This window comes from Rhinoderma darwinii, chromosome 11 (genome assembly GCF_050947455.1).
Source record: "Rhinoderma darwinii isolate aRhiDar2 chromosome 11, aRhiDar2.hap1, whole genome shotgun sequence".
In the NCBI taxonomy this organism is placed as follows: domain Eukaryota; kingdom Metazoa; phylum Chordata; class Amphibia; order Anura; family Rhinodermatidae; genus Rhinoderma; species Rhinoderma darwinii.
The window spans coordinates 2,088,749-2,153,217 of NC_134697.1; the positions used below are offsets into that span (position 1 = coordinate 2,088,749).

Sequence of the window (64,469 nt, forward strand, 5' to 3'; positions counted from 1 at the left end):
TGAGCTGATCACCTCTGGATGACATCACCTCCTGGGCTGATCACATCACCTCCTGGGCTGATCACCTCTGGATCACATCACCTCCTGAGCTGATCACCTCTGGATCACATCACCTCCTGGGCTGATCACCCCCGGATCACGTCACCTCCTGGGCTGATCACCTCCGGATCACGTCACCTCCTGGGCTGATCACCTCTAGATCATGTCACCTCCTGGGCTGATCACCCCTGGATCACGTCACCTCCTGGGCTGATCACCCCTGGATCACGTCACCTCCTGGGCTGATCACCCCTGGATCACGTAACCTCCTGGGCTGATCACCTCTGGATCACATCACCTCCTGGGCTGATCACCTCTGGATCACATCACCTCCTGAGCTGATCACCTCTGGATCACGTAACCTCCTGGGCTGATCACCTCTGGATCACATCACCTCCTGGGCTGATCTCCTCTGGATCACGTCACCTCCTGGGCTGATCACCTCTAGATCATGTCACCTCCTGGGCTGATCACCTCTGGATCACATCACCTCTGGATCACGTAACCTCCTGGGCTGATCACCTCTGGATCACATCACCTCCTGGGCTGATCACCTCTGGATCACATCACCTCCTGGGCTGATCACCTCTGGATCACATCACCTCCTGAGCTGATCACCTATGGATCACATCACCTCCTGAGCTGATCACCTCTGGATCACATCACCTCCTGAGCTGATCACCTCTGGATCAGATCACCTCCTGGGCTGATCACCTCTGGATCGCATCACCTCCTGGGCTGATCACCTCTGGATCACATCACCTCCTGAGCTGATCACCTCTGGATCACGTCACCTCCTGGGCTGATCACCCCCGGATCACGTCACCTCCTGGGCTGATCACCTCTGGATCACGTCACCTCCTGGGCTGATCACCTCTGGATCATGTCACCTCCTGGGCTGATCACCCCTGGATCACGTCACCTCCTGGGCTGATCACCCCTGGATCACGTCACCTCCTGGGCTGATCACCTCTGGATCACATCACCTCCTGAGCTGATCACCTCTGGATCACGTCACCTCCTGGGCTGATCACCTCTGGATCACGTCACCTCCTGGGCTGATCACCTCTAGATCACGTCACCTCCTGGGCTGATCACCTCTGGATCACGTAACATGCTGGGCTGATCACCTCTGGATCACGTCACCTCCTGGGTTGATCACCTCTGGATCACGTCACCTCCTGGGCTGATCACCTCTAGATCATGTCACCGCCTGGGCTGATCACCTCTGGATCACGTAACCTGCTGGGCTGATCACCTCTGGATCACGTCCCCTCCTGGGTTGATCACCTCTGGATCACGCCACCTCCTGGGCTGATCAGCTCTGGATCACATCACCTCCTGGGCTGATCACCTCTGGATCACGTCACCTCCTGGGCTGATCACCTCTAGATCATGTCACCTCCTGGGCTGATCACCTCTGGATCACGTAACCTGCTGGGCTGATTACCTCTGGATCACGTCACCTCCTGGGCTGATCACCTCTGGATCACATCACCTCCTGGGCTGATCACCTCTGGATCACATCACCTCCTGAGCTGATCACCTCTGGATCACATCACCTCCTGAGCTGATCACCTCTGGATCACATCACCTCCTGAGCTGATCACCTCTGGATCACATCACCTCCTGAGCTGATCACCTCTGGATGACATCACCTCCTGGGCTGATCACCCCCGGATCACGTCACCTCCTGGGCTGATCACCTCCGGATCACGTCACCTCCTGGGCTGATCACCTCTGGATCATGTCACCTCCTGGGCTGATCACCCCTGGATCACGTCACCTCCTGGGCTGATCACCCCTGGATCACGTCACCTCCTGGGCTGATCACCCCTGGATCACGTAACCTCCTGGGCTGATCACCTCTGGATCACATCACCTCCTGGGCTGATCACCTCTGGATCACATCACCTCCTGAGCTGATCACCTCTGGATCACATAACCTCCTGGGCTGATCACCTCTGGATCACATCACCTCCTGGGCTGATCACCTCTGGATCACGTCACCTCCTGGGCTGATCACCTCTAGATCATGTCACCTCCTGGGCTGATCACCTCTGGATCACGTAACATGCTGGGCTGATCACCTCTGGATCACGTCACCTCCTGGGTTGATCACCTCTGGATCACGTCACCTCCTGGGCTGATCACCTCTAGATCATGTCACCGCCTGGGCTGATCACCTCTAGATCATGTCACCGCCTGGGCTGATCTCCTCTGGATCATGTCACCGCCTGGGCTGATCTCCTCTGGATCACGTAACCTGCTGGGCTGATCACCTCTGGATCACGTCCCCTCCTGGGTTGATCACCTCTGGATCACGCCACCTCCTGGGCTGATCACCTCTGGATCACATCACCTCCTGGGCTGATCACCTCTGGATCACGTGACCTCCTGGGCTGATCACCTCTAGATCATGTCACCTCCTGGGCTGATCACCTCTGGATCACGTAACCTGCTGGGCTGATCACCTCTGGATCACGTCACCTCCTGGGCTGATCACCCCCGGATCACGTCACCTCCTGGGCTGATCACCTCTAGATCATGTCACCGCCTGGGCTGATCACCTCTGGATCACGTAACCTGCTGGACTGATCACCTCTGGATCACGTCCCCTCCTGGGTTGATCACCTCTGGATCACGCCACCTCCTGGGCTGATCAGCTCTGGATCACATCACCTCCTGGGCTGATCACCTCTGGATCACGTCACCCCCTGGGCTGATCACCTCTAGATCATGTCACCTCCTGGGCTGATCACCTCTGGATCACGTAACCTGCTGGGCTGATTACCTCTGGATCACGTCACCTCCTGGGCTGATCACTTCTGGATGACATCACCTCCTGGGCTGATCACATCACCTCCTGGGCTGATCACCTCTGGATCACATCACCTCCTGGGCTGATCACCTCTGGATCACATCACCTCCTGGGCTGATCACCCCCGGATCACGTCACCTCCTGGGCTGATCACCTCCGGATCACGTCACCTCCTGGGCTGATCACCTCTGGATCATTTTGTGTAAAGGTTCAGATAGCACCAGATACGTGGAAGGGTGAGGTTTTGCACGGATAGGGGCCCAACCCAAACATAAATATAAAAGAGTATCCGGCACACCAATATAGAAAAAAAGGTATTTTTTATTTTGTTTCTAATGCCAGTGGCAGAGTGCGACGTTTCGGTCTAGGTGACCTTCATCAGGCACTGAGACGTGCTGGGCAACTGAATTGACGTGCGCTAGTGGTGCTGATAGCGGCTGGCCGCTGTATCATGGCCTGATCTCCTCTGGATCACGTAACCTGCTGGGCTGATCACCTCTGGATCACGTCCCCTCCTGGGTTGATCACCTCTGGATCACGCCACCTCCTGGGCTGATCACCTCTGGATCACATCACCTCCTGGGCTGATCACCTCTGGATCACGTGACCTCCTGGGCTTATCACCTCTAGATCATGTCACCTCCTGGGCTGATCACCTCTGGATCACGTAATCTGCTGGGCTGATCACCTCTGGATCACGTCACCTCCTGGGTTGATCACCTCTGGATCACGTCACCTCCTGGGCTGATCACCTCTGGATCACGTCACCTCCTGGGCTGATCACCTCTGGATCACATCACCTCCTGGGCTGATCACCTCTGGATCACGTCACCTCCTGGGTTGATCACCTCTGGATCACGTCAGCTCCTGAGCTGACCACCTCTGGATCACGTCATCTCCTGGGTTAATCACCTTTGGATCACGTCACCTCCTGGGCTGATCACCTCTGGATCACGTCACCTCCTGGGGTGATCACCTCTGGATCACGTCACCTCCTGGGCTGATCACCTCTGGATCACGTCACCTCCTGGGCTGATCACCTCTGGATCACGTCACCTCCTGGGCTGATCACCTCTGGATCACATCACCTCCTGGGCTGATTACCTAGAGATGGTAGACTGGGAATTAACATCGGAATCAGTAACCAGCATTTGGTGAATCGTTGCTGCACCGTGCAGGTGGTCCATCAGCATGTGGCGTAAACCATGTGACCCTGGAATAAGGTCAGGGGATGATTTCTTGACACATTCCCTGCTGTTGACAGATCTTATTGTAACTCTGTTTTTATTTCGGATGTAACATATGAAGACATGGTATTTGAAGTAGATCCGCAGCCTATTCACAGCAGACGCTGTTCTACAATCACACGAGAATATAAGATCCAGTAACAGGAGTCGCTGGTGTACAGCCTATGGATCTGAAGTGTCACTACGCCTAGCAGATTTGAAAAATTACGGACTATAAGACGCACTTTTTAGCTAGAATAAACCTTGCTAAAAAATTCCCAGTGACTTATAGTCGGCAGTCAAGGGGCCCGGTTGCGCCAGAGCCCCCTGACGGTTTCCTTAACCCCCTTCCTGACCCATGACGTCGATGGCGCGGGGGGTGATGTTTGGAGGTCGATACACTGCATTATACGGTTACGGAAACAGCATAGCTCGCTGAGCTACGCTGTTCCCATAACTCCTGTAGCAGTTACGGATCCAGTGTAGAATGCGTGCTACGCTATTTCCATAACGCCCGACCATATAATCAGTAAGTGGCCGGGATGCAGCGTGAGCACAAAAATCGCTGTTCAATGTGATGTCATCATATACACAGCAGCAGAGAACGTCAGCGGTATAAAAGTAGGTACGACCTCCTCCCCCGGAGAGGGTTCTAAAAAAAATAAAATCAGAGATTCCACATTTAAATATATAATTAAAAGTTTGTGTTTCAATTCCACATCAGTTTCAAGATAGATGTTTCCATTCACTGAGAGCAAGCATATGAGCTGAGGGCTTGTTACAACTGTATCCAGTCTAGACAATCCTCTGTACATGATCACATCATGTACAATATAGGCCACTTATAATGTGGTGACAGAGCCTCTTTATTACTAGGACCACTGTTCTCTACATTACAGCGCCGATCACATCATGTACAATATAGGCCACTTATAATGTGGTGACAGAGCCTCTTTATTACTAGGACCACTGTTCTCTACATTACAGCGCCGATCACATCATGTACAATATAGGCCACTTATAATGTGGTGACAGCCTCTTTATTACTAGGACCACTGTTATCTACATTACAGCGCCGATCACATCATGTACAATATAGGCCACTTATAATGTGGTGACAGCCTCTTTATTACTAGGACCACTGTTATCTACATTACAGCGCCGATCACATCATGTACAATATAGGCCACTTATAATGTGGTGACAGCCTCTTTATTACTAGGACCACTGTTATCTACATTACAGCACCGATCACATCATGTACAATATAGGCCACTTATAATGTTGTGACAGCCTCTTTATTACTAGGACCACTGTTATCTACATTACAGCGCCGATCACATCATGTACAATATAGGCCACTTATAATGTGGTTACAGCCTCTTTATTACTAGGACCACTGTTCTCTACATTATGACCCGCGCGTAACGTATAGAAGCGTCCCGCGCGTAATGTATAGAAGCGCCCCGCGCGTAATGTATAGAAGCGCCCCGCGCGTAATGTATAGAAGCGTCCCGCGCGTAATGTATAGAAGCGTCCCGCGCGTAATGTATAGAAGCGTCCCGCGCGTAATGTATAGAAGCGTCCCGCGCGTAATGTATAGAAGCGTCCCGCATGTAATGTATAGAAGCGTCCCGCATGTAATGTATAGAAGCGTCCTGCATGTAATGTATAGAAGCGTCCCGCGCGTAATGTATAGAAGCGTCCCGCATGTAATGTATAGAAGCGTCCCGCATGTAATGTATAGAAGCGTCCCGCATGTAATGTATAGAAGCGTCCCGCATGTAATGTATAGAAGCGTCCCGCATGTAATGTATAGAAGTGTCCCGCATGTAATGTATAGAAGCGTCCCGCATGTAATGTATAGAAGCGTCCCGCATGTAATGTATAGAAGTGTCCTGCATGTAATGTATAGAAGCGTCCCGCATGTAATGTATAGAAGCGTCCCGCATGTAATGTATAGAAGCGTCCCGCATGTAATGTATAGAAGTGTCCTGCACTTCTTTGCCGAGGCAGTCAATTTACGCGTCGTCGTTTGACAGCTGTCAAACGACGACGCGTAAATGACAGGTTGTCTGCACAATACGTCAAATGAATGGGCAGATGTTTGCCAACGTATTGTAGCCCTATTTTCAGGCGTAAAACGAGGCATAATACGCCTCGTTTACATCTGAAAATAGGTCGTGTGAACCCAGCCTTGCACTTACATTAATGGTCATTCCAGATCAGCTGTTAACTCCTTAAACGCTGCAGGCGACCGATCCCTTCTTCATGGATTTCCTTCTCTTCTCTCCAGGGTTATTCCAGGATTCTCGTCTCATTCTCCCAGTCCATGAGAAGTATCAGCCGGCACCCCGGCCACGCTGCTGCGGTGATATGACGCACTCCTCTCTACCATCCTCCGACATGTCTGCACCATGAATGGACCAGACAAATAGCCGGCGGCATCAACCTGTGCACGAAAATGGCGCAAACGTGGCAGGAAATGTAAAGATGTAAGCGTCCCCCATACTGAACATATCACCACCCCCCCCCCCCCCCAAGGCTGGATCCTCACGACTATGTTACGTCCGTAATGGACGGAACGTATTTCAGCCGCAAGTCCCGGACTGAACACACTGCAGGGAGCCGGGCTCCTAGCATCATAGTTATGTACGACACTAGGAGTCCCTGCCTCTCCGTGGAACTACTGTCCCGTACTGAAAACATGATTACAGTACGGGACAGTTGTCCTGCAGAGAGGCAGGGACTCCTAGCATCGTACATAATTATGATGGTCGGAGCCCGGCTCCCTGCAGTGTGTTCAGTCCGGGACTTGCGGCCGAAATACGTTCCGTCCATTACGGAGGTAACATGCTCGTGTGAATCCAGTCTTAGGGTATGTTCGCACGGCAGCGTCCGTTACGGCTGAAATTACGGAGTCGTTTTCAGGAGAATTTCAGACGTAATGGAATGTGCAGGCGTTTTTCGCAGCATCCATTACGGACGTAATTGGAGCTGTTTTTCTATTAAGTCAATGGAAAACGGCTCCGATTACGTCCCAAGAAGTGACAGGCACTTCTTTGACGTGGGCGGTTTTTTTTACAAAAAAATGACCGTCGGCACAGAACATCGTCAGACCCATTCAAATGAATGGGCAGATGTTTGCCGACGCTTTCAAGCAGTATTTTCGGCCGTAATTCCAAGCGTAAAACGCCTGAATTACGTCCGTAAATAGTGTGTGAACATACCCTAAGAGTCTGTGGTAGTCTGAAATGAACCCCATCTTATGAGAAGACCAGGCTGCTGCCAGACTTTCCCTACCCATGCTTTGCACTGCAGCTCTGCTTTATTAGGACAGAACTATGACCAGTGTCTCCAGATTAGCAGTTTTGTCTATTGCAGTCCGGGGTATTCTCAAATCCACCTCCTTTCTCATCAAAAGTAATGACTAATGCTTTGTCTATCCTGCTTTACACTGCAGCTCTGCTTGTTCTAATTGGCTGCTGTGTATAGGCAGGAAGGATTTCCATTGCTCGAAGGGCAGAAGATTATAAACGACAGAACAAGGAATAAGGGCAGAGCGGCTTTCACTTCTCCTCATCCTCGCTGCTAACCGGTGTGTAACATCATGACAGGCAGCCGCGTCACCGTCTGCCGGGAGGGGGGGGGGTGACTTACTGCGGAGCGTTACTTAGTCGCCGTGGCCCTGTATATAATGAGGGCAGAGTATTTGTCGTCCTGTAATTAGTTTCCATACGTTACATTAGTGAGAAGCGCATCAATAACTCGCAGCCATAGAACATTTATTCCTCCAGCAAAGTCATAACCATTTACAGCAAAGTGAACATTTGTGCTGCCAATAAACGGCATAAACGCCAAAACCGATCCCCGGTACCTATAACTCCTAATGTACGGCAACAACAATTATTAATAATTCAATTTAATGGAACGGCCTAAAGTGAGCGATAAAAGAAAGCGCAGCGAGGAGACTGAACACGGTCAGGGCGGAGGCGCCGATCACAGGGAGAGAATGTCACGGTGTCTATGGAGACGTGTCCCGCGTGGTCCTGTCACCGCGGACATCGCGGAGCTGCTACAGGAAGGAAACATAGACATGGTTATATACTGTATACAGCGGCGGCTCATCCCCCTCCCTCCATTGACAAGACAAGCTCCATGTGTACGGCGGAGCGGCGAGGAATAGCTGGCGGTCCAGTGTTCAGCTCTGCTAAGTGTATGGGCAGCTGAAGGGACAATCCGCCGCCCAGCCTCTCCCCTACAATTAGTCTTGTGAAGCCGCAATCAATCTGCAGCAAAATGCAAAAAAATAAAGAACCGCTGCCACGGTGACTGCAGCGACAGCGCATTATTCAGTGGCGGGGACGTACCTGCTGCAGGAATGCGATCTGCGTGCGCAGCGCCTCGTACGCGCCCTCCATGTTCTCCTCTTTGTAGGATTCCAGATCTTTCTTCAGCCTGAGTGCAAAGAAACAGAGGTTCACGAGGCGGCGGAACGCAGCGCTACAGACGTGGCCGGCGCCTCTCACGCCACCGCTGACAAAAACAGTGAGAAAGCACCTAAAGGGGAGACAGCGCGGATCGTACCAGCACTTCTCTAAACTACGCACATGGAATAACGTATTTGGCGCTTCTCTTCCTTGCACCGCCTAATAGTCGATGTTTACAGCAATAAGTAGTGGCAGAAATGGCGCACGTGTAAACTTGGCACATTTTATAACTTCTCTTGGATGCCGCCCTGTGGGGGGTTAATGTAAAATATGTGTAAAGCGCATGTAACTGTGGCGCACGCCCTGTACTTGGTATAGACAAGACCCTGCACCCGGGCATCTTGGGACATTTATTAACCGAGGAGCGGCTGGTGTTTGAAGTTGCTTACATGTCTCCCCCATAAACCTGTGTCCCTCTAGTCCGATTCTGCCCCATCATAAGTACAGGACACCTCGAAATATAAAGACCACAGCCGTAATATTACCACAATACACCGGACCGGTAACTCCAGGACTGACCAGGGGCAAGAAGACGATACACATTACGACCGGTGACTCACAGGTGACGTGTTAATTGATTGGAGTCACTTTCCCCGTCTTTTTCCATCTCACCCAGAGCAGCAGAAAAGCCTCTTCCAGCTGTGACGTGCCAATGCAGATTTTACACCATATACCTCGCATGACAGCCACAATGCAAACAATGCCCCTATGGCAGCCACAATGTCCCTATGGCAGCCATAATGCCCCCATGACAGCCACAATGCATTGAATGCCCCTATGGCAGCCACAATACCCCCATGGCAGCCACAATGCATCGAATGCCCCTATGACATCCAACATGTCCCCATTAAAGCCACAATTCCCCAACAGCTACAATACTCTATTGACACCCACTTTGCCCCCATAACAACTACAGTCCCACATACTAGTTCCAATAGCAACTACAGTGCCAACATTCCAACCACAATTCACCGTGTCATCCATGGTGCCCCCTAAACACTGGCTGCGCCAGCAGGTTTATCAGACATATGTGGCACATTGCCCAGCACTGGCCATGTTCTGACGCAGGGCACACCTAGCCATCCTAAAGTTGAACTTCCGGTGAAGTATAGCGGACATGGGCACTGATCGCCCTCTGAGTTACACTGAGTGACACTGGAACAGGAAGCTCTTGGTGACACGGGACATTGTTGCTCAGAGACAAAGCCTCAGTTAGAGCCGGGGCAAAGTGGCAGTTCCCTGCGTTAGTCCTGTCTCAATAACTTGGCCAAGGCAAAGTAGTTTGTTGGCGCCCTCCCCAGAACCCAAGATACATGCTGCACCAGCCCTAGCTATGCCACTGACCACAGCTCCACCTATGCCACTGACCACAGCACCAGCCCCCACCCCCATCTATGCCACTGACCAAAGCTCCACCTATGCCACTGACCACAGCTCCCCCTATGCCACTGACCACAGCTCCAAATATGCCACTGACGACAGCACCAGCCCCCACCTATGCCACTGACCACAGCACCAGCCCCCACCCCCATCTATGCCACTGACCACAGCACCAGCCTCCTGATGTCATCAGACCAATCTGTCATAACAGTGGTCGTCACCTCCAAGTCCATAAACCGCATAGACGCTGGCACGGATGAGCGGCACTGTGGCTGCCAATTAAAGGGAGAGGCTAAAAGCAGAAAAAGGCGGGTCTAGAATATGGAATATGAATGGGGCCCCTCATAGCCCCAGGAGCCCATAGAGACCCTTGTCTGGCCCCAGATACAGGAATCAGTGTTTTCCGACTCCATGGATCATGCGTCTATAGAACGGCTGTGAATATTATATTACAGGAGCTGATGTGATGTTTTCGCATAATTTCGCAGTTTTACATATAAAATGATTCCTGAAATGTTTTCATCGTGTTTTACCTTAAGATCTAATCATCTCACAATTGCTTTTCTCTCTAATCTCTGCGGCTTTATGCAATAGCTGAACATCAGAGTGATGCAGAGTATAGAACATAAGCTGGAGGGCCGGCGTATAGTGGGGGAGGTAAGGGATCTCAGGTCAGGGGCTTCAAGGGTTTACATATAGAGACATGTAATAGAGGGGAGGGTCCCCCAGCCAGGACAGATGATCAAGCAGCAGGGACCCCCATGATCAGCTCATTGTTTTGGGATCCTCAGAATGAAAATCTGTGATCTAACTTGGCGCCGCGGAGGTGGGGGGGGGTCAGATTTCACATACACACTGCTATAAAACCGGAAAATCCATGATAAAGGACGGCAAGACTGATCTCCTGCTCCCGGCAACATGTTTGAGGATTAGCAACCAAACATTCTATTTCTCATATGAAACATTTCTTGTAGTCTGGGATTTGGGATAGAGAATAAAAAGTAAAACACCAGGTCAGCAGCAGGAGTCCATGCAGAGGTGAGGCCAGGTACGAGGAGAGGGCCGGGTACGAGGAGAGGGCCGGGTACGAGGAGAGGGCCGGGTACGAGGAGAGGGTCGGGTACGAGGAGAGGGTCGGGTACGAGGAGAGGGTCGGGTGCGAGGAGAGGGTCGGGTGCGAGGAGAGGGTCGGGTGCGAGGAGAGGGTCGGGTGCGAGGAGAGGGTCGGGTGCGAGGAGAGGGTCGGGTGCGAGGAGAGGGTCGGGTGCGAGGAGAGGGTCGGGTGCGAGGAGAGGGTCGGGTGCGAGGAGAGGGTCGGGTGCGAGGAGAGGGTCGGGTACGAGGAGAGGATCGGGTACGAGGAGAGGGCCGGGTACGAGGAGAGGGCCGGGTACGAGGAGAGGGCCGGGTACGAGGAGAGGGCCGGGTACGAGGAGAGGGCCGGGTACGAGGAGAGGGCCGGGTACGAGGAGAGGGCCGGGTACGAGGAGAGGGTCAGGTACGAAATGAAATCTGGTACGACACAAGGTCAGATACAAGATTAAATCAGGTACAAGGTGGAGGTCAAGTACGAGGAGAGGTCATGTCGGAGGAGAGGTCAGGTATGAGAGGAGGCCAGGAACGAAATCTGGTACGACACGAGGTCAGATACGAGATTAAAATCAGGTACACGGTGGGAGTCAGGTAAGAGAGGTCAGGTAGGAGGAGAGGTCAGGTAGGAGGAGAGGTCAATTAGGAGGTGGGCGTCAGGTACGAGGTGGGGGTCAGGGATGAGGTGAGGTATGAGGAGAGGTCAGGGACAAGGTAAGGTCAGATATGAGGGGAGGCCAGGAACGAAATGAAATCAGATACGAGATTAACGGTATGTTCACACGCACTGTTTTCAGACGTAATTCGGGCGTTTTACACCTCGAATTACGCCTGAAAAAAACGGCTCCATTACGCCTACAAACATCTGCCCAGTGCTGTCAATGGGTCTTATGATGTTCTGTTGCCACGAGATGTCATTTTACGCATCGCTGTCAAAATGCGGCACATAAAAAGACGCACGCGAAAAAGAAGTGAATGTCACTTCTTGGGACGTTTTTGGAGCAGTTTTTCATTGACTCCATTGAAAAACAGCTCCAGTATCGTCCGTAAAAGACGCCGGGAAAAACTTATTTTCAGACGTATTTTGCTACTGCGTGAACATACTAAGTCAGGTACGGGGTGTACGAGGAGAGGTCATATACGAGGTGGGGGTCAGGTAAGAGAGAGAAGTCAGGGATGAGGAGAGGAGCGGCGTCACACATACAGGAGGAGCGGCGTCACATATACAGGAGGAGCGGCGTCACACATACCGGAGGAGCGGAGTCACACATACAGGAGGAGCGGCGTCACACATACCGGAGGAGCGGCGTCACACATACCGGAGGAGCGGCGTCACACATACCGGAGGAGCGGCGTCACACATACCGGAGGAGCGGCGTCACACATACCGGAGGAGCGGCGTCACACATACAGGAGGAGCGGCGTCACATATACAGGAGGAGCGGTGCCACACATACACGAAGAGCGGCGTCACATATACTGGAGGAGCAGCGGCGTCACACATACAGGAGGAGCGGAGTCACACATACCGGAGGAGCGGCGTCACACATACCGGAGGAGCGGCGTCACACATACCGGAGGAGCGGAGTCACACATACCGGAGGAGCGGCGTCACACATACCGGAGGAGCGGAGTCACACATACCGGAGGAGCGGCGTCACACATACCGGAGGAGCGGCGTCACACATACCGGAGGAGCGGCGTCACACATACCGGAGGAGCGGAGTCACACATACCGGAGGAGCGGCGTCACACATACCGGAGGAGCGGCGTCACACATACCGGAGGAGCGGCGTCACACATACCGGAGGAGCGGCGTCACACATACCGGAGGAGCGGCGTCACACATACCGGAGGAGCGGCGTCACACATACCGGAGGAGCGGCGTCACACATACCGGAGGAGCGGCGTCACACATACCGGAGGAGCGGCGTCACACATACCGGAGGAGCGGCGTCACACATACCGGAGGAGCGGAGTCACACATACAGGAGGAGCGGCGTCACACATACAGGAGGAGCGGCGTCACACATACCGGAGGAGCGGCGCCACACATAGCGGAGGAGCGGAGTCACACATACAGGAGGAGCGGCGTCACACATACAGGAGGAGCGGCGTCACACATACAGGAGGAGCGGCGTCACACATACCGGAGGAGCGGAGTCACACATACCGGAGGAGCGGCGTCACACATACCGGAGGAGCGGCGTCACACATACCGGAGGAGCGGCGTCACACATACCGGAGGAGCGGCGTCACACATACCGGAGGAGCGGCGTCACACATACCGGAGGAGCGGCGTCACACATACAGGAGGAGCGGCGTCACATATACAGGAGGAGCGGTGCCACACATACACGAAGAGCGGCGTCACATATACTGGAGGAGCAGCGGCGTCACACATACAGGAGGAGCGGAGTCACACATACCGGAGGAGCGGCGTCACACATACCGGAGGAGCGGCGTCACACATACCGGAGGAGCGGAGTCACACATACCGGAGGAGCGGCGTCACACATACCGGAGGAGCGGCGTCACACATACCGGAGGAGCGGAGTCACACATACCGGAGGAGCGGCGTCACACATACCGGAGGAGCGGCGTCACACATACCGGAGGAGCGGAGTCACACATACCGGAGGAGCGGCGTCACACATACCGGAGGAGCGGCGTCACACATACCGGAGGAGCGGCGTCACACATACCGGAGGAGCGGCGTCACACATACCGGAGGAGCGGCGTCACACATACCGGAGGAGCGGCGTCACACATACCGGAGGAGCGGCGTCACACATACCGGAGGAGCGGCGTCACACATACCGGAGGAGCGGCGTCACACATACCGGAGGAGCGGCGTCACACATACCGGAGGAGCGGAGTCACACATACAGGAGGAGCGGCGTCACACATACAGGAGGAGCGGCGTCACACATACCGGAGGAGCGGCGCCACACATAGCGGAGGAGCGGAGTCACACATACAGGAGGAGCGGCGTCACACATACAGGAGGAGCGGCGTCACACATACAGGAGGAGAGGCGTCACATATACCGGAGCAGCGGCGTCACACATACAGGAGGAGCGGCGTCACACATACCGGAGGAGCGGCGTCACACATACCGGAGGAGCGGCGTCACACATACCGGAGGAGCGGAGTCACACATACAGGAGGAGCGGAGTCACACATACAGGAGGAGCGGAGTCACACATACCGGAGGAGCGGCGTCACACATACAGGAGGAGCGGAGTCACACATACAGGAGGAGCGGCGTCACACATACAGGAGGAGCGGAGTCACACATACAGGAGGAGCGGCGTCACACATACAGGAGGAGCGGCGTCACATATACAGGAGGAGCGGCGTCACATATACAGGAGGAGCGGCGTCACACATACAGGAGGAGCGGCGTCACATATACAGGAGGAGCGGCGTCACATATACAGGAGGAGCGGCGTCACACATACAGGAGGAGCGGCGTCACACATACAGGAGGAGCGGCGTCACACATACAGGAGGAGCGGAGTCACACATACAGGAGGAGCGGCGTCACACATACAGGAGGAGCGGCGTCACATATACAGGAGGAGCGGCGTCACACATACAGGAGGAGCGGCGTCACACATACAGGAGGAGCGGCGTCACACATACAGGAGGAGCGGCGTCACATATACAGGAGGAGCGGCGTCACATATACAGGAGGAGCGGCGTCACATATACTTCTCAGTAAGGGGAACAGCAGCTATTACAGAAACTCATTTGGCATGAAAAACGCGGCTCTGAAGATTGAGATTTTCTGCTTATGAAACTTAACATAAAATTAAATTGCAAATATTTGTGAAATGCGCTAGAACGGCGGCCCTCCGGCGATCCATCACGGGTGTACGGCATCGGTTCAGGTCTGGCGGGTCTGTTCCCGGACGTGATTTATAGGGAGCGCAGATTCATTTCAGTCTCGCTGCTTCCAGTGATGACTTTGCTTTGTGGCCGGTCACATCAGAACCATCAGCGAGGTCTGAGCTGTGAGGGAATGTTCACACGCACTATTTACGGATGTAATTCGTGGAGCGGTTTTTCTATAGAGTCAATGAAAAACGACTCAAGACGTGACATGCGCTACTTTTTCGCTGACTTTTCTTTACGCAGCCATTTTTTTTAAAACTGCCACATAAAAAACGCCCCGTCGGAACAGAACGCCGTATTTCCTATTGAAATCAATGGGCAGATGTTTGGAGGCGTCGGATTCCGATTTTTCAGCCGTTTTTCGGGACGTTTACGGCAGAAAATAAGCCGTGTGAACATACGCAGAATGGAAAATCCGCTCCGTCTCCTGCGCACACAAAAGCGACTGGTCAGAGCCGGAGCCCGGGAGATAATGACAGGCAGGGACGGGAGAGATCACATGACAAAATGAGGCACTAAAGACCGTGGCGAGGGGTCCGCCGGGGAGCGGCAGAACGGTCTTCAGGCGCCACCACCAAAGGAAACGGATTTCAGGGTAATAAACGCTCTGCTGCCACTAACTGCGCGGGAACGAGAATGTAATACTGAGGGACGTCTTGTCCCGCGCTCCAGTCATACCAAGAGCTGCAGTCACAAATCTGATGTCACATCATGTCTTATACTCCAGTCATACCCAGAGCTTCAGTCACAAATCTGCTGTCGCATTATGTTTTACGCAGACACTATTTTGTTACATCAGGTCATAAGCAACAGTCCCACCCAGAGCTGCAATCCTAATTCTGCTATCACATCATGTCTTATAATCCAGTCACAACAGGAGCTGCAGCGTGGATGAGAGTGAATAATAATAATAATAATAATAATCTTTATTTATATAGCGCCAACATATTACGCAGCACTTTACAATGTAGAGGGAACATGAAAACAATATCAGACATTACATAGTGACAAAGTTAATTTACAATTCAAACCTGGGGAGTGAGGACCCTGCTCGCAAGAGCTTACAATCTATGAGGAGAGGAGGACCCTGCTCGCAAGAGCTTACAATCTATGAGGAGAGGAGGAGAGGAGGACCCTGCTCGCAAGAGCTTACAATCTATGAGGAGAGGAGGAGAGGAGGACCCTGCTCGCAAGAGCTTACAATCTATGAGGAGAGGAGGAGAGGAGGACCCTGCTCGCAAGAGCTTACAATCTATGAGGAGAGGAGGAGAGGAGGACCCTGCTCGCAAGAGCTTACAATCTATGAGGATATAAGGGAGACACAAAGTGTAACAGTGTTTGTTCTGTACAATGGTCCGGCCATTTTTATACACATGCGGTGGTAACATAAAGCTGCATGAGCCGGTCACCAGCCACTATCCGTGTATGACGGACATGAAGAGAAGGAGTGTGAGGGAATCTTATTCTGATGACTGATCTATAAGGAGGGCCATGAAAAGGAGTCAGATTAGGGAATTTTATAGGCCTGTCTAAATAGATGTGTTTTCAGGGCACGTTTAAAACTGTGGATATTGGGAATTAATCTGATTGTCTGGGGTAGCACATTCCAGAGGACGGGTGCAGCACGAGAGAAATCCTGGAGACGGTAGTGGGAGGTTCGGATTATGGAGGATTTTAATCTAAGGTCGTTGGCAGAACGTAGAGCCCGAGTAGGGTGGTAGACAGAGATGAGGGAGGAGATGTAAGGAGGTGCAGCACTGTGGAGAGCTTTGTGGGTGAGAGTAATAAGTTTGAATTTTATTCGGAAGGGGATGGGCAACCAGTGCAGTGACTGGCACAGATTAGAGGCGTTGGTATAGTGACTGGCACAGATTAGAGGCGTTGGTATAGTGACTGGCACAGATTAGAGGCGTTGGTGTAGCGGTTGGTCATAAAGATGAGCCTGGCTGCTGCATTGAGGATAGATTGGAGAGGGGAGAGTTTAGTGAGGGGAAGACCGACTAGTAATGAGTTACAGTAGTCAAGACGAGAGTGAATCAGAGCAACAATGAGAGTTTTGGCAGTTTCCTCCGTAAGAAAAGAGCGGATTCTGGAGATGTTTTTGAGGTGAAAATGACAGGAGCGTGAAAGTGATTGTATGTGAGGAGTAAAGGAAAGATCTGAGTCAAAAATAACCCCGAGACAGCGGGCGTGCTGCTTAGGAGTGATGATAGAGACAGCGGGCGTGCTGCTTAGGAGTGATGATAGTGCCACACACAGAGATGGAGACATCAGGTTTAGGGAGGTTAGTAGATGGTGGGAACACAAGGAGCTCAGTTTTAGAAAGATTCAGTTTCAGATAGAGAGAGGACATGATGTTAGAGACAGCGGACAGACAATCACTGGTGTTCTGTATTAGAGCAGGGGTGATGTCACGGGAAGAGGTATATAATTGGGTGTCATCAGCGTAGAGATGGTACTGGAAGCCAAATCTGCTGATGGTTTGTCCAATAGGAGCTGTGTAGAGAGAAAAGAGGAGCGGACCTAGGACTGATCCCTGAGGAACCCCGATATCAAGGGGAAGAGGAGAAGAAGTGGAACCAGCAAATGACACACTGAATGAGCGGTCAGAGAGATAGGAGGAAAACCAAGAGAGAGCCGCGTCCTTGAGGCCAATAGAGTGGAGCATGTTAAGTAGGAGTTTGTGGTCTACAGTGTCAAAGGCTGCAGAGAGATCCAAAAGAATCAGGAGAGAGGATTTACCGTCCGATTTAGCCGCCAAGAGATCATTTGAGACTTTAGTAAGGGCAGTTTCTGTGGAGTGTAGAGTGCGGAAACCAGATTGTAAGGGGTCAAGAATGGAGTTAGCAGAGAGATAGCGGATAAGGCGAGAGCAGACCAAGCGTTCCAGGAGTTTGGAGATGAAGGGCAGATTAGAGACTGGTCGGTAGTTGGCAGCGCTGGATGGGTCAAGTGTTGGTTTTTTCAATAATGGGTTTATAATGGCATGTTTAAAAGCGGAGGGAAAGATACCAGAGGAAAGAGAGAGGTTAAATATTTTAGTGAGGTGACTAGTGACAGCTGGGGAGAGGGACTGGAGGAGGTGTGAGGGGATAGGATCACTAGGGCAGGTAGTAGGACGAGAAGAAGAGAGGAGCCTCGAGACTTCTTCTTCAGTTATTGGGTCAAATGCTGAGAGTGAAGAAGAGGGAGTGTGGGGGGGAAGGGGATCCATGTTACTAGGGGACTGGGAGATAATATCATGCCGGATGTTGTCAATTTTAACTTTAAAATAATTGGCCAGGTCTTCAGCACTGAGATCTGTGATTGGCGTCTGCACTTTAGGACTAAGGAGGGAGTGAAAAGTATCAAAGAGGCGTTTTGGATTATTAGATAGTGTGGAGATGAGAGAAGTGAAGTAGACTTGTTTGGCGCGGTGAAGGGCAGAGTTGTAAGTTTTGAGCATAAATTTGTAATGGAGGAAATCTGCATCCAAATGCGATTTTCTCCACAGTCGTTCGGCACATCTCAAGCACCGGTGAAGAAAGCGGGATTGAGGCGTGTGCCAGGGTTGTCGTCGTCTTTGTCGGGTGGTTCGGAGTGTAGGGGGGGCTGCTTCATCCAATGCATTTTTGAGAGTGTTGTTATAAAGTTTGGCAGCCAGATTGGGACAGGAGAGGGAAGAGATAGGGGACAATGAGGACTGTAGACTGTCTATGAATTTCACAGTGTTAATGGCATGTAGATTTCTGTATGTCTGATACGTAGGGATGACCTGAGGAGGCAGAGAATATTTGATAGTAAAGGAGAGAAGATTGTGGTCAGAAAGTGGGAGAGGAGAGTTAATAAAGTCAGAAACTGAGCAGAGCCGGAAGAAGACCAGGTCAAGTGAATGCCCGTCTTCATGTGTAGGAGAGTTAGTAAGTTGTGACAGACCGAGGGACGAGGTTAAAGATAGAAACTGGGAGGCAGATGAGGAGATTGGGTTATCAATGGGGATGTTGAAGTCACCCATGATGAGAGTGGGTGTTTCAGAGGATAGAAATTGTGGAAGCCAGGCAGCAAAATGATCCAGGAATTGGCGGGGTGAGCCCGGTGGGCGGTAGACAACTGCCACTCGGAGGGGAAAAGGGTGAAAGAGTCTGAGGGTGTGGACTTCAAAAGAGGGAAATGTGAGTGAGGGGACCGGGGGAATGACCTGGAAAGTGCAGTGTGGGGAAAGAAGTATACCTACTCCTCCACCCTGCCTGTTCTCAGGTCTGGTGTATACCTACTCCTCCACCCTGCCTGTTCTCAGTTCTGGGGGCATGAGAGAACTGGAGACCACCATAAGATAGAGCAGCAGGGGAAGCAGTGTCAGACAGGTGTAGCCATGTTTCTGTAAGAGCCAGAAGGTTGAGAGAGTTAGAAAGGAATAAGTCATGAATAAAGGTGAGTTTGTTGCACACGGACCGAGAGTTCCAGAGAGCACAGTTAAAAGAGACAGGAGAAGACCTACAAGGAATGGCAAGAAGATTTGCAGGGTTTCTATGTGTGGCAGGTAAGTGATTGAGCTTGGCAGAAGAAAAGGGAGGCCCAGGGTTGGGAGAGATGTCCCCTGCAGCTAGTAGCAGGAGAATGCAGAGAGACAGCAGATGGTTCTGTGATTTATGAGAGCGTGTTTTATGTTGGGCAGTGGGATGAGATGGGTTAAGTTGACTGAGGAAAGTGAATAGTGAATGGGAGCTGTACATGGGTGAGGCCAGGATAGAAGGACTGATGCGGACTGTGTTTGGGCAAGTCTTAAATGGGCGATAGGATTGAAAACCAAGAGCAGCTATAATGATGAGAGCGGTGGCAAACATGTTTGTTTACAGATAGTTAGAAATCTAATATTGAGAGCGTGGGCTAGTTTGTCTGGTTTGGTAATGCAGCTTACCTGTCACTGACCCTGTGCAACTGCCGTGTGTAACTGCCGTGTGTAACTGCCGTGTGTAACTGCCATGTATAACTGCCGTGTGTAGCTGCCGTGTATAACTGCCGTGTATAACTGCCGTGTGTAGCTGCCGTGTGTAACTGCCGTGTGTAACTGCCGTGTGTAACTGCCGTGTGTAACTGCCGTGTGTAGCTGCCGTGTGTAGCTGCCGTGTGTAGCTGCCGTGTGTAACTGCCGTGTGTAGCTGCCGTGTGTAACTGCCGTGTGTAACTGCCGTGTGTAACTGCCGTGTGTAACTGCCGTGTGTAACTGCCGTGTGTAACTGCCGTGTGTAACTGCCGTGTGTAACTGCCGTGTGTAGCTGCCGTGTGTAACTGCCGTGTGTAACTGCCGTGTGTAACTGCCGTGTGTAACTGCCGTGTGTAACTGCCATGTATAACTGCCGTGTGTAACTGCCGTGTGTAACTGCCGTGTGTAACTGCCGTGTGTAACTGCCGTGTGTAACTGCCGTGTGTAACTGCCGTGTGTAACTGCCGTGTGTAACTGCCGTGTGTAACTGCCGTGTGTAACTGCCATGTGTAACTGCCGTGTGTAACTGCCGTGTGTAACTGCCATGTATAACTGCCGTGTGTAACTGCCGTGTGTAACTGCCATGTGTAACTGCCGTGTGTAACTGCCGTGTGTAACTGCCGTGTGTAACTGCCGTGTGTAACTGCCATGTGTAACTGCCGTGTGTAACTGCCGTGTGTAGCTGCCGTGTGTAACTGCCGTGTGTAACTGCCGTGTGTAACTGCCGTGTGTAACTGCCGTGTGTAACTGCCGTGTATAACTGCCGTGTGTAACTGCCGTGTGTAACTGCCGTGTGTAACTGCCGTGTGTAACTGCCGTGTGTAACTGCCATGTGTAACTGCCGTGTGTAACTGCCGTGTGTAACTGCCGTGTGTAACTGCCGTGTGTAACTGCCATGTGTAACTGCCGTGTGTAACTGCCGTGTGTAACTGCCATGTATAACTGCCGTGTGTAGCTGCCGTGTATAACTGCCGTGTATAACTGCCGTGTGTAGCTGCCGTGTGTAGCTGCCGTGTGTAACTGCCGTGTGTAGCTGCCGTGTGTAGCTGCCGTGTATAACTGCCGTGTGTAGCTGCCGTGTGTAGCTGCCGTGTGTAACTGCCGTGTGTAACTGCCGTGTGTAGCTGCCGTGTGTAACTGCCGTGTGTAACTGCCGTGTGTAACTGCCGTGTGTAACTGCCGTGTGTAACTGCCGTGTGTAACTGCCGTGTGTAACTGCCGTGTGTAACTGCCGTGTGTAGCTGCCGTGTGTAACTGCCGTGTGTAACTGCCGTGTGTAACTGCCGTGTGTAACTGCCGTGTGTAACTGCCGTGTGTAACTGCCATGTGTAACTGCCGTGTGTAACTGCCGTGTGTAACTGCCGTGTGTAACTGCCGTGTGTAACTGCCATGTGTAGCTGCCGTGTGTAACTGCCGTGTGTAGCTGCCGTGTGTAACTGCCGTGTGTAACTGCCGTGTGTAACTGCCATGTGTAACTGCCAGGACACTTAGACAGAGATGACTTCTGTCGTCGTGCCCCCCTGCACGAGTGCCTTCCCCATATGCTACATCTAAATTTATAGGGGAGTAGGTGCTCAGATCTAGGCCTAATTAAGCTCGTTCAGCTATTAATCAAATCAACTAGACACATGAGGTGAAAAGCTCTGCAGAGATAAACAAACAAACTAGCAGGTCTGGATGATCATAAAACTTAACAACGATCAAACACTTTGACAAAACTTTGAGATAACATTAGACTATATAGCAAGACAGGAAAGCAGAGTTATATACCATCAAATACAAGTTTCAGCTTTTTGAAATGCAGCATAAGACCTGATAGAACAGCAGGATTGTGAATGCAGTTGTGGGTGTGATTGGTGTATAAGACACGATATAACAGCAGGATTGTGAATGCAGTTGTGGGTGTGATTGGTGTATAAGACACGATATAACAGCAGGATTGTGAATGCAGTTGTGGGTGTGATTGGTGTATAAGACACGATATAACAGCAGGATTGTGAATGCAGCTGTGGATGTGATTGGTGTATAAGACACGATATAACAGCAGGATTGTGAATGCAGTTGTGGGTGTGATTGGTGTAGAAGACACGATATAACAGCAGGATTGTGAATGCAGTTGTGGGTGTGATTGGTGTATAAGACACGATATAACAGCAGGATTGTGAATGCAGTTGTGGGTGTGATTGGTGTAGAAGACACGATATAACAGCAGGATTGTGAATGCAGTTGTGGGTGTGATTGGTGTATAAGACACGATATAACAGCAGGATTGTGAATACAGTTGTGGGTGTGATTGGTGTATAAGACACGATATAATAGCAGGATTGTGAATGCAGCTGTGGATGTGATTGGTGTATAAGACACGATATAACAGCAGGATTGTGAATGCAGCTGTGGATGTGATTGGTGTAGAAGACACGATATAACCGCAGGATTGTGAATGCAGCTGTGGATGTGATTGGTGTATAAGACCTGATATAACAGCAGGATTGTGAATGCAGCTGTGGATGTGATTGGTGTAGAAGACACGATATAACAGCAGGATTGTGAATGCAGCTGTGGATGTGATTGGTGGAGAAGACCTGATATAACAGCAGGATTGTGACTGCAGCTGTGGATGTGATTGGTGTATAAGACACGATGTAACTCAGGGAGAGAACAAGGAATGATTGGAGTTGTTGGTCTGGGTTTGGTTTCCTCGGCCTCCTTATAATTTGCCGCTTTCTAGAACAGTCTATAAACTTGTAATTCGATATGTGACACTTCGCGGCCTCGCGCTCGTCTGCTTTGTATATGAGCTCGGTAATTGCAGAACGGAGAAGTCTCTTAGACGCACATTTGTGTCTTCGATTTGCTGGGGTAGATACAGGGAGAGTAATACAATTCCTGTTATTACAGATGTGGAGTCTATAGAGGAACCCACAGGAGACTCCGATCCATTACATGGCGGCCTCAGAGCCGAGCGTCCAATCAATAGTCCGCCCTGTAACGGCTGTCGCTCCCCTATACCGAGGCGTCGAGTCTCACCACGTCATGTAAGGACCAGATAAAACATGGAGAAGTCGGAGCAGAGATCGGATTCACTTCTGCGTCGTCTTCCTGCACCGGGCACGATCCGCGCACGTCCCGGGATCACATTGTTTTACGTCACATGGAGATTTTTAGTGTGGAAATTGGCAACTTGCAAACATTCCCACCAGCAACGCCATGCAGGTCTGCTAGACGGGGGTCCGAGCTCTGAGACCCAGGACGAGAGTTATGTGACCCCCGACCCTCCTCACCAGACGTAGCTCACTCCATTCTGTCCTATGGGGGTTATGTAAACAGCCGAGCCGCGAACACCCCTGTAACTCCTGCGACCACTTTCACCAGGAGGAGGGGAGACCCCGTTCTGGGATTGGTAGGACTAATAGATCTGGGACCGGCGTCCATCAGACATTTGTGACATATCCCGTAGATAACCATATAGAGGAGTATGTGCATCACAAATAACGGGAGGGATTATCGCTAGGACCCCAGTGACGATGACAATGAAGGAGACGCGGAGCTGATTTAGCGCGGCAGCCCCTTCACCGTTTTCCCTGCATAGAGGCGCTCCTGCCACCCGCGGCCACACCGCCCCTCTAGTCAAGCCAATGGTGCCAGCTACAGCTCCCTGCACAGTCGGTGGTCGGTGCCGCTAGCTGTGCAGAAAACTTAGGGGCTGCCATGATAAACCAGCGCTGCAGCCCCTTCGTGCTCGGGATCGGTGGGAGACCCAGAAGTCGAATTCCAATTATCAGGAAGCAATATGCCATTAGTTTGTATGATGGGAATTACCCTTTAAAGCGGCTGTATGAACTTAGAAGGCAGGCTTTGCTTTTTTGTACCCAGAAACAGCACCTCTCTTATCCATGGGCTGTACCTGGTATTGCAGCTTAGAATATTGAATAATGCTTAGTCATCCGTCTGCTATGCTGTGTCCTCAGTATGTTCAGACGAGGGCCGAGAGAGGGGGGGCACGAGGGCCGAGAGAGGGGGGGCACGAGGGCCGAGAGAGGGGGGGCACGAGGGCCGAGAGAGGGGGGGCACGAGGGCCGAGAGAGGGGGGGCACGAGGGCCGAGAGAGGTGGGGCACGAGGGCCGAGAGAGGGGGGGCACGAGGGCCGAGAGAGGGGGGGCACGAGGGCCGAGAGAGGAAGGGCACGAGGGCACAGAGAGAGGAAGGGCACGAGGGCACAGAGAGAGGAAGGGCACGAGGGCACAGAGAGAGGAAGGGCACGAGGGCAGAGAGAGAGGAAGGGCACGAGGGCAGAGAGAGGGCGGGCACGAGGGCAGAGAGAGGGCGGGCACGAGGGCAGAGAGAGGGTGGGCACGAGGGCAGAGAGAGGGCGGGCACGAGGGCAGAGAGAGGGCGGGCACGAGTGCAGAGAGAGGGCGGGCACGAGTGCAGAGAGAGGGCGGGCACGAGGGCAGAGAGAGGGCGGGCACGAGGGCAGAGAGAGGGCGGGCACGAGGGCAGAGAGAGGAGGGGCACGAGGGCAGAGAGAGGAGGGGCACGAGGGCAGAGAGAGGAGGGGCACGAGTGCAGAGAGAGGGCGGGCACGAGGGCAGAGAGAGGGCGGGCACGAGGGCAGAGAGAGGGCGGGCACGAGGGCAGAGAGAGGAGGGGCACGAGGGCAGAGAGAGGAGGGGCACGAGGGCAGAGAGAGGAGGGGCACGAGGGCAGAGAGAGGACGGGCACGAGGGCAGAGAGAGGACGGGCACGAGGGCACAGAGAGGAAGGGCACGAGGGCAGAGAGAGAAAGGGCACGAGGGCAGAGAGAGGGGGCACGAGGGCAGAGAGAGGGGGCACGAGGGCAGAGAGAGGAAGGGCGCGAGGGCAGAGAGAGGAAGGGCACGAGGGCAGAGAGAGGAAGGGCACGAGGGCAGAGAGAGGAAGGGCACGAGGGCAGAGAGAGGAAGGGCACGAGGGCAGAGAGAGGAAGGGCACGAGGGCAGAGAGAGGAAGGGCACGAGGGCAGAGAGAGGGGGCACGAGGGCAGAGAGAGGAAGGGCACGAGGGCAGAGAGAGGAAGGGCACGAGGGCAGAGAGAGGAAGGGCACGAGGGCAGAGAGAGGAAGGGCACGAGGGCAGAGAGAGGAAGGGCACGAGGGCAGAGAGAGGAAGGGCACGAGGGCAGAGAGAGGAAGGGCACGAGGGCAGAGAGAGGAAGGGCACGAGGGCAGAGAGAGGAAGGGCACGAGGGCAGAGAGAGGAAGGGCACGAGGGCAGAGAGAGGAAAGGCACGAGGGCAGAGAGAGGAAGGGCGCGAGGGCAGAGAGAGGAAGGGCGCGAGGGCAGAGAGAGGAAGGGCACGAGGGCAGAGAGAGGAAGGGCACGAGGGCAGAGAGAGGAAGGGCACGAGGGCAGAGAGAGGAAGGGCACGAGGGCAGAGAGAGGAAGGGCACGAGGGCAGAGAGAGGGGGCACGAGGGCAGAGAGAGGAAGGGCACGAGGGCAGAAGGAGGTCGGCTACATCTGTAACTTTAGGCCATTACTCGGCTTTCTCAGAATCCTAAATGTTCTTATTGAGACCTCCCATATTTGCCATTGGAACGTCGCAAACAATAATGTCCTAAATCAGGGACTGGTAACGCGTTCTGACATTGCGCTGACGGAGCTGTACATACAATGCTGCTATTTGTACATGTGTCGGGGTATCGGGGTCCTCACCTCAGACACTCGCCATCGCGCTGAGGCTTCTCACTGACGGACAGTTTCTCAGCTTCCAGACCCTTCGTGACCCCGGCGGCCGCACTGATCTCCTTGTCCAGACCTGAGATATAAGGGAGATGCTGGAGGCTGTGCTGGCGGTGTGAGCGGAGCTCCGTGATCGGGGGGATCGGGGATCGCTGACACTTTACCTCTCAGAGTCTCCTGGAACGCACGTAGTTCTCTCTGGATCACGTTCCTCTGCCGATGAAGAGCGTTTAGATGGATGTTTTCACCTCTTTGTGTTTCTATTTCTAGGGGAGAAAATAAACAAAAGCAGAACAACGGTAGAGATAGAGCAGCGCAAACCGGCAAACAGGCGGCGTCTACAGAATTAGTGGTGGGTAATCGGAGGAACCAAAACAACATTTATAAATAAACCCCAAGAATAGACACCTAAGTGTACGGAAATATGACGGCCTCGTGGAGGGACCCGTGTCCCTAAAAACTCTGCAGGACATACTGTGATTTCTGTATCAGCCCCTCACAAGTCTATGACAGTAATACTACAGACCTTACCGAGGAACCCTAAAAATACTACAGACCTTACCGAGGAACCCTAAAAATACTACAGACCTTACCGAGGAACCCTAAAAATACTACAGACCTTACCGAGGAACCCTAAAAATACTACAGACCTTACCGAGGAACCCTAAAAATACTACAGACCTTACCGAGGAACCCTAAAAACACTACAGACCTTGTGTGTGCGTGTGGGTATACATAGTGTGTGTGTGTGTGTGTATACTGTGTATGTATAGTGTGTCTGTGTGTATACTGTGTATGTATAGTGTGTGTGTGTATATATAGTGTGCGTGTGTATATATAGTGAGTGCGAGTGTATACTGTGTATGTATAGTGTGTGAGTGTATACTGTGTATGTATAGTGTGTGTGTGTATACTGTGTATGTATACTGTGTATGTATAGTGTGTGTGTGTGTGTGTATGTATAGTGTGTGTGTGTATACTGTGTATGTATAGTGTGTGTGTATACTGTGTATATATAGTGTGTGTGTGTGTATACTGTGTATGTATAGTGTGTGTGTGTGTATATATAGTGTGTGCGTGTGTATACTGTGTATGTATAGTGTGTGTGTGTGTATACTGTGTATGTATAGTGTGTGTGTGTATACTATGTATAGTGTGTGTATACTGTGTATGTATAGTGTGTGTGTGTATGTGTGTATACTGTGTATGTATAGTGTGTGTGTGTGTGTGTGTGTGTGTGTATACTGTGTATATATAGTGTGTGTGTGTGTGTATACTGTGTGTGTATATAGTGTGTGTGTGTATACTGTGTATGTATAGTGTGTGTATACTGTGTATGTATAGTGTGTGTGTGTGTGTGTATGTATAGTGTGTGTGTGTATACTGTGTATGTATAGTGTGTGTATACTGTGTATGTATAGTGTGTGTGTATACTGTGTATATATAGTGTGTGTGTGTATACTGTGTATGTATAGTGTGTGTGTGTGTGTATATATAGTGTGTGCGTGTGTATACTGTGTATGTATAGTGTGTGTGTGTGTATACTGTGTATGTATAGTGTGTGTGTGTATACTATGTATAGTGTGTGTATACTGTGTATGTATAGTGTGTGTGTGTATGTGTGTATACTGTGTATGTATAGTGTGTGTGTGTGTGTGTGTGTGTGTATACTGTGTATATATAGTGTGTGTGTTGTGTGTGTATACTGTGTATATATAGTGTGTGTGTGTGTGTGTATACTGTGTGTGTATATAGTGTGTGTGTGTATACTGTGTATGTATAGTGTGTGTGTGTGTATACTGTGTATATTTAGTGTGTGTGTGTGTATACTGTGTATGTATAGTGTGTGTGTATGTATAGTGTGTGTGTGTGTATACTGTGTATGTATAGTGTGTGTGTGTATACTGTGTATATATAGTGTGTGTGTGTTGTGTGTGTGTATACTGTGTGTATATGTGTGTATACTGTGTATGTATAGTGTGTGTGTGTGTGTATATTTAGTGTGTGTGTGTATATTTAGTGTGTGTGTGTATACTGTGTATGTATAGTGTGTGTGTATACTGAGTATATATAGTGTGTGTGTGTGTATACTGCGTGTATATATAGTGTGTGTGTGTGTGTATACTGTGTATGTATAGTGTGTGTGTGTATACTGTGTATATATAGTGTGTGTGTGTGTATACTGTGTATATTTAGTGTGTATGTATAGTGTGTGCGTGTGTGTGTGTGTGTGTGTGTGTATGTATGTATAGTGTGTGTGTGTGTATTGTGTGTGCATACTGTGTATGTATATTGTGTGTATACTGTGTATATATAGTGTGTGTGTGTGTGTATGTGTGTATGTATAGTGTGTATATATATATATAGTGTGTGTGTGTGTATAGTGTGTGTATATATATATAGTGTGTGTATACTGTGTATGTAGTGTGCGTTTCTTTCCAGGCACTACATGTTTAACCAGCACCAGCAGAAAATCTCTAGAAGTCGTCGGCTCATTACAAAGGTTGTCCAGGATTACAATGATATAACGGCTTTTATGCAGAAACAGCGCCCCCACCGGTCCGTGGGCTGTGTCTAGTATTGCAGCTTTGCTCAATTGAAGTGAATGGATGGGAGCCGTGACACCAGACACAACCAGACAGGTGTGGAGCCGTTTTCGCAGGTAAGTAGCCGTGTTTTTCTAATCCTGGACAACCCCTGTAGCCGCCTTACATTTCAGATAGCGGTCGGCCGGCACCAATTCCTCCCGACCCCCTAGAATAGGGAAAAGTAGTAAATCCGCTGTCAGACTCCCCTGCAGCAGCTCATCTCATTGCAAACACAAAGATTGGGGATGTTATAATGCAGCACGCCCGGCCCTGCCCTCCCCCAACATCTGCCATCGAGTCGGGATGCCGTCATATATATTAGATGGTCGGCCGTTCCCGTATAAATCATCGGGGTCACCCCAACATCTCATGTGTATGACCATCTTAAGGCCCATAACAGGTGCGATATTAAGGAAGAGACGGATGGCGGGACACCGGGGTCACCCACCACATCCCAGCACGGCGGCCGCCTCCTCCAGACTCCGGCCTTCATCTTCAGCGCGTTCCCTCAGCAGCTCCTTCCTGTTCACCGTTAACCCGTAATTATTATTATAATCCAGAACTTCCTCCATGAACTTCTCCTCCTCCGAGACGATCTCGTCCTTCACCTCTCGCTAAGAAAAATGACACCGATCATCCGTGAGAACATGGGGGGGGCACAAACTTCCGTAGACTTTGTCCGGTCTCATTTTTGTCAGGCAATAACACCACAAATCCAGTCACCAGTTACTTTCCGCCTGATCATTTTCAGTGGATTTACAGCAGAGAAAAATTATGTAGTCAATTTCCCAAAATAAGTTTGCGTTCAGAGCGCAGCGTTACGAGGGTCCTGCTGCGGGCGGCACCGCGGGCAAATTTACAGCAAAGTCTAAAAAACGTGGATTGTGCCGTGGATTCGCTGGGGATTTGCTCCTAAAACCGAGAGACTTTGGTTTTGTTAAGCGCAGCCGCATGTGTTGTTCTGCACTAGGTCACAGATTTCTAGCGCAGAATCCACATCGCCACAAAAATCCGCCACATTTGAACGGGGGCGCGCTGATTAAGATCTGCAGCGTGCCCTAAAATGACTCATTTATAAGGGGGTGTCTGTGGAGAGTAACCCCCCCCCCCCCCTGTAACCGGTTATTCAGTGACCACTTTATTTATTTTTTAATTTTAACCAAGTCAAACCATCACCCGGGAACCGCCGAGTCAAAAACAAAGGAGTTGACGGATCCATTTTTCTATTGGAGCAGATCGAGGACGCGGCAGGATGGATGCCCACTCCTCCTACATTATTGATGGATGGGAAGTGTCTGGAGTCATGTACATAGCAGAGCCCGGAGCGCGCAGCCAGTATGGCAGAGCAGTGCGAGATGACACTGGCGCCAGGCGCTGTCAGGTGCCACGTGTATGAAGGTATTCTCAGCAGTACATATGGAGTCTGATGCAGCGACCCACAATTTGTTTTCTGTCGGGTTTGTACGGAGGGAGAGTAGCGGTCGCATGCACTGGTGCGGCCGCTGCACGAGCCCTAACCAAGGATTTCTACAAATACAAGAAAAGTAAAGCAGAGCAGAGTGTGCCGGAGGCGACATTGTCCTGTCTGCCGCATCTCTACACCGCGTTCCAAATTATTATGCAAATTTTATCTTTGGCTGATTTTCCTAAATAGTCGATGCCAATGACAGTCACTATAATCTTCACCATCAACCGCTGGAGGATAATGAGAATTTTATTGAACAAACCTCCTAATTTTGTTTCACATTATTATGCACCACAGACATCAAAACATTGTACAGATTGTAAAGAGACTAAAATGGTCATTTGTAGAATTTGCAGCATCAGGAGGTCATATTTACAGACATCAAAAGCTCTTTCAATCCAAAAAAACCTTACCAGGACAAGTTACATGTTACACAGGACCCTTCTCTGATATCACCTGCACAGGACATGTTACACAGGACCCTCCTCTGATATCACCTGCACAGCACAAGTTACATGTTACACAGGACCCTCCTCTGATATCACCTGCACAGGACATGTTACACAGGACCCTCCTCTGATATCACCTGCACAGCACAAGTTACATGTTACACAGGACCCTTCTCTGATATCACCTGCACAGCACAAGTTACATGTTACACAGGACCCTTCTCTGATATCACCTGCACAGCACAAGTTACATGTTACACAGGACCCTCCTCTGATATCACCTGCACAGCACAAGTTACATGTTACACAGGACCCTTCTCTGATATCACCTGCACAGCACAAGTTACATGTTACACAGGACCCTCCTCTGATATCACCTGCACAGGACAAGTTACATGTTACACAGGACCCTCCTCTGATATCACCTGCACAGCACAAGTTACATGTTACACAGGACCCTTCTCTGATATCACCTGCACAGGACAAGTTACATGTTACACAGGACCCTCCTCTGATATCACCTGCACAGGACAAGTTACATGTTACACAGGACCCTTCTCTGATATCACCTGCACAGCACAAGTTACATGTTACACAGGACCCTCCTCTGATATCACCTGCACAGCACAAGTTACATGTTACACAGGACCCTTCTCTGATATCACCTGCACAGGACAAGTTACATGTTACACAGGACCCTCCTCTGATATCACCTGCACAGCACAAGTTACATGTTACACAGGACCCTTCTCTGATATCACCTGCACAGCACAAGTTACATGTTACACAGGACCCTTCTCTGATATCACCTGCACAGCACAAGTTACATGTTACACAGGACCCTTCTCTGATATTACCTGCACAGCACAAGTTACATGTTACACAGGACCCTTCTCTGATATCACCTGCACAGCACAAGTTACATGTTACACAGGACCCTTCTCTGATATCACCTGCACAGGACAAGTTACATGTTACACAGGACCCTCCTCTGATATCACCTGCACAGGACCAGTTACATGTTACACAGGACCCTTCTCTGATATCACCTGCACAGCACAAGTTACATGTTACACAGGACCCTCCTCTGATATCACCTGCACAGGCCAAGTTACATGTTACACAGGACCCTTCTCTGATATCACCTGCACAGCACAAGTTACATGTTACACAGGACCCTTCTCTGATATCACCTGCACAGCACAAGTTACATGTTACACAGGACCCTTCTCTGATATCACCTGCACAGCACAAGTTACATGTTACACAGGACCCTCCTCTGATATCACCTGCACAGGACAAGTTACATGTTACACAGGACCCTCCTCTGATATCACCTGCACAGCACAAGTTACATGTTACACAGGACCCTTCTCTGATATCACCTGCACAGCACAAGTTACATGTTACACAGGACCCTTCTCTGATATCACCTGCACAGCACAAGTTACATGTTACACAGGACCCTCCTCTGATATCACCTGCACAGGACAAGTTACATGTTACACAGGACCCTCCTCTGATATCACCTGCACAGCACAAGTTACATGTTACACAGGACCCTTCTCTGATATCACCTGCACAGGACAAGTTACATGTTACACAGGACCCTTCTCTGATATCACCTGCACAGGACAAGTTACATGTTACACAGGACCCTCCTCTGATATCACCCGCACAGCACAAGTTACATGTTACACAGGACCCTTCTCTGATATCACCTGCACAGGACAAGTTACATGTTACACAGGACCCTCCTCTGATATCACCTGCACAGCACAAGTTACATGTTACACAGGACCCTCCTCTGATATCACCTGCACAGGACAAGTTACATGTTACACAGGACCCTCCTCTGATATCACCTGCACAGCACAAGTTACATGTTACACAGGACCCTCCTCTGATATCACCTGCACAGCACAAGTTACATGTTACACAGGACCCTTCTCTGCTATCACCTGCACAGCACAAGTTACATGTTACACAGGACCCTCCTCTGATATCACCTGCACAGCACAAGTTACATGTTACACAGGACCCTTCTCTGATATCACCTGCACAGCACAAGTTACATGTTACACAGGACCCTTCTCTGATATCACCTGCACAGCACAAGTTACATGTTACACAGGACCCTTCTCTGATATCACCTGCACAGCACAAGTTACATGTTACACAGGACCCTTCTCTGATATCACCTGCACAGGACAAGTTACATGTTACACAGGACCCTTCTCTGATATCACCTGCACAGCACAAGTTACATGTTACACAGGACCCTTCTCTGATATCACCTGCACAGGACAAGTTACATGTTACACAGGACCCTTCTCTGATATCACCTGCACAGCACAAGTTACATGTTACACAGGACCCTCCTCTGATATCACCCGCACAGCACAAGTTACATGTTACACAGGACCCTCCTCTGATATCACCTGCACAGCACAAGTTACATGTTACACAGGACCCTTCTCTGATATCACCTGCACAGCACAAGTTACATGTTACACAGGACCCTTCTCTGATATCACCTGCACAGCACAAGTTACATGTTACACAGGACCCTTCTCTGATATCACCTGCACAGCACAAGTTACATGTTACACAGGACCCTTCTCTGATATCACCTGCACAGCACAAGTTACATGTTACACAGGACCCTCCTCTGATATCACCTGCACAGCACAAGTTACATGTTACACAGGACCCTCCTCTGATATCACCTGCACAGCACAAGTTACATGTTACACAGGACCCTTCTCTGATATCACCTGCACAGCACAAGTTACATGTTACACAGGACCCTTCTCTGATATCACCTGCACAGGACAAGTTACATGTTACACAGGACCCTCCTCTGATATCACCTGCACAGCACAAGTTACATGTTACACAGGACCCTTCTCTGATATCACCTGCACAGCACAAGTTACATGTTACACAGGACCCTCCTCTGATATCACCTGCACAGCACAAGTTACATGTTACACAGGACCCTTCTCTGATATCACCTGCACAGCACAAGTTACATGTTACACAGGACCCTCCTCTGATATCACCTGCACAGCACAAGTTACATGTCACACAGGACCCTTCTCTGATATCACCTGCACAGCACAAGTTACATGTCACACAGGACCCTTCTCTGATATCACCTGCACAGCACAAGTTACATGTTACACAGGACCCTTCTCTGATATCACCTGCACAGCACAAGTTACATGTTACACAGGACCCTTCTCTGATATCACCTGCACAGCACAAGTTACATGTTACACAGGACCCTCCTCTGATATCACCTGCACAGCACAAGTTACATGTTACACAGGACCCTTCTCTGATATCACCTGCACAGCACAAGTTACATGTTACACAGGACCCTCCTCTGATATCACCTGCACAGCACAAGTTACATGTTACACAGGACCCTCCTCTGATATCACCTGCACAGCACAAGTTACATGTTACACAGGACCCTCCTCTGATATCACCTGCACAGGACAAGTTACATGTTACACAGGACCCTCCTCTGATATCACCTGCACAGCACAAGTTACATGTTACACAGGCCCCTCCTCTGATATCACCTGCACAGCACAAGTTACATGTTACACAGGACCCTCCTCTGATATCACCTGCACAGAACACGTTACATGTTACACAGGACCCTTCTCTGATATCACCTGCACAGGACAAGTTACATGTTACACAGGACCCTCCTCTGATATCACCTGCACAGCACAAGTTACATGTTACACAGGACCCTCCTCTGATATCACCTGCACAGCACAAGTTACATGTTACACAGGACCCTTCTCTGATATCACCTGCACAGCACAAGTTACATGTTACACAGGACCCTTCTCTGATATCACCTGCACAGCACAAGTTACATGTTACACAGGACCCTTCTCTGATATCACCTGCACAGCACAAGTTACATGTTACACAGGACCCTCCTCTATCACCCGCACAGCACAAGTTACATGTTACACAGGACCCTCCTCTGATATCACCTGCACAGGACAAGTTACATGTTACACAGGACCATTCTCTGATATCACCTGCACAGCACAAGTTACATGTTACACAGGACCCTCCTCTGATATCACCTGCACAGCACAAGTTACATGTTACACAGGACCCTCCTCTGATATCACCTGCACAGGACAAGTTACATGTTACACAGGACCCCTTCTCTGATATCACCTGCACAGCACAAGTTACATGTTACACAGGACCCTTCTCTGATATCACCTGCACAGGACAAGTTACATGTTACACAGGACCCCTCCTCTGATATCACCTGCACAGGACAAGTTACATGTTACACAGGACCCTTCTCTGATATCACCTGCACAGGACAAGTTACATGTTACACAGGACCCTTCTCTGATATCACCTGCACAGCACAAGTTACATGTTACACAGGACCCTTCTCTGATATCACCTGCACAGCACAAGTTACATGTTACACAGGACCCTTCTCTGATATCACCTGCACAGCACAAGTTACATGTTACACAGGACCCTTCTCTGATATCACCTGCACAGCACAAGTTACATGTTACACAGGACCCTTCTCTGATATCACCTGCACAGGACAAGTTACATGTTACACAGGACCCTCCTCTGATATCACCTGCACAGCACAAGTTACATGTCACACAGGACCCTTCTCTGATATCATCTGCACAGGACAAGTTACATGTTACACAGGACCCTCCTCTGATATCACCTGCACAGCACAAGTTACATGTCACACAGGACCCTCCTCTGATATCACCTGCACAGCACAAGTTACATGTCACACAGGACCCTCCTCTGATATCACCTGCACAGCACAAGTTACATGTTACACAGGACCCTTCTCTGATATCACCTGCACAGCACAAGTTACATGTTACACAGGACCCTCCTCTGATATCACCTGCACAGCACAAGTTACATGTTACACAGGACCCTTCTCTGATATCACCTGCACAGCACAAGTTACATGTTACACAGGACCCTTCTCTGATATCACCTGCACAGGACAAGTTACATGTTACACAGGACCCTTCTCTGATATCACCTGCACAGCACAAGTTACATGTTACACAGGACCCTCCTCTGATATCACCTGCACAGCACAAGTTACATGTTACACAGGACCCTTCTCTGATATCACCTGCACAGGACAAGTTACATGTTACACAGGACCCTTCTCTGATATCACCTGCACAGCACAAGTTACATGTTACACAGGACCCTCCTCTGATATCACCTGCACAGGACAAGTTACATGTTACACAGGACCCTCCTCTGATATCACCTGCACAGCACAAGTTACATGTTACACAGGACCCTTCTCTGATATCACCTGCACAGCACAAGTTACATGTTACACAGGACCCTTCTCTGATATCACCTGCACAGGACAAGTTACATGTTACACAGGACCCTCCTCTGATATCACCTGCACAGCACAAGTTACATGTTACACAGGACCCTCCTCTGATATCACCTGCACAGGACAAGTTACATGTTACACAGGACCCTTCTCTGATATCACCTGCACAGCACAAGTTACATGTTACACAGGACCCTCCTCTGATATCACCTGCACAGCACAAGTTACATGTTACACAGGACCCTTCTCTGATATCACCTGCACAGCACAAGTTACATGTTACACAGGACCCTTCTCTGATATCACCTGCACAGCACAAGTTACATGTTACACAGGACCCTTCTCTGATATCACCTGCACAGCACAAGTTACATGTTACACAGGACCCTTCTCTGATATCACCTGCACAGCACAAGTTACATGTTACACAGGACCCTTCTCTGATATCACCTGCACAGGACAAGTTACATGTTACACAGGACCCTTCTCTGATATCACCTGCAGAGGACAAGTTACATGTTACACAGGACCCTCCTCTGATATCACCTGCACAGCACAAGTTACATGTTACACAGGACCCTCCTCTGATATCACCTGCACAGCACAAGTTACAAGTTACAAAGGACCCTCCTCTGATATCACCTGCACAGCACAAGTTACATGTTACACAGGACCCTCCTCTGATATCACCTGCACAGCACAAGTTACATGTTACACAGGACCCTCCTCTGATATCACCTGCAAAGGACAAGTTACACAGGACCCTCCTCTGATATCACCTGCAAAGGACAAGTTACACAGGACCCTCCTCTGATATCACCTGCACAGCACAAGTTACATGTCACACAGGACCCTTCTCTGATATCACCTGCACAGCACAAGTTACATGTTACACAGGACCCTTCTCTGATATCACCTGCACAGGACAAGTTACATGTCACACAGGACCCTCCTCTGATATCACCTGCACAGCACAAGTTACATGTTACACAGGACCCTTCTCTGATATCACCTGCACAGCACAAGTTACATGTTACACAGGACCCTCCTCTGATATCACCTGCACAGCACAAGTTACATGTTACACAGGACCCTTCTCTGATATCACCTGCACAGCACAAGTTACATGTTACACAGGACCCTTCTCTGATATCACCTGCACAGGACAAGTTACATGTTACACAGGACCCTTCTCTGATATCACCTGCACAGCACAAGTTACATGTTACACAGGACCCTTCTCGGATATCACCTGCACAGCACAAGTTACATGTTACACAGGACCCTTCTCTGATATCACCTGCACAGGACAAGTTACATGTTACACAGGACCCTTCTCTGATATCACCTGCACAGCACAAGTTACATGTTACACAGGACCCTCCTCTGATATCACCTGCACAGCACAAGTTACATGTTACACAGGACCCTTCTCTGATATCACCTGCACAGCACAAGTTACATGTTACACAGGGCCCTTCTCTGATATCACCTGCACAGCACAAGTTACATGTTACACAGGACCCTTCTCTGATATCACCTGCACAGCACAAGTTACATGTTACACAGGACCCTTCTCTGATATCACCTGCACAGCACAAGTTACATGTTACACAGGACCCTTCTCTGATATCACCTGCACAGCACAAGTTACATGTTACACAGGACCCTTCTCTGATATCACCTGCACAGCACAAGTTACATGTTACACAGGACCCTTCTCTGATATCACCTGCACAGCACAAGTTACATGTTACACAGGACCCTTCTCTGATATCACCTGCACAGCACAAGTTACATGTTACACAGGACCCTTCTCTGATATCACCTGCACAGCACAAGTTACATGTTACACAGGACCCTTCTCTGATATCACCTGCACAGCACAAGTTACATGTTACACAGGACCCTTCTCTGATATCACCTGCACAGCACAAGTTACATGTTACACAGGACCCTTCTCTGATATCACCTGCACAGCACAAGTTACATGTTACACAGGACCCTTCTCTGATATCACCTGCACAGCACAAGTTACATGTTACACAGGACCCTTCTCTGATATCACCTGCACAGCACAAGTTACATGTTACACAGGACCCTTCTCTGATATCACCTGCACAGCACAAGTTACATGTTACACAGGACCCTTCTCTGATATCACCTGCACAGCACAAGTTACATGTTACACAGGACCCTTCTCTGATATCACCTGCACAGCACAAGTTACATGTTACACAGGACCCTCCTCTGATATCACCTGCACAGCACAAGTTACATGTTACACAGGACCCTTCTCTGATATCACCTGCACAGCACAAGTTACATGTTACACAGGACCCTCCTCTGAGATCACCTGCACAGGACAAGTTACATGTCACACAGGACCCTTCTCTGAGATCACCTGCACAGGACAAGTTACATGTTACACAGGACCCTTCTCTGATATCACCTGCACAGCACAAGTTACATGTTACACAGGACCCTCCTCTGATATCACCTGCACAGGACAAGTTACATGTTACACAGGACCCTTCTCTGATATCACCTGCACAGCACAAGTTACATGTTACACAGGACCCTTCTCTGATATCACCTGCACAGCACAAGTTACATGTTACAAAGGACCCTCCTCTGATATCACCTGTACAGCACAAGTTACATGTTACACAGGACCCTCCACTGAGATCACCTGCACAGCACAAGTTACATGTTACACAGGACCCTTCTCTGATATCACCTGCACAGCACAAGTTACATGTTACACAGGACCCTCCTCTGATATCACCTGCACAGCACAAATTACATGTTACACAGGACCCTCCTCTGATATCACCTGCACAGCAAAAGTTAGATGTTACACAGGACCCTCCTCTGATATCACCTGCACTGGACAAGTTACATGTCACACAGGACCCTCCTCTGATATCACCTGCACAGCACAAGTTACATGTTACACAGGACCCTTCTCTGATATCACCTGCACAGCACAAGTTACATGTTACACAGGACCCTCCTCTGATATCACCTGCACAGCACAAGTTACATGTTACACAGGACCCTCCTCTGATATCACCTGCACAGCACAAGTTACATGTTACACAGGACCCTCCTCTGATATCACCTGCACAGCACAAGTTACATGTTACACAGGACCCTCCTCTGATATCACCTGCACAGGACAAGTTACATGTTACACAGGACCCTTCTCTGATATCACCTGCACAGCACAAGTTACATGTTACACAGGACCCTCCTCTGATATCACCTGCACAGCACAAGTTACATGTTACACAGGACCCTTCTCTGATATCACCTGCTCAGGACAAGTTACATGTTACACAGGACCCTTCTCTGATATCACCTGCACAGCACAAGTTACATGTTACACAGGACCCTCCTCTGATATCACCTGCACAGCACAAGTTACATGTTACACAGGACCCTTCTCTGATATCACCTGCACAGCACAAGTTACATGTTACACAGGACCCTTCTCTGATATCACCTGCAAAGGACAAGTTACACAGGACCCTCCTCTGATATCACCTGCACAGCACAAGTTACATGTCACACAGGACCCTTCTCTGATATCACCTGCACAGCACAAGTTACATGTTACACAGGACCCTTCTCTGATATCACCTGCACAGGACAAGTTACATGTCACACAGGACCCTCCTCTGATATCACCTGCACAGCACAAGTTACATGTTACACAGGACCCTCCTCTGATATCACCTGCACAGCACAAGTTACATGTTACACAGGACCCTTCTCTGATATCACCTGCACAGCACAAGTTACATGTTACACAGGACCCTTCTCTGATATCACCTGCACAGCACAAGTTACATGTTACACAGGACCCTCCTCTGATATCACCTGCACAGCACAAGTTACATGTTACACAGGACCCTTCTCTGATATCACCTGCACAGGACAAGTTACATGTTACACAGGACCCTTCTCTGATATCACCTGCACAGGACAAGTTACATGTTACACAGGACCCTCCTCTGATATCACCTGCACAGCACAAGTTACATGTTACACAGGACCCTCCTCTGATATCACCTGCACAGCACAAGTTACATGTTACACAGGACCCTTCTCTGATATCACCTGCACAGGACAAGTTACATGTTACACAGGACCCTTCTCTGATATCACCTGCACAGGACAAGTTACATGTTACACAGGACCCTTCTCTGATATCACCTGCACAGCACAAGTTACATGTTACACAGGATCCTTCTCTGATATCACCTGCACAGCACAAGTTACATGTTACACAGGACCCTCCTCTGATATCACCTGCACAGGACAAGTTACATGTTACACAGGACCCTCCTCTGATATCACCTGCACAGCACAAGTTACATGTTACACAGGACCCTTCTCTGATATCACCTGCACAGCACAAGTTACATGTCACACAGGACCCTCCTCTGATATCACCTGCACAGCACAAGTTACATGTTACACAGGACCCTCCTCTGATATCACCTGCACAGCACAAGTTACATGTTACACAGGACCCTTCTCTGATATCACCTGCACAGCACAAGTTACATGTTACACAGGACCCTCCTCTATCACCCGCACAGCACAAGTTACATGTTACACAGGACCCTCCTCTGATATCACCTGCACAGGACAAGTTACATGTTACACAGGACCATTCTCTGATATCACCTGCACAGCACAAGTTACATGTTACACAGGACCCTTCTCTGATATCACCTGCACAGCACAAGTTACATGTTACACAGGACCCTCCTCTGATATCACCTGCACAGCACAAGTTACATGTTACACAGGACCCTCCTCTGATATCACCTGCACAGGACAAGTTACATGTTACACAGGACCCTTCTCTGATATCACCTGCACAGGACAAGTTACATGTTACACAGGACCCCTTCTCTGATATCACCTGCACAGCACAAGTTACATGTTACACAGGACCCTTCTCTGATATCACCTGCACAGGACAAGTTACATGTTACACAGGACCCCTTCTCTGATATCACCTGCACAGCACAAGTTACATGTTACACAGGACCCTCCTCTGATATCACCTGCACAGCACAAGTTACATGTTACACAGGACCCTCCTCTGATATCACCTGCACAGGACAAGTTACATGTTACACAGGACCCTTCTCTGATATCACCTGCACAGGACAAGTTACATGTTACACAGGACCCTTCTCTGATATCACCTGCACAGCACAAGTTACATGTTACACAGGACCCTTCTCTGATATCACCTGCACAGCACAAGTTACATGTTACACAGGACCCTTCTCTGATATCACCTGCACAGCACAAGTTACATGTTACACAGGACCCTTCTCTGATATCACCTGCACAGGACAAGTTACATGTTACACAGGACCCTCCTCTGATATCACCTGCACAGCACAAGTTACATGTTACACAGGACCCTTCTCTGATATCACCTGCACAGCACAAGTTACATGTTACACAGGACCCTTCTCTGATATCACCTGCACAGCACAAGTTACATGTCACACAGGACCCTCCTCTGATATCACCTGCACAGCACAAGTTACATGTTACACAGGACCCTCCTCTGATATCACCTGCACAGCACAAGTTACATGTTACACAGGACCCTTCTCTGATATCACCTGCACAGCACAAGTTACATGTTACACAGGACCCTTCTCTGATATCACCTGCACAGCACAAGTTACATGTTACACAGGACCCTCCTCTGATATCACCTGCACAGGACAAGTTACATGTTACACAGGACCATTCTCTGATATCACCTGCACAGCACAAGTTACATGTTACACAGGACCCTTCTCTGATATCACCTGCACAGGACAAGTTACATGTTACACAGGACCATTCTCTGATATCACCTGCACAGCACAAGTTACATGTTACACAGGACCCTTCTCTGATATCACCTGCACAGGACAAGTTACATGTTACACAGGACCCTCCTCTGATATCACCTGCACAGGACAAGTTACATGTTACACAGGACCCTTCTCTGATATCACCTGCACAGCACAAGTTACATGTTACACAGGACCCTTCTCTGATATCACCTGCACAGCACAAGTTACATGTTACACAGGACCCTCCTCTGATATCACCTGCACAGCACAAGTTACATGTTACACAGGACCCTTCTCTGATATCACCTGCACAGCACAAGTTACATGTTACACAGGACCCTTCTCTGATATCACCCGCACAGCACAAGTTACATGTTACACAGGACCCTCCTCTGATATCACCTGCACAGCACAAGTTACATGTTACACAGGACCCTTCTCTGATATTACCTGCACAGCACAAGTTACATGTTACACAGGACCCTCCTCTGATATCACCTGCACAGCACAAGTTACATGTTACACAGGACCCTCCTCTGATATCACCTGCACAGGACAAGTTACATGTTACACAGGACCCTTCTCTGATATCACCTGCACAGGACAAGTTACATGTTACACAGGACCCCTTCTCTGATATCACCTGCACAGCACAAGTTACATGTTACACAGGACCCTTCTCTGATATCACCTGCACAGCACAAGTTACATGTTACACAGGACCCTCCTCTGATATCACCTGCACAGGACAAGTTACATGTTACACAGGACCCTTCTCTGATATCACCTGCACAGCACAAGTTACATGTTACACAGGACCCTCCTCTGATATCACCTGCACAGCACAAGTTACATGTTACACAGGACCCTCCTCTGATATCACCTGCACAGCACAAGTTACATGTTACACAGGACCCTCCTCTGATATCACCTGCACAGCACAAGTTACATGTTACACAGGACCCTCCTCTGATATCACCTGCACAGCACAAGTTACATGTTACACAGGACCCTTCTCTGATATCACCTGCACAGCACAAGTTACATGTTACACAGGACCCTTCTCTGATATCACCTGCACAGCACAAGTTACATGTTACACAGGACCCTTCTCTGATATCACCTGCACAGCACAAGTTACATGTTACACAGGACCCTTCTCTGATATCACCTGCACAGCACAAGTTACATGTTACACAGGACCCTCCTCTGATATCACCTGCACAGGACAAGTTACATGTTACACAGGACCCTCCTCTGATATCACCTGCACAGGACACGTTACATGTTACACAGGACCCTTCTCTGATATCACCTGCACAGGACAAGTTACATGTTACACAGGACCCTCCTCTGATATCACCTGCACAGGACAAGTTACATGTTACACAGGACCCTCCTCTGATATCACCTGCACAGGACAAGTTACATGTTACACAGGACCATTCGCTGATATCACCTGCACAGCACAAGTTACATGTTACACAGGACCCTTCTCTGATATCACCTGCACAGCACAAGTTACATGTTACACAGGACCCTTCTCTGATATTACCTGCACAGCACAAGTTACATGTTACACAGGACCCTCCTCTGATATCACCTGCACAGCACAAGTTACATGTTACACAGGACCCTCCTCTGATATCACCTGCACAGGACAAGTTACATGTTACACAGGACCCCTTCTCTGATATCACCTGCACAGCACAAGTTACATGTTACACAGGACCCTCCTCTGATATCACCTGCACAGGACAAGTTACATGTTACACAGGACCCTTCTCTGATATCACCTGCACAGGACAAGTTACATGTTACACAGGACCCTTCTTTGATATCACCTGCACAGCACAAGTTACATGTTACACAGGACCCTTCTCTGATATCACCTGCACAGGACAAGTTACATGTTACACAGGACCCCTCCTCTGATATCACCTGCACAGGACAAGTTACATGTTACACAGGACCCTCCTCTGATATCACCTGCACAGCACAAGTTACATGTTACACAGGACCCTTCTCTGATATCACCTGCACAGCACAAGTTACATGTTACACAGGACCCTTCTCTGATATCACCTGCACAGCACAAGTTACATGTTACACAGGACCCTCCTCTGATATCACCTGCACAGCACAAGTTACATGTTACACAGGACCCTCCTCTGATATCACCCGCACAGCACAAGTTACATGTTACACAGGACCCTCCTCTGATATCACCTGCACAGCACAAGTTACATGTTACACAGGACCCTCCTCTGATATCACCTGCACAGCACAAGTTACATGTTACACAGGACCCTTCTCTGATATCACCTGCACAGGACAAGTTACATGTTACACAGGACCCTTCTCTGATATCACCTGCACAGGACAAGTTACATGTAACACAGGACCCTCCTCTGATATCACCTGCACAGCACAAGTTACATGTTACATAGGACCCTCCTCTGATATCACCTGCACAGGACATGTTACATGTTACACAGGACCCTTCTCTGATATCACCTGCACAGGACAAGTTACATGTTACACAGGACCCTCCTCTGATATCACCTGCACAGTACAAGTTACATGTTACACAGGACCCTCCTCTGATATCACCTGCACAGCACAAGTTACATGTTACACAGGACCCTCCTCTGATATCACCTGCACAGGACAAGTTACATGTTACACAGGACCCTTCTCTGATATCACCTGCACAGGACAAGTTACATGTTACACAGGACCCTTCTTTGATATCACCTGCACAGCACAAGTTACATGTTACACAGGACCCTTCTCTGATATCACCTGCACAGGACAAGTTACATGTTACACAGGACCCCTCCTCTGATATCACCTGCACAGGACAAGTTACATGTTACACAGGACCCTCCTCTGATATCACCTGCACAGCACAAGTTACATGTTACACAGGACCCTTCTCTGATATCACCTGCACAGCACAAGTTACATGTTACACAGGACCCTCCTCTGATATCACCTGCACAGCACAAGTTACATGTTACACAGGACCCTCCTCTGATATCACCTGCACAGCACAAGTTACATGTTACACAGGACCCTTCTCTGATATCACCTGCACAGGACAAGTTACATGTTACACAGGACCCTTCTCTGATATCACCTGCACAGGACAAGTTACATGTAACACAGGACCCTCCTCTGATATCACCTGCACAGCACAAGTTACATGTTACATAGGACCCTCCTCTGATATCACCTGCACAGGACATGTTACATGTTACACAGGACCCTTCTCTGATATCACCTGCACAGGACAAGTTACATGTTACACAGGACCCTCCTCTGATATCACCTGCACAGTACAAGTTACATGTTACACAGGACCCTCCTCTGATATCACCTGCACAGCACAAGTTACATGTTACACAGGACCCTTCTCTGATATCACCTGCACAGCACAAGTTACATGTTACACAGGACCCTTCTCTGATATCGCCTGCACAGCACAAGTTACATGTTACACAGGACCCTTCTCTGATATCACCTGCACAGCACAAGTTACATGTTACACAGGACCCTCCTCTGATATCATCTGCACAGCACAAGTTACATGTTACACAGGACCCTTCTCTGATATCACCTGCACAGGACAAGTTACATGTTACACAGGACCCTCCTCTGATATCACCTGCACAGGACAAGTTACATGTTACACAGGACCCTCCTCTGATATCACCTGCACAGCACAAGTTACATGTTACACAGGACCCTTCTCTGATATCACCTGCACAGGACAAGTTACATGTTACACAGGACCCTTCTCTGATATCACCTGCACAGGACAAGTTACATGTTACACAGGACCCTTCTCTGATATCACCTGCACAGCACAAGTTACATGTTACACAGGACCCTCCTCTGATATCACCTGCACAGCACAAGTTACATGTCACACAGGACCCTTCTCTGATATCACCTGCACAGCACAAGTTACATGTTACACAGGACCCTTCTCTGATATCACCTGCACAGCACAAGTTACATGTTACACAGGACCCTTCTCTGATATCACCTGCACAGCACAAGTTACATGTTACACAGGACCCTTCTCTGATATCACCTGCACAGCACAAGTTACATGTTACACAGGACCCTTCTCTGATATCACCTGCACAGGACAAGTTACATGTTACACAGGACCCTTCTCTGATATCACCTACACAGGACAAGTTACATGTTACACAGGACCCTTCTCTGATATCACCTGCACAGGACAAGTTACATGTTACACAGGACCCTTCTCTGATATCACCTGCACAGCACAAGTTACATGTTACACAGGACCCTTCTCTGATATCACCTGCACAGGACAAGTTACATGTTACACAGGACCCTCCTCTGATATCACCTGCACAGCACAAGTTACATGTTACACAGGACCCTTCTCTGATATCATCTGCACAGCACAAGTTACATGTTACACAGGACCCTCCTCTGATATCACCTGCACAGCACAAGTTACATGTTACACAGGACCCTCCTCTGATATCACCTGCACAGCACAAGTTACAGGTTACACAGGACCCTTCTCTGATATCACCTGCACAGCACAAGTTACATGTTACACAGGACCCTTCTCTGATATCACCTGCACAGCACAAGTTACATGTTACACAGGACCCTTCTCTGATATCACCTGCACAGGACAAGTTACATGTTACACAGGACCCTTCTCTGATATCACCTGCACAGCACAAGTTACATGTTACACAGGACCCTTCTCTGATATCACCTGCACAGCACAAGTTACATGTTACACAGGACCCTTCTCTGATATCACCTGCACAGCACAAGTTACATGTTACACAGGACCCTTCTCTGATATCACCTGCACAGCACAAGTTACATGTTACACAGGACCCTTCTCTGATATCACCTGCACAGCACAAGTTACATGTTACACAGGACCCTCCTCTGATATCACCTGCACAGCACAAGTTACATGTTACACAGGACCCTTCTCTGATATCACCTTGACTTAAGGTATGTTTGATGCTTCCGCTATCTACGACCTTACACCCCAAACCCCAATAAGAGACCACACATGAATTTTGGTGTAAAGGCCACAGCAGCCATTTATTAAACACACCTTTTTTTCTGAAAAAGAGCATAACCATAAACACATCATAACTCCATGATAACATCCTGCTCTATTTCCCAACTCCAGATAAAGGATCCTTGAAGGCACTTCAATCATTAAACTCCATCGTTTCCTTATTAGGTCTGGACCCCTTACCCTACAGCCGTTCTGCACCTGACCCGAGGGCACCAACCATGTCCAAGACCTCTCTCTCCCTTCCTGGGGACCCTGCCCATCAGGAATATATATGAGCTGGGTAACCACTCCCCAGCCCCTCCAATACTATCCCGGGTTAAACGCCCCGAGTTCTCTTGCAACAATCTCCATTGTTGCTTCTCCTTCTTACCATTCCGTGCCTCCAAAGACCCCTCCTCCTACCGCCACGACAATCATGTGTGACCCCTTACACATGATTGTCCCTCCACAACTGCAGGGCTTTCTCCATGCCCTCCTTAATGTCCAGGGTCCACATATCCAGACCCACCTCGTTTAGATGAACACCATCCGCCCTGAGGAAACCTACCTCTCTACCCTCCAACTCCTTATGCCGCACCACAACACCGCCATTGCGTGCCACAAATCTGCCAACTACCTTGTTGACCTTTGCTCGCGCTTTGTTTAAGCTATGTACGGAACGTGCCTGCCGCCACACCTTGCGAGCCGCAATATCAGACCATACAATCACCACTCCTGGGAACGCCGACCACAACCGCAAAAGGTCAATCTTCACATCCCTCACTAAATCCCTGGACGACCGAATGCCCAAATCATTGCCGCCAAGGTGCACCACTAAGATATCCGGCGCCCTGTCCAAACCCGCATAAAATTGTACCTCTGGTAACAGCCTACACCACAGCATGCCCCGCAGGCCCAACCATCTGACCTGCACTTCTGCGTGATCCATGCCCAACTGTCGTCCGGCCGGACGAACATCAGCACGCACACCTCCCCAGTGTACGTAGGAGTGCCCCATGATCCAAATCAAGCAGGGACCTGCACCTAAAACAACACAAAACAACAACGTAACTACTCCATATCCACCTCCAGCACATCTTATCACCACCGCCTCAAAGCAAATGAGGCCGCACATACAACCTATATCTGTCTGACTCCCACCTACCGATCTTCTTAACCATCGCCGGGGATAAACCCCACCGAGCTGCTTCCGTAGCTGCGCCAATTCTAAAGGAATGAGAGCTAAAACCTGCTCCACCTCTGCCGGACAACAGAATACATTTTTTGAACACCTGTGAAAACTGGAATTTTGACAGAGACAGCCCGTCTGCATGAACCAACAAGGATGCCGAGCCCTCAGGCCTCACCGCAACAAACTCCCGAAAACAGCGGACCGGGCACACCCGCGACCCTGGTAACTCATACAAGCGCACCACAAAACCTCTCCCTTCCTGATCTGTCTTAGATCTACGGAGCAAACAAGAAAGGCAGGAGCCATCCAAATCCACATCCGCGTACAATAAGCCCCCTGCCACACTCTTACTGGCCGACACCAACTCCGATATCCGGAACGCCCCAAAGAAAGCCAAAGAAAAGGCCAGTGTAAATAGCCGCACTTCAAATGCTGAAACACAAACCTCCCTCAACAACTCACAAATCGCTACCAACAGCTCAAATGACACCGGCTTCCTGAGATCCCTAACTGCGGAACCCCTCCTGAAACCCTTCATTGCCTGCCGCACCAGAAAGGACTTAGTCACGTCCTCCTCACCTTTCTTCTTAAACCAAAAAGCCAAGGCCGACAAACTGCGAGCGACCATTGCTGCAGACGACCCCTCACTGTACGCATTTCCTATAAAATACAACAAACACGCCTGCCGATCTGCAATACCTGCCTGCGCATTTTCCAACAACGCCTCCCATACCTGCCATACCGCACTGTACCTCTGCCACGTTACCGCACTAACAGACCTTTCCACGAGCGACATCGCCATTGTCACACCACCTTCCACAGATGCTCTGGACAAGGCAGGCCATGAGACTCCGCCCCCGGCGCCAGCAGACGAAACCTGTCCCACTGTTGACGAGAAAGGGAATCAGCCACAGAATTCAGCACCCCAGGAATATGCACTGCCACAAAATGCGCATTCAACATCAGACCTCTCAAAACTAAATGTCGCAATAGTCGCACGACTGGCGGAGAATTAGCTGTTTGAGCATTAACAGCCTGAACGACACCCAGATTGTCACATACGAAACGCACTCTCCGGTCCCGCAGACAATCCCCCCACAACTCCGCAGCCACCACAATCGGGAACAATTCCAGCAGAGCCAAGTTACGGACAAAACCACATTCATGCCATGTATCAGGCCAAACTCCTGCACACCACTGCCCCTGGAAATAAGCCCCAAATCCACAAGCACCTGATGCATCAGTATACAGCTCCAAGTCCACACTAGACACCGGCTGATACATGAGCACCGACCGCCCATTATAGGTCTGCAAAAACTCCCCCCACACCAACAAGTCAGCTTTCAACTCCGCCGACAACCTAATGAAATGATGAGGGGAATGCACCCCTGCGGTAGCACTCGCCAATCGCCTGCAAAACACCCGCCCCATGGGCATAATCCTACAAGCAAAATTCAAATGCCCCAACAAGGATTGCAAGTCCCGCAATTGTATCTTCTTCCTGCGCAGCGCACTCGCCACCAACTCTCTCATCTCCAGCAACTTATCATCAGGCAAGCGACACTCCATATTATCTGAATCAATCATGATTCCCAAAAACTTAATGACCGTCGTGGGTCCCTCAGTTTTTTCAGGCGCCAAAGGTACCCCAAAATCCATTGCCACTCTCTCCATAGTGTGTAGCAATCCTGCACACACATAGGTACCCGGCGGCCCGATAAACAGGAAATCATCCAGATAATGCAGGGCAGATTGCACCTGCGCCTCCCGACGGACAACCCACTCCAAAAACGTGCTAAACATCTCAAAATAAGCGCATGAAATGGAGCAGCCCATCGGGAGGCGACAATCTACAAAATATTCCTCCTGCCAATAACATCCCAGCAAACAAAAACTATCCGGATGCACCGGCAATAAACGAAAAGCGGCCTCAATGTCAGTTTTCGCTAACAGAGAGCCCTTCCCGTATTTCCGAACCCAAACAACCGCCGCATCAAAGTTAGTGTAACTGACCGCGCACAATGCCGGATCAATGCCGTCATTCACCGACTCGCCTTCCGGATAAGACAAGTGATGAATAAGGCGGAATTTATTCGCCTCCTTTTTTGGAACCAAACCTAACGGGGAAACACGCAAATTCTGAACAGGCGGGCAGGAAAAACGGACCCGCCATGCGGCCCAACGCCACCTCCTTCAGCAGCTTATCCGTAACCAGATCAGGCCGCGCCAAAGCAGACGACAAATTACGGACTACCCCTTCACGTCCAGCTGACGTACAAGGAATCCGAAAACCTACTGAAAAACCTAACCACAACAACTCCGCCACTTTCTTATTTGGATAGCCCCTTAAAAACGGGAGCATCCTTTCCACCCTCACCGGCGTCGCCCCTCTTCTGCTCAGCATCTCCCTGCCTGCCCCTATGCTTCTTGAAGCATCTGGACAAACCATGGGCGCCTCCGCAACCGGAGCACTCGTGCTTGTACCTACAATCTGGGCCGAACTTGCAATGCCCCTCATTATACTGCCAGCAACACCCTTTCCTGAGGATCCTGACCGACCCGCTGCTGACCCCTGACCGCCGGCCGCATCCCGAAAGGGCTGCTGACCCTGTTTTGGCGCAGACATCAGCCGCATCCACAAACTGATATCTTTGTGGTCCCATCGCAATGACGGGCGCACCGACTTCCGTTGACGAAGCTGTTCGTCATACCGCAACCAAGCGTTACCGCCGTATACACGATACGCCTCCCCTACCGAATCCATATAACAAAACAACGCCGAACAGTTCTCCGGCGCCTTCTCACCCACCACACTAGCCAATATAGCGAATGCCTGCAGCCAATTCGCAAAAGTCCGAGGAATCAAGCGATACCGCCGCCGCTCCTCCTCCTCCTTCTTACTTTCGTCCGGTTTCCATCGGTCCAAATTAAACTTTTCTAATGGCAGCAAAGAAAAAATCTCAACATATTCATCTTTCCAGATCTTTTCCCTAATTTCCACCTTCAAATGTGCCCCCAGCGGGCCCTCAAAGCACACATAAACCTCGCCTTTTGCTGCATCCGCCAAACGCACATCCTCCACCACTTTCTTAGCCGCACTCGCCGCCGCGTCAACCGCTTTTTCCACCGCCACTACGGCACCCACAACCGGCGCCACGTCACTAACACCCGCAATCCCTGCCGCAGCCGCACCAGAAATCGCCTCGTTAGCAACTGCACTCCCTGCCGCACTAGCAGACGCCTCACTAGCAGCGCCCCATACCCTCGCTGGCGACTGCTCTACGCCTGGCACATTTCTCATAAAATACTCCTGCATCCCTCTAAACAACAATTGCATCTGTGACATTGACAACATGCCCCCCACATCCCCCCCACACATCCTCGGCACCACATCCGTGGTAAACTCACCCGTACGTCCCTGAGGTGACCTCCCAGCGGACGCGTCCATCACTCCAGATAATCCAGGCGTCGGTCGTGACGATCCTGGGGAGTGGTGCTCCTGCACCCCATGCTCCCCGTAACTCCGCACACTTCTTGTTGAGGAAGCTCTAGGCCCAGCGGAACGCGGCCCGTCCACGATCCTGCCACCCGCTGGTGGCGCGACATATCCAGCCACGATCCTGCCACCCGCTGGTGGCGCGACTTCAGCTTGACAGCCCTGCCGATCCAGTCCTTCTGCAGGGCTGTCAAACACAAAACGTCTTGTCGCCGCTTGTCTTGCAGACCGCTGCCCCCCCTCGTCCGGATGGGGCCCGGCGTCACTCACCGCAGCTGCCCGGGTCCTTCCGGTCGCTGTCACACGCCTCCCTGCTCCTGCAGGAGGCGATCTCACTCCCCATCCAGAGGCCGCTCGCCTCTTCCTTCTTGTCGGTCTTGCAGTCCGGACATCCGTGTGTAGAGCTCCTCCGGCACCTGGAGCATCGGCGCCGGAGAAAGCCGTCACTTCCTGTGATGCGCGCGCATCCGGTCCCGCACGCACTTCCGGCCTTGTGCGCGCATCCGGTCTTGCGCGCGCGCATCCGGTCCCGCCTCCACTTCCGGCGTCGTTGTTTGAGACAGGAGGGAGGAAGATGGCCGCCGCGGCCCCCCCCCTCCTGTCACCTCCGATCTGGCCCGCCTGATGGGATTCCTCCCAGACCTCCGCGGACCGTCGCCAGGGTGTAGCTCCAGACCAGCAGGAGGAGGAGGGTCCCTGGAGGGGCTCCCTCGGCGCCGACCAGACCGAGGTGCATCCGCAGAAGAAGGCCTCTCCTGAGGCCCGGAACGCCTGCTGCTGCGTCCCTCACTCTCCTCTCCAGCCGCTGGAACCGGAGGGAGAGCCCCGGCAATCAGCGCATCCAGCCATCCCACACCGTGCTGCATCGCTGCATCCCGGATCCTGGCCATCGTTGACTCCATCGCCGCTTCCATCAGGTAAGTAGAAAATATTTATCTGTATATTTATCTTTTACTATAATAACAGGACAAAACTTTCTCCTGTTGTCCAGCGGGAAAGAGGGCTGCCTCTTCCCCGCATGGACTTATATACTTTATTCTCCACCCACCACATATAGATACATTTTGCCCCATGCCCCTTTCACATAACCCTCCAATCCCTATAAATATAGCCTAAAACATAATACCTAGAACATAATAGCCTAGAACTCCCAAACACCTAGTCATGCGCTTCCTTCATTACGGCTGCGCCTACATTACGCTGGGCTTACTGCACAGCACAAGTTACATGTTACACAGGACCCTTCTCTGATATCACCTGCACAGCACAAGTTACATGTTACACAGGACCCTTCTCTGATATCACCTGCACAGCACAAGTTACATGTTACACAGGACCCTCCTCTGATATCACCTGCACAGCACAAGTTACATGTCACACAGGACCCTTCTCTGATATCACCTGCACAGGACAAGTTACATGTCACACAGGACCCTTCTCTGATATCACCTGCACAGCACAAGTTACATGTTACACAGGACCCTTCTCTGATATCACCTGCACAGCACAAGTTACATGTTACACAGGACCCTTCTCTGATATCACCTGCACAGCACAAGTTACATGTTACACAGGACCCTTCTCTGATATCACCTGCACAGGACAAGTTACATGTTACACAGGACCCTCCTCTGATATCACCTGCACAGCACAAGTTACATGTTACACAGGACCTTCCTCTGATATCACCTGCACAGGACAAGTTACATGTTACTCAGGACCCTTCTCTGATATCACCTGCACAGCACAAGTTACATGTTACACAGGACCCTTCTCTGATATCACCTGCACAGGACAAGTTACATGTTACACAGGACCCTTCTCTGATATCACCTGCACAGGACAAGTTACATGTTACACAGGACCCTTCTCTGATATCACCTGCACAGGACAAGTTACATGTTACACAGGACCCTTCTCTGATATCACCTGCACAGGACAAGTTACATGTTACACAGGACCCTCCTCTGATATCACCTGCACAGCACAAGTTACATGTTACACAGGACCCCTTCTCTGATATCACCTGCACAGCACAAGTTACATGTTACACAGGACCCTTCTCTGATATCACCTGCACAGGACAAGTTACATGTTACACAGGACCCTCCTCTGATATCACCTGCACAGCACAAGTTACATGTTACACAGGACCCTCCTCTGATATCACCTGCACAGCACAAGTTACATGTTACACAGGACCCTTCTCTTATATCACCTGCACAGCACAAGTTACATGTTACACAGGACCCTCCTCTGATATCACCTGCACAGCACAAGTTACATGTTACACAGGACCCTTCTCTGATATCACCTGCACAGGACAAGTTACATGTTACACAGGACCCTTCTCTGATTTCACCTGCACAATTCTTCATCCATTGAATCTGTGAGTATTTGGACAGTTTCTGCTTGAATATCTTTGCAGGATGTCAGAATCGCCTCCCAGAGCTCCTGCTTTGATGTGAACGGCCTCCCACCCTCATAGATATTTTGCTTGAGGATGCTCCAAAGGGTCTCAAAAGGGTTGAGGTCAGGGGAACATGGGGGCCACACCATGAGTTTCTCTCCTTTTATGCCCATACCAGCCAATGACACAGAGGTATTCTTTGCAGCATGAGATGGTGCATTGTCATGCATGAAGATAATTTTGCTACGGTTCTTCTTTTTGTACCACGGAAGAAAGTGGTCAGTCATAAACTCTACGTACTTTGCAGAGGTCATTTTCACACCGTCAGGGACCCTAAAGGGGCCTACCAGCTCTCTCCCCATGATTCCAGCCCAAAACATGACTCCGCCACCTCTTTGCCGACGTCGCAGCCTTGTTGGGACATGGTGGCCATTCACCAGCCATCCAGGACTCCATCCATCTGGACCATCCAGGGTTGCACGGCACTCATCAGTAAACAACACGGTTTGAAAATTAGTCTTCATGTATTTCTGAGCCCACTGCAACCGTTTCTGCTCGTGAGCATTGTTTAGGGGTGGCCGAATAATAGCTATATGCACAGTTGCAAATCTCTGGAGGATCCTACACCTTGAGGTTCGCGGGACTCCAGAGGCACCAGCGGCTTCAAATACCTGTTTGCTGCTTTGCAAGGGCATTTTAGCAGCTGCTCTCCTAATCCTATTAATTTGTCTGGCAGAAACCTTCCTCATTATGCCTTTATCTGAACGAACCCGTCTGTGTTCTGAATCAGCCACAAATCTTTTCACAGTACGATGATCACGCCTAAGTTTTCTTGAAATATCCAATGTTTTCCTACCTTGTCCAAGGTATTGCACTATTTCACGCTTTTCGGCAGCAGAGAGATCCTTTTTCTTTCCCATATTGCTTGAAACCTGTGGCTGCTTAATAATGTGGAACGTCCTTCTTAAGTAGTTTTCCTTTGATTGGGCACACCTGGCAAACTAATTATCACAGGTGTCTGAGATTGATTACAATGACCCAAAGAGCCCTAAGACACAAAACCATCCATGAGTTTCATTGAAAAACTAATAATTGAATGTTTATGACACTTAAATCCCATGTGCAGAATAATTTGGAACACGGTGTAGCTGTAGTGCCGGCAGCCGCCATACTGCGCCCCGGAAGGAGCAGCAGAGTGTGCAGAAAGCGACATTGTCCTGTCTGCCGCATCTCTAGCTGTAGTGCCGGCAGCCGCCATACTGCGCCCGGGTTGGAGCAGCAGGTGTTTGTTATGCTCTGGGCTTGAACTAGCGGCTCAGTAATCGCCCACAACTGCGTTAAAAGTGTCTCCCCGCGGAGGTAATGGCTCTCAGCCGGGGGGGGGGGAAGGTCAGGGGTCCTTTAAGCTTCAGTCAGACGTCTGTTCTCTGTAAATAAATCTGTTTTACAGCCCGCAGCCCCCCCCCCCCCCCGAACCCCGGGCTCAGCGGCTGATCTGTACAACACGCCATTTATTTCTATTATGGTCTTTTGGCAGTGAGTGGCTGAACACAGACAAACGCCGCGGCTGCAAATAAGAGGCAGGAATACGCTGCGGCGCGTTCATCATGTAACACGACAGGGAAGTGGCGGAACGTGTTGAACAAAAATGGCAGCAGTCATGTGCGTCGTATTCACGAAGGAGAGGGCGCTAAAAAATCTCTACGTTTGTAACATAAAAGTGCGTGAAAGGCCGTAAAGGCCGCAATGATTGTGTCTCAGTTATCAGATACACATCATGGGTCGGCCGGCGAGACGCCCGCACGCCGGCCGGCGAGACGCAGTAGACACGAAGGAGAGACGCAGGAGAGACACGCAGGAGACACAAAGAAAAGATACACAACACACAGCACAGCACAGAGATAAGTTACACAACACGCGGCACAGCACAGAGATAAGTTACACAACACGCGGCACAACACACACATTGTACCCACAAGACAAGACAGGAGATCCCGATTGTCCCGGAGCAGCTCCGTCTCCTGAACCTTCACTCCGTCCTGACACTTCATCAGTAAATCTCTCTGACATCTCCTCTCCAGCACAAGGAGCACCTGAAAATATTCAATACCAGAAGTCATAGGAAAGTCCAAACACATAATATCCACTACTGATCCTGAGAGACATCTATATATACTACAGGGTACGTAACGTATGTACACACTGACTCCACCAGCAAAATAGTGAGTGCAGCTCTGGAGTATAATACAGGATATAACTCAGGATCAGTACAGGATAAGTAATGTAATGTATGTACACAGTGACTCCACCAGCAGAATAGTGAGTGCAGCTCTGGAGTATAATACAGGATATAACTCAGGATCAGTACAGGATAAGTAATGTAATGTATGTACACAGTGACTCCACCAGCAGAATAGTGAGTGCAGCTCTGGAGTATAATACAGGATATAACTCAGTACAGGATAAGTAATGTAATGTATGTACACAGTAACTCCACCAGCAGAATAGTGAGCGCAGCTCTGGAGTATAATACAGGATGTAACTCAGGATCAGTACAGGATAAGTAATGTAATGTATGTACACAGTGACTCCACCAGCAGAATAGTGAGTGCAGCTCTGGAGTATAATACAGGATGTAACTCAGGATCAGTACAGGATAAGTAATGTATGTACACCGTAACTCCACCAGCAGAATAGTGAGTGCAGCTCTGGAGTATAATGCAGGATATAACTCAGGATCAGTACAGGATATGTAATGTATGTACACAGTTCATATATCGATAATTGGTGGTGTACACCTAGTGTGAATTACTCCAACATATTATATATAAAATTGTAAGAGGGTAATACCTATCTAAATATAAGTAATGTAATGTATGTACACAGTGACTCCACCAGCAGAATAGTGAGTGCAGCTCTGGAGTATAATACAGGATATAACTCAGGATCAGTACAGGATAAGTAATGTAATGTATGTACACAGTGACTCCACCAGCAGAATAGTGAGTGCAGCTCTGGAGTATAATACAGGATATAACTCAGGATCAGTACAGGATAAGTAATGTAATGTATGTACACAGTGACTCCACCAGCAGAATAGTGAGTGCAGCTCTGGAGTATAATACAGGATATAACTCAGGATCAGTACAGGATAAGTAATGTAATGTATGTACACAGTGACTCCACCAGCAGAATAGTGAGTGCAGCTCTGGAGTATAATACAGGGTGTAACTCAGGATCAGTGCAGGATAAGTAATGTAATGTATGTACACCGTGACTCCACCAGCAGAATAGTGGGTGCAGCTCTGGAGTATAATACAGGATATAACTCAGGATCAGTACAGGATAAGTAATGTAATGTATGTACACAGTGACACCACCAGCAGAATAGTGAGCGCAGCTCTGGAGTATAATACAGGATGATACTCAGGATCAGTACAGGATAAGTAATGTAATGTATGTACACAGTGACTACACAAGCAGAATAGTGAGTGCAGCTCTGGAGTATAATACAGGATGTAACTGCGGATCAGTACAGGATAAGTAATGTAATGTATGTACACAGTGACTCCACCAGCAGAATAGTGAGTGCAGCTCTGGAGTATAATACAGGATATAACTCAGGATCGGTACAGGATAAGTAATGTATGTACACAGTGACTCCACCAGCAGAATAGTGAGTACAGCTCTGGAGTATAATACAGGATATAACTCCGGATCAGTACAGGATAAGTAACGTAATGTATGTACACAATGACTCCACCAGCAGAATAGTGAGCTCAACTTTGGAGTATAATACAGGATGTAACTCAGGATCAGTGCAGGATAAGTAATGTAATGTATGTACACAGTGACTACACCAGCAGAATAGTGAGTGCAGTTCTGGAGTATAATACAGGATGTAACTCCGGATCAGTACAGGATAAGTAATGTAATGTATGTACACAGTGACTCCACCAGCAGAATAGTGAGTGCAGCTCTGGAGTATAATACAGGATATAACTCAGGATCAGTACAGTATAAGTAATGTATGTACACAGTGACTCCACCAGCAGAATAGTGAGTGCAGCTCTGGAGTATAATACAGGATATAACTCAGGATCAGTACAGGATAAGTAATGTATGTACACAGTGACTCCACCAGCAGAATAGTGAGTACAGCTCTGGAGTATAATACAGGATATAACTCAGGATCAGTACAGGATAAGTAATGTAATGTATGTACACAATGACTCCACCAGCAGAATAGTGAGCGCAGCTCTGGAGTATAATACAGGATGTAACTCAGGATCAGTACAGGATAAGTAATGTAATGTATGTACACAGTGACTACACCAGCAGAATAGTGAGTGCAGCTCTGGAGTATAATACAGGATGTAACTCCGGATCAGTACAGGATAAGTAATGTAATGTATGTACACAGTGACTCTACCAGCAGAATAGTGAGTGCAGCTCTGGAGTATAATACAGGATATAACTCAGGATCAGTACAGGATAAGTAATGTATGTACACACTGACTCCACCAGCAGAATAGTGAGTGCAGCTCTGGGGTATAATACAGGATATAACTCCGGATCAGTACAGGATAAGTAATGTAATGTATGTACACAGTGACTCCACCAGCAGAATAGTGAGTGCAGCTCTGGAGTATAATACAGGATATAACTCAGGATCAGTACAGGATAAGTAATGTAATGTATGTACACAGTGACTCCACCAGCAGAATAGTGAGCGCAGCTCTGGAGTATAATACAGGATGTAACTCAGGATCAGTGCAGGATAAGTAATGTAATGTATGTACACAGTGACTCCACCAGCAGAATAGTGAATTCAGCTCTGGAGTATAATACAGGCTGTAACTCAGGATCAGTACAGGATAAGTAATGTAATGTATGTACACAGTGACTCCACCAGCAGAATAGTGAGTGTAGCTCTGGAGTATAATACAGTATATAACTCAGGATCAGTACAGGATAAGTAATGTAATGTATGTACACAGTGACTCCACCAGCAGAATAGTGAATGCAGCTCTGCAGTATAATACAGGATGTAACTCAGGATCAGTACAGGATAAGTAATGTATGTACACAGTGACTCCACCAGCAGAATAGTGAGTGCAGCTCTGGAATATAATACAGGATGTAACTCAGGATCAGTACAGGATAAGTAATGTATGTACACAGTGACTCCACCAGCAGAATAGTGAGTGCAGCTCTGGAGTATAATACAGCATGTAACTCGGGATCAGTACAGGATAAGTAATGTAATGTATGTACACAGTGACTCCACCAGCAGAATAGTGAGTGCAGCTCTGGAGTATAATACAGGATATAACTCAGGATCAGTACAGGATAAGTAATGTAATGTATGTACACAGTGACTCCACCAGCAGAATAGTGAGTGCAGCTCTGGAGTATAATACAGGATATAACTCAGGATCAGTGCAGGATAAGTAATGTAATGTATGTACACAGTGACTCCACCAGCAGAATAGTGAGTGCAGCTCTGGAGTATAATACAGGATATAACTCAGGATCAGTACAGGATAAGTAATGTAATGTATGTACACAGTGACTCCACCAGCAGAATAGTGAGTGCAGCTCTGGAGTATAATACAGCATGTAACTCGGGATCAGTACAGGATAAGTAATGTAATGTATGTACACAGTGACTCCACCAGCAGAATAGTGAGTGCAGCTCTGGAGAATAATACAGGATATAACTCAGGATCAGTACAGGATAAGTAATGTATGTACACAGTGACTCCACCAGCAGAATAGTGAGTGCAGCTCTGGAGTATAATACAGGATATAACTCAGGATCAGTGCAGGATAAGTAATGTAATGTATGTACACAGTGACTCCACCAGCAGAATAGTGAGTGCAGCTCTGGAGTATAATACAGGATATAACTCAGGATCAGTGCAGGATAAGTAATGTAATGTATGTACACAGTGACTCCACCAGCAGAATAGTGAGTGCAGCTCTGGAGTATAATACAGGATATAACTCAGGATCAGTACAGGATAAGTAATGTAATGTATGTACACAGTGACTCCACCAGCAGAATAGTGAGTGCAGCTCTGGAGTACAGGATAAGTGATGTATGTAGTATTGTGATGGAGGATATACAGTTAATAATTTTTATTTTATTAAGGTTTCTGTAAAAACAAGATATAAATAACCCCCAGGAAACCTATTTTTCATCTCTCACCGTTTCTTCTTGCGTTGCTTTGGCGCTTTGGAGTTTCTCTTTGACTTCTATAATTTTTTCATGGCAATTGGTGACTTCTGATTTTACTATGTAGGGAGTAAAGGATTGATTGTTGTTCAGGCGTCCTGTATACTGTGGTCACCTATATCCTACATACACAAACACTAATGTCTACAATGGAGTTATGTGAACAGGGGCGGAGCTCTAAACGGAGCTGTTACTAATATTCATGAGCTGTGGTTAATATTCATGAGCTGTGATTAATATTCATGAGGGACAGATATCACATACAGGACCGGGCACTGATGTATTTGGTAACATTCACCCTCCTGGAGGACTCTGCTTCTCTCCTGCGCCTGCTGCTGGCTGAGCACGATTTGCTGGAACAGAGATTCCACACTCATGTCCGGGAGCACGGGAGGCCACGTCTCTATGGTAACCCTATGTCAGGTTCCCGCGCAGATTCCTGGATGACGTCACTGATGTCCGCAATGGATTGTGGGAGATGTATTTACTTCCTACATCCCAGAATCCCCCGCGTTATCGCCATCCAATCAGCTGATGCCTGTGAGCTTCCTCACGTCCCGTGCGGAACGTCATCCAGATAATGGCGTCAGTCAGTGGCGCCCTTGAATCTTCTCCACCTGTGCTACAGGACTACAGGTCACAGCAAGCCTCTGAGACGAGGTGACTGGTGAGTGTGAAGAGACCTGGTGCCGGGGGATTATCCACATAAGAGGGGGCAACATCATATAATATTCCCGTCTATTATACGTACAGATGCAATATCCCCGATTACCACAAAGGATAAGCTCCGCCCATTTCACAGCGAGAAATCAGGAGTAATAGACAACAAAGTGGGATCAAAATGTTCTGTCCAGCAGGGGGCGACACTACAAGCCGGGGTCACATGTTGGTTTTTACGCTACGTCCGACGTTCACGTTGATTTCTATGGTCTGGACGGACGCCGTAATGTGTCAAATGCTACGTTTTTATTTGCATTGAAGTCCATGGCGACGTACGCAATATTACCCCCTACATAGCACCTGTACGTGTTTGTCACCTTATATGGGGAATCTTGACTTTACAAAGTTTTGATTTAGCTAAAGAACAAAAAAAAGTATACGTTTTTATAAGGACGGACACAAACGTATAAAAACGTATACCACAAAGTGTGCACGAAACCAGGTGTGAACTGAGCCGAACGCTGATCTCCCTCTACGACCGCTTATCAGTGAAGCGAATGTCAGCGGTCTATACCAGGAACGATTTCCCGCCCGCCAATCGTATCGCATCTGATGCTTAGAGCTGTGGGATAAACCAAGTGTGCTAGAAAAGGGGTGTGACGGATGTTAGAAAACCGCGCGGGTGAAGTGCGCCGTATTTATTCCTGTGTTTTGACAGATTTTCAGACAAAGACGTGTCTAAGGCTCCATGACGTGTTGGTCCTGCGTGTAGCGTGTAACACAAGTACACGCTAAGGCCTCACGCACACGACCGTAGCCATGTGCCGTGATTTTCAGTTTGGCCGGGGGCGGAGTGTCACCCGCGAGCCGCCCGCAAATCGCGGGGCGTGCACATGGCCGCGTCCATTATTTTCTATGAGCCCGGACCTGAAAACCACGGTCCTGTGCATGACCCATAGGAATTAACGGGGCCGCAATTCTACCGTGGATTTTCGGGGGAATTGCGGCCTTAAAAGCACGTTCCTGTACACGGGGCCTTAACGTGTCCATAATGCTCTATCAGCCCGACAGAGGACAGCGGAGTGCCCCCACATATCCCCACCCCCCATAAATTATAATGGTATTAAAAGTCACTGCCAAAGGGGCCGGCAACAAGGCCGCGAGGTGAATTGTAATGTCTCGTACCGCTGTGCAACGAGGCCGAAGGGGATTGTCTGCTCCGAACAAAATCTGTCCTGCTCACACAGCTGAGGGTTTGATACAATGTATCAGTTTAGGTAATCCTCTGTGAGCTAAACACAGCAGCAGCTCAGCTCTGCCTCCTGTCCTGGACTCCAGACTGATCGCTCTTACCTGCACTGATACATTGTAACAACCCCAGCAGCTGTGTGAGCGAGGTCAGGATAGAATTTCAACCTCTGGAAGTAAACAATGTACTAATTAGCTGAAAGCAAGCAGAGATCTTGAAAATGGTTAGTTATTGCAACTACACACATTTATCCAGATTGTCCAGTTTTGATAAATGAGGCAGAAAGTTTATTAGAAAGTTGTAGAACGTTCTATATAAGGAGTAATATTATACGATGACTCGGGCACACGGCGACTCACAATAATACACAAGTCAACAAAAAATGTACTCCTTGTCTGCGGCTCGCTGATCGGGGGGCCCCTGCGGAGGGGGATCAGTTATCGGGAAGACGATTCACACAGATATGGGGGGGGGGTGAAGTATTACAGAACGTCCATCCTGGTGTTGTGTGTGATACAGGACGGGTCCTCCAGAGACGCTCCATGTAACGGGACCCCCCTCATTACCTCGGGACCCCCTCCATTACGTCAGGACCCCCTCCATTACCTCAGGACCCCCCTCCATTATCTCAGACCCCCCTCCATTACCACAGGACCCCCCTCCATTACCACAGGACCCCCCTCCATTACCACAGGACCCCCTCCATTACCTCAGGACCCCCTCCATTACCTCAGGACCCCCCTCCATTACCTCAGGACCCCCCTCCATTACCCCAGGACCCCCTCCATGACCCCTTCCATTACCTCAGGACCCCCTCCATTACCTCAGGACCCCCCTCCATTACCCCAGGACCCCCTCCATGACCCCTTCCATTACCTCAGGACCCCCTCCATTACCTCAGGACCCCCTCCATTACCTCAGGACCCCCCTCCATTACCTCAGGACCCCCCTCCATTACCTCAGGACCCCCCTCCATTACCTCAGGACCCCCCTCCATTACCTCAGGACCCCCCTCCATTACCTCAGGACCCCCCTCCATTACCCCAGGACCCCCTCCATGACCCCTTCCATTACCTCAGGACCCCCTCCATTACCTCAGGACCCCACTCCATTACCTCAGGACCCCCCTCCATTACCTCAGGACCCCCCTCCATTACCTCAGGACCCCCCTCCATTACCCCAGAACCCCCCTCCATTACCCCAGGACCCCCTCCATTACCTCAGGACCCCCTCCTTACCTCAGGACCCCCTCCATTACCTCAGGACCCCCCTCCATTACCTCAGGACCCCCCTCCATTACCTCAGGACCCCCTCCATTACCTCAGGACCCCCCTCCATTACCCCAGGACCCCCTCCATGACCCCTTCCATTACCTCAGGACCCCCTCCATTACCTCAGGACCCCCTCCATTACCTCAGGACCCCCCTCCATTACCCCAGGACCCCCTCCATTACTTCAGGACCCCCTCCATTACCTCAGGACCCCCTCCATTACCTCAGGACCCCCCTCCATTACCTCAGGACCCCCTCCATTACTTCAGGACCCCCTCCATTACCTCAGGACCCCCTCCATTACCTCAGGACCCCCTCCATTACCTCAGGACCCCCCTCCATTACCCCAGGACCCCCTCCATTCCCTCAGGACCCCCTCCATTACCTCAGGACCCCCTCCATTACCTCAGGACCCCCCTCCATTACCCCAGGACCCCCTCCATTACCTCAGGACCCCCTCCATTACCTCAGGACCCCCTCCATTACCTCAGGACCCCCTCCATTACCTCAGGACCCCCCTCCATTACCCCAGGACCCCCTCCATTACCTCAGGACCCCCTCCATTACCTCAGGACCCCCTCCATTACCTCAGGACCCCCTCCATTACCTCAGGACCCCCCTCCATTACCTCAGGACCCCCTCGGGGTGTATGACGGGGATTTTCTAGACTGGACGAACATGGAATTAAAACTGTTGCATTTTCGGGCACGTTCAGACTCTTCCGCTGCAAATGTTGCTGAAAATTTGGGTCAATTACGCAACGAATCTGCGGCAACATTTGCATATTTGATGGGTAATTCAGGCGTTGCGAATATCACAGCGGACTCGCCACAGATTCCAGTGTTTGCATCGCACAGGCTGAAATCTGCAGTGAAATCCGCTGCGTCTCCGCAACATAATGAGCGTGGAAATTCTGCTCCGCAGCCGAAATTCCACGCTGATATTTTCCGCAGCGTCTGAACGAAGTTTCCTAAAAATCTATAGAAACCAATGGGAAAAACGGCTGCTGCGGACTGTCCTCAGCGCAATTCAACAGCGTTTCCGCCAGGTCTGAACGTGACCGAACACACTTGTTGCTTCCATTTTTAGTTGTTACACTTCTTTCTAATCTATACGTTGCAGCTGCTTAATAACCCGTGTGTGTATATATATATTACACTGAGTCGTCCTGTTATATATACACATTGCAGCACCAGAACATCTCCTACATATTGATTATATATTCTATTGAGTCGTCCTGTTATATATACACACACACTACCATTCAAAAGTTTCGGGTCACTTAGAAATTTCCTTATTTTTTAAAGAAAAGCCCAGTTTTTTTCAATGAAGAGAACATGAAATTAATCAGAAATCCACTCTATACATTGTTAATGTGGTAAATGACTATTCTAGCTGCAAACGTCTGGTTTTTAATGCAATATCTACATAGGTGTATAGAGGCCCATTTCCAGCAACCATC

At 49.5% G+C, this 64,469-nt stretch overlaps 1 protein-coding gene across 1 annotated transcript; it reads right to left on the reverse strand.

Moving 5' to 3' along the window:
- Nucleotides 1-7,854: 7,854 nt before the first annotated feature.
- Nucleotides 7,855-60,294, reverse strand: CCDC172 (coiled-coil domain containing 172). The gene is made up of 8 exons (XM_075842739.1): nt 60,126-60,294; nt 59,801-59,886; nt 55,563-55,679; nt 28,666-28,831; nt 25,794-25,895; nt 25,603-25,705; nt 8,457-8,544; nt 7,855-8,161 (listed from the first exon to the last, which is right to left on the reverse strand). The coding sequence occupies exons 1-8, from the start codon at nt 60,202-60,204 to the stop codon at nt 8,111-8,113; spliced, it is 792 nt and encodes a 263-aa protein (XP_075698854.1). The 5' UTR covers nt 60,205-60,294; the 3' UTR covers nt 7,855-8,110.
- Between the last annotated feature and the right edge of the window lie 4,175 nt (nt 60,295-64,469).

Bases quoted from the DNA above. Each gene is read 5' to 3' on its own strand.
- CCDC172 (XM_075842739.1), bottom strand. From the start codon at position 60,204: ATGAGTGTGGAATCTCTGTTCCAGCAAATCGTGCTCAGCCAGCAGCAG. The intron at 59,887-60,125 runs GTGAATGTTACC...CTCCCTACATAG, and splicing joins AAGCAGAGTCCTCCAGGAGG to TAAAATCAGAAGTCACCAAT. The intron at 28,832-55,562 runs GTGGGTACAATG...CATTTTTCTTAG, and splicing joins GGGATCTCCTGTCTTGTCTT to CGAGAGGTGAAGGACGAGAT.